Genomic DNA, 71,442 nt, shown 5'->3' on the forward strand with positions numbered 1-71,442 from the left:
ATGCCTTGCTCTCCTTATCTGGAGAATTCATTCTCTCTTGAGACATGTGAGCCCAAACCTTCACACAGTTTGCAGTAAAGAATGTCCTTCATTCCCACCACTGAGACAAGCATTCAAGTGATCATCAAAACCTTAAGATGAACCAATTTTTTCATGTGTATCCATTCTCTGGGGTAAATTAAAGGAAATCCTAGTGCTGTATCCTGCAAGTTACTCAGTGTTATTTCACTCTGTTCTACAGTACATGCTAAAGCTTCTGTAAATTAAAATCCCAGCTCAGTAATTTAAGAAAACTTCAAGTTATGCTATGTGCTGCTTCTACACTCCCAATTCCACAGCTCGTTGTTTTTAGGGTATGGGTGTGCTACCCATGGAGCTCAGTTTCATTTGGATTTCTTGAATTTAGGGAACAGTTGCGGTTTTATCTTTCAGCAACAAAGACTGAGCATTTAAAAATGGCAGGGACTTGACCCCCACCCTGCCCCATAACACAGAGAATTCCTGGTAAAATGGAACGTGACATCAGGGGTTTTAATGCTTACATCATGAACCACTGTAAAACAAATGAAGAAACAAAATTTCTATTTTGTATTAAATTAGAAATAAACAAAACTGTTCAAGCACATTCAGTCTGGACAAACCTGTATTACTGAACTGGGATTTCCAAGCACAATACAGCTCCAGAAGATCAATTTGTACCCAATTTTCAAAATGCAGAACATTAAAATGCCTTCAGGTGTTTTCATAACAAGCAGCATGCTTAAACGTACAACTATTTGATAGTCTGGTCTACTGTTCTACCACAGTGATCTTAGGAGGTTACACATAAACAGTATTTTTAAGCAGTTAAAAGATTTTGACCGTTCAGTTCTAATATTTTCTTGGTAAAAAAGAAACCAAACCCCTCTACTTTGATATTGATTCACCAAGAGAACCTTGAATCCATCAGAAATTTGAAATGTGTTTCTATTCTTCTGTAACTTTCTATTTTTGATAAATGCTTTAAATTGAAAGCCCAAATATCTGCCAAAGTGTTGGACTGCTTACAGGGAGGAAAGGGGCCAGGGGATAAATCACTGTTGGCAAAGTAGGCACAAGGTCTATCAACCATTCAGGTCAGTAATTTAGTTGGAATGATTGGGTGTTTTTCTTGGCTAAAGAGAACAGGCTTGGTCCTTTGTCCTCAGCAGGAATGCAGATGATGGAAAAATACAGGTAAAGCATGAAGGATGGTACCTGTGAAATACTGACATTTTGCTCTTCTTCACAGCCAAAAAGAGAACTATGCCTTTGCTCCCATCAGTTTTTCACTTTAGACTAAAGGAGCCAGCTGCAATATCTAGCAAGGAAAAAAGCGTTAAAAACTCATCTGGCCAACCACTCAGCACATGACAACACTGGTAGATCTAGAAACTGAACTAAGGGAATTCATATTTTTTCAAAAGCTTCCTTCACAACTGTATATTTGAAGATCTCAGTAAGTGTTTGGCAAGTAAGACAAGCTTTCCAATGAAAAGCACTGTAGGGTTAACTATGCTCTACTCACCATTTACTGCTCCTAGCTTTGCATTTGATATGATGGTTTATGTCCTTGTCTAACAAGCACTTGGGAGAAGGAATTAGAGCCCCTCAGATGAGTTTTTGCATCAGCAGTACAGCTTCTCACACAGGGAAGGAAAGCTACATGTAAGATTTTACAAATACTGTGTTTGCGCGTAGCTTCAAGTAGATTTAAACAAAACCACCCAAGTTCTGTGTTTTAAAGCGTAACTTTTTTTTAAGCAGAACATTAAACAATATGCTAGTATTGATATTTGCATAATTGATTGATTTATGGCTAATGTCAAAGGCATCTCTCCACCTCCACGGGCTGAGCAGTGATTACAGCAGGCTACAGTTATTACAGTAGAGTGTCTGAGTCAGCGTTTTCCTTCTGCTTCTGAACACTCACCCCCTTCCAAATCACACCACAAACTGCATCTGGGCCTCTTTTTTTCCCCCTTTCCGACTAGAAAAATCAGTTGCTACTGTTGCAGGCTGTAGAGAGGGAATACAGTGGTGTTTTCTCTCTCTGTAGAGTTCATTCACATAAACTGGGCGTGAGGTTTCAGTTCAGAGCTCCCCATTAATGTAAATCAGGTGATCACGTTTGGGTCCTCCCTACAGGATGGGTCAAGCTGGAAGTCACAGAGGGTCACTGGTGCCACCTCCCTGCTCCAGCAGGGCCATCCCAGAGCACAGGGCACAGGGCTGGGTCCAGATGGCTCTGGAATGTCCCCAGGAGGAGCCCCCAGAGCCCCTCTGGTCTCTGCTCAGGGCTGGGCACTGCCCAGGGCACAAGTTGTGCCTCCTGTGCAGGGGAATTGCTGGGCTCAGGCCCTGCCCATGGCTCTGGGGCCATTGCTGGGCCTGGAGCAGAGCCTGGGCCTGCTCTGACCTCTGCACACAGGGACAGCCACACACAGGGACAGCCACAGGGACAGCCACAGGGACAGACACGGACAGACACAGGGACAGCCACAGGGACAGCCACAGGGACAGCCAGGGACAGCCACAGGGCCAGCCACAGGGAAGCCACAGGGCAGCCACAGGGCAGCACAGGGCAGGCGGGCTGAGGCCCCTCTCTCTCCCTGGGCTCCTCTCCAGGCTGAGCAGCCCCAGCTCCCTCAGCCTTTCCTGGGCACGGAGCTGCTCCAGGCCCTTGCTCAGCTCCAGGAGCTCCTGGCCCTGCTGTGCTGAGGAGCCAGAGCTGGACACAGCAGCCAGAGGTGCCCCCAGGGTGGGCACAGGGGCATTACCTGCTGGAAATGCTCCTTCCCAGTGCACCCCAGGACATCAGGTGCCTTCTTGGTCCCCACCTGCACCATTCTTCATCCTCCCTCCTTTTCCAGAAGAAACCACACACTCCTCCAAAAGCTGGACACATTCAGCACTGCTCGTATTTGGAGGAGCGCCTTCATCATCAGAGAGAAAAAGCATTTTGGAAAAATAAACCAAAAAGACCACTGTTAATAATGAACATCCTTTTATGCAAGCCATCAGCCATATTTGTATTCTCTAGTACTGCTCTGTAAACAAGTGCTCAAGTGGTGAGCAGGAATCCCATAGGAGAGGGTTTGGGTTCATAGGTACGGCTCTCCTGAGGCCCCGTTCAGTTTGCTCTTGCTCTTGTTCCTGGAAAGGAGCTTCTTGCTCAGGATTCTGGAGAGTGTCCCGCCCTTCTTGCGGCCCTCCTCTGCCAGGGGCTGCTGCAGGAACACCAGGTCATTGTGGGACTGGCTCATGCCCGGGTCCTTCTGGTGGTGCTGCCGGCGGAAAAACAGCTTGGCGCTTTTCTTCAAAATCCCACCTGTGCAGGGAAAAAGGTGCAGGACACTTTAGACAGAACAAGCTGCTGTCCTCTTGAGACTCAGCTTTAAGTGCAGCACGAGTGAGAAAAGCTGATCCTCTGATTTAAGGCTCCTTCCTTACACTTAGTTCCTAATGCTCCTCTGGAGGCCACGCTAGTGCTCACACATACATGCACAGCAACTGGGGTGGGTTGTACCCTGGGCTCTCAAGTGTCAAAGAGGCACATCCAATCTTTCCAACCAGTAAAGTAGAAAGGATTTTATAATAAAGAATGAAAAAGAGGAACTAATGTTACTCTTTGTTGTTTCAGAGATCAAAGGAGGTGAAGATCAGCCTGTGAGGCACCACGTGAAGCAAATTTTAATTTGAGGTGCAGGACAGCAGTACCTGGCAGTAAACATATGTGCAGTGGTTGTGTACAAGCCAGGCAGCAGGTGTTCCATAGAAATTCAGCAGCACCACCCAGAGTAACACTCACAAAGCATTTGCTGTTCTAAAACCCTGTTAGGAATAGCAATGCACTTCAAGCAGATTAAAAATAATATTACATCTGCTTCCAACAGGTTCAGAAGTCTGCCCAAATCCCTCCTGTGGTAAATTAAGTTGCTTTATTTTGCTGTGTTCCTTCCCCTGACCCCCTGTCAAACCCAGCATGCAGCCAAGGCAATTGCAGCTGTCATCTCACCAGGGACTCATGCTGCCAACAGCAGCTATCACTACTCCTCTCTTTGCAAGCTTGGGCTGTTTTTGCAGCTATTCTGCCAAATTCCACCCTCCCTCTCCATGTGTGCCTGGTGTGCAGCTGGCAGGGACACTGCTCCAGGCTCCCAGCAACACTCAGCCTGGCTGGGACATCAGCTCTGCGTTAAAATAGCATCAGTTTTGGATGGAATTGGTAGGGCTGTTGTCCCAGGTGGCAAAAGCCCGTCTGAACAGAGGAGGACCCAGGTGACAAGCCAGCACAGGAACTTCTGGCAGTCAGACTTGGGAGTGGGGACAGTCACCTCCCTGGCAGAGCTTCCACACGTCCCCCCTGCACCACTATCAGGTTTCCTGATCCTTTCCAACTTCAGCTATTAATTCCTGTCATGGCATGGTCTTGATTCTGCTTTTCCTCCTGCTGCAAATGGACACAAAAAGCAACACACAATGCAGTTCTTTCACGGGACACTGCCACAGCTAGAATTAAATGTCTGTCCCCTTCGGACCTGCCAAGGCCTCTGTGTCACTTTGCACACAGTGACAGCTGCAGAACAGGTATTTCATGGCAGCCAGACGCTGCTTTGTGCACACCAAAGCAGTCATAAACGTGTTCTTGGGTTTATTACTGTGTACTTTAAGGGCTAAGCGCTCAGCACCTGGGAGGATATTCAAACATGTTTTTTTCTGGCAGCTGCTGAGACTCTCCTCACAGGGCACAATGGGATGGGAAGCAGAAATTAGCTGAAAGCAACCAGAACTGTGGATTTGAATCTTGACTGCTCTCCCATCAGCCCCTGACTGATCTTTCTGGCAAGGCAGTAGCACTTCAAGCTGCCATCAGCAGCACAAAAGCAGCAGTGTTTCACCCCAGGACAGTGACAGCTGCTGATGTGCAGAGGCTGGGGGATGCAGAGGCCTCACTGCTGTGCAGCTCCTGTTTGAGCAGGCAGCTGTTCTGCCCAGCAGCACTAGGACACAAGGGTTTATCCCTGAGCAGATCTTTAGTCCCATCCATTCTGTCATTCAGACTGATTTTCTACACCAGGAAACAGCACCTGACTAAGAATGCTCCAAAAATTGTGCCGGTGGCCTGGGACAACTCCCTGCAGCTGAAAAACCGTGGGCAGCACTTCCCTGGGAGCAGCACAGGCTCAGCACAAGCAGCACCCCTGACACCAGAGCTCCCTGGAGTTCAGCCTCTGCTGCCTGGAAGCTTGCCACATGCCCAGCAGTGTGCAGCCAGCTTGGAGCATGCTGCCTGGCAGTGGCTCTGGCTGCTGTGCAGACATGCAGCCCTGGGAGGAGGGAGGGCAGGGCAGGGCAGCAGCCTGGCAGTGCCCATGCTGGTTCATGTGCTGGTTCATGTGCTGTTTGCATGCTTAATCCTCCAGTTCAACAGGATCTATGTGCCAGCCCTGCCCCCAGCAGCAGGAGATGAGCAGAGAGCACTGTATGAACTCAGGGCACTGATGTGGGGTGTTCTGAAAATGCTGGTGGGGGTGGGATCACTTCTGAATCTCATTTGTGCTAATGGAGGAAGATTCCCTTCCACATCTACAAGGATACCAACAGAGATGGCTTTCCATTCCTTCCCAACTTCCAAAAGAGTTTTCACACAGGTGGTTTTGTAAATACCTGCTGAGATTGTGGTAGCTCTGTAAATTAAGCCAGAAAAGTTTAATCTAAAAATCTATAAGCAGCAGGTTTTGAAATAAATTTTGTTTGCATGAATATCCAGTTATGGGGTCACACACAGTTTTCATGAGCAGATTTTGATTGATGTAGAGCATCCCTCCAAGGTTTCCTTGCTGCCCTCTCTGTGTGACCCTCCTGGACAGCACAACCACCAGAAAGATGATTTGTCACAGCAGACTGGTCTGCAAAGACACCTCAGCACAGGAAGGTAATTTTGGAAGGAGAAAAGGAATGGATAGGGGAAGAAGAAAATGGGTGTCAAACTAATTTTTGCTTCAGTTTTTACAATGAGGGTCTCATTGTAAAGCTACATTTTCTTAGGGATAAAAAAAAGAGACAAAAATAACTTACTGTGTAGGTAATTAATTCTGGCTGGCATAGCAGTCATCTTAAGTTTATAAAAGGGAACGGGTAAGAAAGAGGAAGTCAGAAAGGTAAAAAAACAAACAAAAATATGCAAGAGCAAAAAAAAGTGCTAGCTTTAAGACATTAACACACACAAAAGGCTTTTCAAAGCAGAAGAGGTTTTGTTTGGGTTTTTTGCCATGTTTGGGTTTTTTTGTTGTTGCATTTGCGGTTTTATTTGTGGTGGGGTTTTTTGTTGTTTGTTTTTTTAAGGGAAAGCATTTGATAAACAGAAGCCTTGAACTATTCACAGCTCACTGAAGGCAGGGGGGTTGAAATGTTTTCCCATCTTACTCCGTAAAAGCTACTCAGCTGTGACAAAGCAGAGATTCAAGACTTCCACAAAGACATCTGTGTATAATGAAAGGGATTTGAGCCAGTTTTTTCCAAGTATTTTTTCAAGATGATACAACTCAGAGATATTTTGCAGTTTTTAGCAGTCTTATACTGAATTGTGTGAAAAGGATCTCTAGAAGCCTCATCTCTTCGCACAGGGAAACCCAAAACTAGACAACAACTCACATACAAACTTCCACTTGCTTGCTTTAGAATAACATGAGTCCAGAGGTTTTGCAGTTTCTCACACAGCTTCCTAAGCTTTTCCAGGCTCCAAAATGATCCAAATCCCTTGACAGCTAACCCACTCCCCTCACCCCAAACACACCCAAGGCTTTCCAGTGCCTGGGCGTGTGTGTGACAGGGATTGTTGCTGTTCCCTCCTGATCTCTCATGTGGAGCAGTCCAGCTGTGTGAAGGCCAGAAAGCTCCAAGGGAGGGTCCTGACAAAGAGCTCCAGTGTCTGCCCTTGGGTGAGGGGGGTGAAAATCCAGTAAAACAGGGAGGTTTTGTAGTGAGCCATTTCCCAGGATCTCTGGGTGAGGAAAGGATAGAAAATAATAAAGCAGAGAGGGATGGATATGAGTGAAAAGCACAATGTTTTTTGCAACTTTAAGGTGCAACCTGTGTGCCTGTTTGGGGCACTGTCCACTGCACTGACCCTTCTGTAAGATTTCCTAATAGCCCCTGTGTTTACCACAAACCAGTGCTCAGAGGTTGCTGGATTTACCAAGGAAACACAAAGAACCCTAAGACATTTTCAAACTGCAGCTATTCAGGTTTGTAACTACCTAAGCAAAATGATCTGATGCCTTATTTACTTCTTAAATTAACTTTTGTTACATTTTCTTTAGCAAATTATGCATTAATGAAATGAGTGAAAAGGGGGAATCTGTTCCGCAGGCAGTTTCTGCTTCAGCTGTGGTGCTTCCCTGAACACACACTTTAGTGAGGGCAGCCTTGTGCTCAGGGAGGTGAAGGGGAAGAGGAATAGACTGGAAAACAAGAGTGGATCCCTGCCATCTTCACCCTGCTAATGGGGTTGGCAATACAGGGCAAGTCCTGGGTTATAAGGACACAGTTTTCCTTGAGGAGTTGATAATGTGACTAGTGATTTCTCTCCCAAATAACTGAGTTGGGTGTAATGAGCTGCCAGCTTCTAAGGGTGAGCTGTTTCCTCATGGAGGGGAGGGTAAGAAAGCCTGACTGGCTCAGAGAGCTGCAAGTAAAACAACTTCAACCAACACCACAATCACAAAGAGTTTGAAGGACAAAAAAAAATCAATAAGAGAGGAAGAACTACTGCAGCCAATTACACAGAGAAAGCAGTCACTGAAGTGGAAGTGAGGATCATGTACCTTTAGATTTTTTCATGCTCCCAGTTTCTGAAACACTTAATGAGCTCCCAGATATTTCTTCAGAGGTCTGGTCTAAGAGTGTGCTGGTGTCCCACTGCTGGCTGCCATTCTCCAAACCCCAGGTCTTGTGGGTGCTTTGCTGTGGGTCGGTGCCAGGGACTCTTTCTGAAGCATCCGGTGACTGCTTTTTGTCAGAGGTGATTTTTGCAACATTTTCCTCCACAGTGGGTGGATCTGCTTCCCTGCAGGAGCTGTCCATGGCTGCAGCATAGTCCATCATCAGTGAAGCTTCACTGTCCTGAGATAAAGAGGTCTGCCCAGTGGAAATAAGAGACAACACTGACACGAGTCATCCTGCTGGAGAAAAACAAACCTCCCTGCAAGAGTTATTTTAACTCTTTACACTTGTGCTGGTATTGCTCAGGACCACCAGCAAACCACCTGAAGCCTCCTTAGCTCTACTAAAGGAGAGGGGCATTTAGCAAAGTTTTAATCATGTTGCAAAGTCCAAATGAATGAAAAAATCAATTAAGGAAATGCCTTCTACCTATCCCTGGCCCCACTACAAATAACAGGACTCCCCTATTTGTGCTGCTAATGAAGTGTCAGCATTTCTTTTGGTCCTTCTAAGAAAATTAACATCAAAGCATTTTATCTTGTCTCATTGTTTGCCCTCTGGAACAAACAATGGGAACAGAGACCAGAGAACCAGAGATTTTCCAGAGGGTTTTAACAGCTTTGAAAGAAAGTAAAAAAATTTTCCCTACTTTTTCAGTGCATCTTCCCTACATGAGTGAAACACAGAATATAAAAAATATAAAACTTGAGGCTGAGTATCTAAATTAATGTACTTTAAAAAAAAGGCCCAAAACCATGCAGCTTTTAAATATAATACGTGGCTCCAGATTGGCACTGGATCGTTGAAAATCTCTGTGGTATTGTATTAATGTTTCAAAATTTAAAGTGCTATTTCTTTATATATATTTATATATATATATATACATATATATACATATATATACATATATATATATACATACATATATACATATGTGTGTGTATTTTCCTTACATTCATGGGCTAGACTTGGCATTTAGAGTGAAAACATCCCTGCTTGCCTGTGTGCTCTTACCTTTAATAAGAAATTAGCTTTGCCTTCTAACAATACATTCTTGTTTTTTATATGTAGCCTCTCACCTAAATTGATTTCCCCAAATCCCTAACACCACTCCTATCCAAGGACACAGTGCATTTTAGTCAGGCTGTCCAATCCAACCATCAGCACCCAACACCCTGATCTGGCTGAACTTGAAACAGTCACAGAAATAACCTGGCACACAAAACTGGATCCTGCAGGGACACAGAAGCCCTGTTAGCACTACAGTCAGTGCAGAAAAGGCTTTCCAGAGCTAAGCATGAACTCTAAGTGTATTTTCTGCTCTACCTTGGACACCCCTGATATGATAATGGTGCTTTTCTTCCGAGGGGACTTCAGCTTCTGCTTGGCAGACTGGCTCAGCTGCCGAATGGCCGCCTCTGCCACGGGGTCGGTGCCGTTCAGTACCAGCAGCTCTGCAAAGAAAGGAGCATTTCAGAGGGGCAAGGAAACAGGAAAAAACAGAGCAGAGACAGCCAGAGTTTGGCCTTGATTTAAAATTCACAGAAATGGCATCAACAGCATAAATTTGCCAATTCAGCACATAGCGAGTAGGTGCTCTTCTTTCTCTCCTGTCACCCATTTTTGGGGAAAAGTACCAAAATGGCATTTACAAACCCTTTCCATGAGAACAAAGGAGGTTCTGGAGGCCTGCACAAAGCACCCCATTATTTCAATCATGTTGAAATAATGGGGTAGGTGCTCTTCTTTCTCTCCTGTCACCCATTTTTGGGGAAAAGGTACCAAAATGGTGTTTACAAACCCCTTCCATGAGAACAAAGGAGGTTCTGGAGGCCTGCACAAAGCACCCCATTATTTCAATGCACTGCTGCCCTGTGGTGACAGTGGGGACATCATGAATTATCCCAGTCATGAAGAACCATAGTTCTAACATGGTACAAGGCTGGCAGATGATGCTACTTCCTCAGGTAGCTTTTTTGTTATTTTGCTGCTTTTCCAGATCTCCGTGCTCAGCATTTCCAGTTTTGCTATGGCACTGTGATAGGGTGGGGAAGTAGCTGCCTCCAAATCCTGTAAAGTGCACTCCCTTTTCCCCTCCAACCACTGCACAGGAATATAAAATCTTCTGTAAAAATGCTCTTTACTGACAAACACGAGTTTATTTTTAAGCATGGCCCTTTCTGGCATCTAGGACACGAATACACATTAATCAAATTCATCAAGCTCAGGAACAAACAAGGCTAAGGAAGTCAACAAGACAAAAATCCCCATGTTTAACTGCCTGAGGTGGACTTTTCTGGCAAGAGTTTTAACAACAACAAAAAGAACAGACGAAGGAATAGCACCAGTGTTAACTAAATTGAGCAGTGCCTTTTGTTACTGTGACAGTAATGTAAGAAAAGATGAGGCCTAGAATTAAAAATGTGTGCATGTCTGCACACTCATCTCAAACCTTGACTTTTTCCATCTCCCCAGCCCCTGCAATAATTCTTATTATTGCCATCACTCAGAACTATGGCACACACACAGCATCTTTTCCAGAGTGCTTGCTGCTATTTTGCCATGATGTTTGTAATAACTTTTACCTAAGTTACTGCCATACCATACCCAAAAGCTCCTTTGTATTTCTTTCATTTGGCTTTTGTTTGAATGAGTAATTCTTCCTGTAATACTGTATAAACACTTCACAGAAATCCCCCTGCACTCCCAATAAAAACACTGTCCATAACAATATGGAAAAAGCTGTCTCCAGGTGAATTTTCCAGTAAGTGTTTTGTGTCTTTAATATCATAAACACTTCAGAGAGTCAACTCAGAAATCTTGCACTATCTTAACATTTCCCAAATTGATGTAGTAATACCACACTGCTTCATGGTGTCAGAGTATTTCTTACCCTAGAGATGGGAAAAGATCCAAGTGCTGTTACAGCTATTCATGGTTGCTGCTTCTTGCCCTTCCCCACATCTGCTGGCCAACACATTTGTGTCTCTCAGAAAGCTCCTGACTGTGCTAGGAGCAGCCCAGATCATCTCCAGGTTGTCCAATCCCCACTCAGAACAGTACAAAGCCAACTGAACTCCACAGCAGCCACCCTGGGTCACATCTGTCACTACTCCTGACCACAGAGCCACTGAAGGGTTCAGTGATGACCACACACAGGACTGAAAAATGCGCTGAATATTTAGAGCTGCATCTTGAAAAGGTAAATTCTCCAGAGACAAATTCAGGTTTATATAGAATTCAAAGTGAATTTATAATTATTGTCAATGTCACCTGACACTCTGAAGGAATTTCAGCTGTATCCAGGTGACTTAGAAAGGAGGACAAATGGGCACAGCAAGCCCAAAAAAAGCCCAGTGGCAGGGCTAGGAAGAGAATTGAGTTTTCCTTACATTAGTCCAGCCTCTGCCTTCTCTTCAGACACAGAGGACATAGAGATGCCTGTCACAGGGTTTTAATTTAGTGCAGCAACCCCTGTGCCTTTATAAAAGGAGGCATCTTTCATTTAAAAGTAAGAGAAAATACTTTCTTTTGGCTTTTCTGCAGCCTCCTCCCCTCTCCAAACCACAGCTCCTTGTTATTTATTCAAAACCAGTAATTTAAATTGCCAATTAAAACCAGACTTTTACTGCAAGGCTGCCATAGCCCAAACCACAGTGCTTTGTAACAAAAACACCCCAGTGCTGCTGACAGGCAGCAGCCACATGGGCTGGCTGTCATTTTAACAGGATCACATTAATCCCACACACAGAACAAAGAAATGTTTTCCTTAGCAGCCCCAAACATTTTTGTTACCTGTATCTGAAGATGACAAAGTTTTGCTGACTGGAGCACCATGAGAATGGAGGGCTTCAACAATGAAATCCTTTTCAGTCACCTTTACTTTAACTGGAGTTTTCACAGGAGAATCTGAGGACCAAGTTTTTTGATTATTTGAACTGGTCAAGACATTTTTTATTGTGTTAATAAGAATTTATTACACCAGTTATGCCTGTTCAAATCATATTTGAGAAAACTGTTTAACAGAAATTCTCAACACATGTTTTGTGGTAAACCTGACCCTAAAAGACCAGTGAAGTGTGAGAATTTTTTAAACCTTTTAAAATTTTTAAGACCTTTTTAAATGTTTAAAACATGAAAGAATGTTTTTAAACATTCTACTGTAACACATTAGACAACACCCACTTAAATAAAATATTTGCTTTAACAACTTAAAAGCACACAGATCTTTGTGATGCTTCACACCAAGGCTGTTCACAGGTTTTACTTTTATAGTTTTCCCAAGAAAAATTGGAAAATCTGCTCTTGGAGGACATGCTAAAAAGTATTTTGTCACCAGGTAACATCAAGTTTCATCAGAGATGATACTACAGATCAGGGTTAGAAGGCACAGGATGGTTTGTTATCAGCAAACCTCTGATACATTTGTCATGTGAAAAACCATCCGCCAAAATCCAGGCCTTCTACATCATCACACCATGGTGAAGATTTACAGAATTAAAAGAAACATTAACTGTTCCTCTTGTAAGAAACAAGTTTTGGTGGAAATTAAAATCCTGATTCTGGAGAATATGAACAACAACCCCACTCCAACACATCAGAGAACTCTGGAACTGGTGCTTCCCTGCCATCCCAGCCCCCTGTGCTTCTCCTGGTGCCCATGGAGGAAGATGTGGAGGTGCTGACCTGTGCTCAGGGGGGAAGATCTCCCTTCCAGACGAGGTTTGGTTCTCACAGCAGTGACAGTGGTGACCACAGTCCCACAGGGCATCACAGTGCGGTCCTTCTCGATCTTGGTGGCCAGCACTGGAGAGGACACCTGCCTGGCCTTCACTTCACTGGGTTCTATAAAAGAGAACTGAGGAGACAAAAAAACACCACCTCAGAAGCACAGTCAGGCAAGGAGGACTCTATTTCTGGTACTCCTTTTAGGCTTTTGCTGAGCCAAACTCAAGAGTTAATTCTTTCAATAAGACACCACTGGAATCTGAAATGCAGGGAACTCTCAGAACTTTGGGCCTGGAAGCCAAAGTTTAGAATTAAAAACAGGATTTGATCTGAGACCTTGGAAAAGGTTTCCAAACTTAGGTGCTAGAAGTGAGAATGCAGATTTATGGTTTAAAGCGGAGATACGTTATGTTAAATTGAGAAAAGTTTAGAGTTTTAGAATTTAAGATATAGAAAAAAATAAAAGTAGTTACAAAGGTAAATAAGAAGTTCAGAATGCAGCACTGTAGGTTTGTGTGTCATAACATGATTAGTTAAGAAAGTTTACAAAGTTTACACTGTAGCATGGGTCCATAAGATGAAATATTTAAGGATTGGGTCAAATTCATAAATATCCTTGTTGGCAGTGTTTTATTGGTCAATAAACCCTTAAAAGGATTTATTTTATTTTGTAACTTTTTATTTATTTTATTTTGTAACTAGGGGTCTTGTGACCTTCTGAACCATGCAGTAAAGATGAGAGATGAACTCACTCTTCCTGTCTATGTAGAAGATAAGAAAAATACACCCCATCATCTAAAACAACTCAGAGGTCCTGTCTCAAAATCATTCAAAATTCCTTCCAAAATCCCATAAGACACAAACAAGCTGCAATCAGAACAGGCTGCTCTGACTCAGCCACAAGCCCAAACATGAGATCACAGAATCACAGAATCAGGAGGTTGGAAGAGACCTCTGAGATCATCCAGTCCAACCTGTGCCCTAACACCTCAACCAGACCATAGCACCAAGTGCCATGGCCAAGCTTTTGTTAAACACATCCAGAGATGGTGATTCTACCGCCTCCCTGGGAAGAGCATTCCAGTACTTTATTATTATTTTGGTGAAATTATTTTTTCCTGATATCCAACCTATCCCTTCCCTGCCATAGCTTGAGACTGTGTCCTCTTGTTCTGTCAGAGACCGACCCCCACCTGTCTACAGCCTCCCTTCAGGAAGGTGTACAGAGCAATACGGTCACCTCTAAGCCTCCTCTTCTCCAGGCTAAACAACCCCAGCTCCTTCAAAGTTCCTCACAGGGCTTGTGCTCCAAGCCCCTCACCAGCCTTGTTGCCTCCTCTGGAAGCGCTCAAGCTGCTCGACATCCTTCCTAAACTGAGGGGCCCAGAAATGGACACAGCACTCAAGGTGCAGCCTCACCAGTGTCCAGTGCAGGGGAAGGATGACCTCCCTGCTCCTGCTGGCCACACCATTCCCAATGCAGGCCAGGATGCCATTGGCCTTCTTGGCCACCAAGGCACACTGCTGGCTCATATTCAGCCGGCTGTCGACCAGCACCCTGTCACAGACACATTTTATGAAAAATCCTTTTGCTAGGATTTTTTCTCCTGAGAAGCTGAGAGGCCTCAGAAACGAAATGTAAACAATGATTATCTGCTGCTGTGGAATGCAACAGGTGCATCTGTGATTGGTCTTATGTGGTTGTTTTTAATTAATGGCCAATCACAGTCAGCTGTCTCAGACTCTCTGGTCAGTCACAAGATTTTATTATCATTCCATTCCTTTCTATTCCTTTCAAGCCTTCTGATGAATCCTTTTTCTATTCTTTTAGTATAGTTTTAATATATAATTTTCTTTTAATATAATATATATCATAAAATAATAAATCAGCCTTCTGAAACATGGAATCAAGATTCTCATCTCTTCCCTCATCCTGGGACCCCTGGGAACACCACCACAGCACCCCCAGGTCCATTTCCACCTGAACAGTGTCCAGCTACACCATTCCCAGCTTGTAACGTTGTAGGGGATTTTTGTGGCCAAAATGTAGAATTCAGCACTTACACTTATTAAATTCATGCTGTTGGACTCTGCCCATCCATCCAACAGATCTAAATCTCTCTGCAGAGCCCTCCTTCCTTCCAACAGATCAACACAAGCTCCCAGCTTAGTGTCATCTGCAAAATTACTAATGAAGGACTCCATGCCCTCATCCATGTTGTCTATAAAAATATTAAATAGAACTGGTCCCAGTACAGACCCCTGAGGGACACCCCTGGTGACTGGCCCCCAGCTGGATGCAGCACCATTTACCAGCACTCTCTGGGCCCAGCCATGCAGCCAGTTCCTAACCCAGCAGAGAGTGCTCCTGTCCAAGCTGTGTGTGAGCATTCCCAAGCAGTTCCTGAAGGAACACACCCACCCCAAAGCCCCAGCCCAGCAGTACCTCTGCAGTGATGGAGCCCAGCCCGGGCCCTGGCTCTGAGCTGCTCTGCCCAGCCCCTCTGCTCAGAGCAAAGCTGTGCTGGCCACAGGGCTGCTTCCTGAACAGGTCCAGAGGGACAGTCACCTGCCCGGATAAAGGACCTGCAAGAACACAATCAGCAAGGTCAGCCCAGAGCTAAGCTGCCAGGATGTGTAAGGGAGAGAATATGGGAAAGGAGGAGAAAAATTCAGACAAAAAATCGCGGTAATTGGTTCTACACCACGGGGCAGAAAAGTGGCATTTTACAGCTTTTTTGCCATTTTATGACTATTCCTCAGCCTGGCCTAATACTGTGAAACAGGAATGGAATGGAAAAATGGAACCATGAAGTATTACTTATTTACTGTTCTTTCTGGCCATTATTTTCCCCTTTTATGAAGAATATCTAGGGAAAAAAAGAAACAACTATTAGGTTCTTGGACAATTTCCATAACCAGTTTCTGCATCTTTCATTTCAGAGGGCAATCTGGATTCCTGGTTAACTGATGCATCACAACAACAGTGTTTAATTTGAACTTTAGTAAAACTTCAGCAATTCTCTTGCTCCTTCCCTGACTTTATCAGCTCCACTAGATCAGAATAAATTATTAGCAAAGGTACTGAATGATTTAAAAGATGAAATCCTAGTTTTCTGTGCAAAGCAGGATGTTTAAAAACAAAGAATTCCTACACTTCACTGGTCTTTTGGAGTCAAGTTACCACAGAACATGTGCTGAGACTTTGTATTAAACAATCTTCTCTAACACTTACAATTTGAACAGGTTTAATAAACTCTTGTCTATACACCTATATTATACAAGTAGGGATTTACATTATATTCATATAACTCAGCACTCTGCCCATTAATATGATTCTACTTTGAGTCTTCTATTTAAATTTTTTGGAGAAGAACAGCTCAGCAGGTATGGAGGCACAGAGGGGGAGGAAGAGAATTGTCAGTGCAATCCACTGGGACCTTTTTCTTCAGGAAACCAGGCTGAAAGTTACGATGTAGAACATTCCTGGTGTTGTTTGAAAGACTAAAGATGCTTAGGTACAGTCAAGACTACTTTTTGTCCAAGAAAAACATAAGTTTGCTGATTCCACATACGTATTCTTTTAAAAATAAAAAATAGCATCCACATCAGAAATTTTTTAAAGCTTTTGACTTCACAATCCCTCCAATAATCACATATCATAAGCAAGGTATTGCACAACTTTGTATATCTAGATTATTATAAATAATTCTGAAACAACAGAATCAAGTTGTAAAAATGTTTGACCCCCCACGTTTTGTAATTAATCCAACATAATTAGAATTGGGGTGTTTTACACCTGATTGTGATTTTCATACCTGAATTGTTAGGCACTCCCTGGGACTTAAAAAGCAAGGATTTACAACCAACCCCTATTATTCTCCTTCAGCCACAGAAAGAACTCAAAAGCTTAATTTGAAACCAAAAAGGTTCACAGTGGATCTGTTAGATATTTAGAAGATGGAAAAATACAGGATACCAGCACCTGGAAGACTCCCAGTATGTTGACAATCTAGAAAGAAACTCAAAAAATTCTCTGTAACCTTAAGCCAGGCACCTGGTCAGTGTATTTTCCTTCCACATATGATTTCTGATAGATCTCACACTTTCTGTGGCCATCCAGAAATAAAAGGAGACTTCTGTCAACACTCAGCAAAGCTCACACGCTGATCATGCAAAATAACTCAGTCTTAAAATACTTACTATCCAACTTTCCATCTTCTACTATTTGCAGTTGCAATGCTTTTGATTTGGCACTTAGTTCACTGTGAAGGAAACAAAACCACATTAGGTCTTTGCAGCCCAAGCAGATTTTCCTTCCCATGTAGGTTCTTCCCTTTCCCCAGCTTTTCTCAGCCCTCTCCAAGCCAAACACTACACCTTGCAGGTGGTAAGAGTGACTGAAGGGATCACAGTAAAAAAACATGGCCTGGGAACCTCCCTCACTTTTGCACAGGTTCAATTTGTTGAATTTCAGAGGATTTTCTTCTCCCCAGGAGCTGAAGATGGTTCCTAGTCTGACTGCTACACCACAACACCAAAAAGTTTTGTTTTTCCTGGCAGGATCAAATTTGTAAGTCAAGATGCTGGAACAGGTTCAACCAACATCCCTGCCAAAGCAGGAAAGTGTCCTGCAAAAACAGGACAGATGCAAGAAAACAAAAGTAGTTACAGCTTTAAATGAGAAGAGTCAGTATCACTTTTCTAAAACAAGACTCAAGGATGCTGCAAGAAGAGTTGCTGTGAGACAAACCCCAGGTGAACTGGATTCTGAACTGAATTCTCAGAATTACACGTGATACTTCCTAAGATGGACTAGACAACAGATATAAAACCTTTCCTCTGACTGACACAGTGGAGCAAACTGGGTGCCTGCTGAGGAACCCTCCAGTAAAACTTTATTTTACACCTTTCTCAGCAGGCATTCTGCCAAAAACCCTAAGGGCATGCAAACATGTATTTCATTCTGCCATGTTCCCACTTCAGGATGGTGTGATCCTGGCTGCAGACACCCCACCTCCATCAGATGCTGTGGCACATCATCTATACAGCAGATTTGAAGTTTTTCCCTGCCACTCCCACCCTTCCTGCACCCCAAAACTTGGAAAGGAGCACCTTGATGTCTCTACTGCTGCTTTGCCATGAAGCTAAAGCAGAGTCTGACATGGGGGTCAGTACTGTGGTGTTCAGAGTGGAGGATATTTTTGGCTCTGAAGAAAGAAAAGGGCAGAGGTTTGTGTGTGGGAATTTGAAAGAAGTTCAAAACCCCCTGCCAAAATCCTAATCATTTATCTGTAAAAGCTCCCAAGCTCACCTCATGCACTTGTGAAAAGCAGTGTGGAAACCCCAGCATTATTCCTAGTGTCAAGGCCAAATTCCTGTCAAGTTAATCACATCCTGCCTGCCCTCTCTCAGCCCTTTCAGCTGGAAAAGGGTATTATTCTTGCAAACTTCCTGTCCCAAACTGCTGGGAACTTGTGTGCTCTGCAAGCCTGAGCACGGGTGCTGTTCCACCAACAGATGGCTGAAGTGAATCACAGAGCCACTGGTTGAAGCACCTTGTGATACTTCAGAAAACAAAGTTATCACTGAGTCCCTCCTTTCCTAAACTCATGCACCTCAGAAGCCATTTTTGCTCTGCTGTTAGAAAGTGAAAATAAATTTTGTTTTAGAACTGCTCACTTCTGACCTTATTTACAGCAGCTGTGTGAATCACAGAATACTGTGTAGGCTGCCTGAAAGTCCCTTTTTTTGTTTTACAGGAGAAAGAAAATCTAGTGGAGTTTTACAGTCCCTTTTTAGTCACGGCCACCATTCTTTTAGATGCTCAACTGTTTTTACACATTTGCTTTTTCCACTCAGGAGAGGGAATTGAGAGACATCAGACCCCCTCAAATGCAGTTTTCACAGTACAGTGACTTCAAAACCTTGCTAACAAAACCTAGTAAAACTTAGTAAAACCTTGCTAGCTTTTAGGCAGCTAAACTTTGCTACCTAAGAAGTGCTAACACTTCTTTTCTGGCACTGTAGGAAACCATGAGGTGATTTATTATGCCTGTGACTGCTGTCATCTACTAGAATAATGTATCTGCCATGGAACACCTAGAGACCTGTATCTCATATACATAGAGAGGGTAATTAGAGATCCTGAAGTTCCCACCAGCTCCAGATTTCTCTGAGGTCACACAGACAAAGTCCAAGAATGGACCTATTTCAAAATGCCATTTTTCTCTCACACAGCTCAAGAAAAAAAGAGGTGCTTTAGTGTAAAAGTATTCTCAGTAGGTAAGTTACTTACAAGATAAACTCTTCCTTCCAAAAGGGATGTGCAGCATTTTTGGCTACAGAGCTGGAAAACTTCTGCATAGGGTCATTCAACTGAACTATACACACAAGGTCTGTGCTGCCTGTAAGGGCAAGAAAGATCAGTTATTAATGCTCTGTCACCAAGAGGCCACTTACTGCAAAGAAACCTCCTTTCCTTGCACACTGCACTTTTGAACAGACTTTTGCAGACCTTTTCTCACCCTCCCACAGAATAAATGCCTTCCCTTGGCTTGTACACCGAGGATATTCATGGCAAAGGTCACTATTGCATCACTGTTGTTTTATGAACTACCCTACACACTGTGAAACATGACAGCCCGATTTAAATCCTGCCATGAAGCAACAAAATGCAGGCATAAAACGATCCAAAAAGATGAGGAGACAAAGAGTGAGCAGGTGATGTTGTGGGTGTGAGGCAGGGAGGGAGTAAAGCTGTTTACAAGCTGCTTTAAAAAAACAGAAGTTTTCTAAGTTCCCCCTGGCCACAGTCACAGTGGTTTATCTGGAGATGAAAATAAGCTTTTTCTGCTGGCAAGTGACTGATGACAGCAGTGCTAATTCCCAGCGGTTCGTGCACTGTGGTTTTTAACAAGTTTTAAAGCACTGCTGCCGACTTATCTCTGCCTTGATCTCGGAATTTGATAGTGCTGCAAATTGGCATATTAAGAGTAGTTCTACTGCTGCTCCAAGGGGAAATAGTTTCCCTGATGTGCTCCTCTTAAAACAGTTTCTTTAATATGGCTCTGACAACATCAGAAATAATTTAAACCCACACTTCCAACACATCAAGGAAAGCAACAAAAGCTCAGTCCTGACTGTGTGCAAAGCAAACAAAAGCCGCTGCCCCCAGTTCTCCAGAAGAATCTGGGTTTGTATTTGCTATGAGCAGCTCTCAGTTGCTCTCTGGGGATGCTTTGAGGCCGTGGGTCAGCCCTGTCTCAGGCACAGAGGCACCCTGGGCCTGGCAAGGTGATCAGAGGAGCCAAAGCACTGTGTACACACAGCTTATTTGGGATCCAAGCTGAGCCCAGAGTAAGCAGCTGAGCTGCTTTCACAGGGGCTGAGCCTGAGCTCAGGGACCTGGGCTGCTTTCTGCTCCCGCAGCCAAGTGTCTGAGCAGGGACCCTGGAACCACACCTGAGCCACAAACCAACTGTACCCAACAGGGTATTGCAGCTTTTCTGCCCTGCTGTAAACAATTTACTGCTTTTTCCTCACCAGCAGAAATCACTTTTGCCCTTAGTTATTCCCCGTAGAGCGCCTGGCACAAAATCTACGGTGACCTTTGTTTACATACACAAACTAAGGAGATAAAAACTGGCACAGCCCATAAGCAGAGACCAGTTCTGCTACTGGATATTCAGCAGCTGAACTAAGATATCTACAGGAGAGCCAGAGCTCCTACAAACCCTGTCAGCATCCATCAATCATCCATGGTTTCATCAGCATGGACAAGCTGCCCCTCCCCAGCCCCCTGTGTACCTGTGTCTGAAATACTGCACAGTCCCATGGAGCCTGGGTTCCAATAGGATAATTCATTATTGTTAGGGAATATTAATTAAAAGTCAGCAAGTTATGTCCAGTAGTGAGCACCTTTCCAGCTGTGCAGGATTCTCACTGGATTTCAAGTGTACCAGTTACATCTCATTATGAAGCTCTATTTCTCATCCTCAGCTCAAAATATTTACACTCCAGGAACTGCTGGGGAACCAGGAAAATTCCTCTATCTCCTTTTAGAATGGCAAATGGGGATTTTGCCTCCCAACAGCTGTGTTCCCAGAGCAGAGCACATGAATTGTCTCTTTTTCCTCTTGTTTTTTGCGAAGGTGCAGGGATTTTCAGAAGGTGAATCTTCTGTTCTATGCACTGCATGCACACAAAGATATCTCATCTCATGACTTTTAAAGCAAGGCAAAATGACCCAATCTTTTGGAAAGTCTAGTCTGCACTACAAAATTGTAGAGTAATAATAAATCATAGAATGGTTTGGGTTGGAAAGGACCTTAAAGATCATTTCATTCCAAAGCCCCTGCTGTGGGCTGGGACACCTTCCACTTGACTGGGTTGCAGTTGCCAGCATATTTTATTGATAAATGATATTTTACAGCCAAGAGTTCCAGAATTGCTTTAAAAATAATTAATTTTTTTTAAAAAAGCTCTGCAGAGATTTTTAAGGGGATCACTTCCAACCAGGATGAGCAAAGCAGCATTACACAAGACTCTAGGGCAGAAAACTATTACCTCTAACTGAAAAAGGAGAACAGCAAGCAGGATGTATTTATCTAAAATACTGCCTTGCCCAATTTAGCAGCCACAAGCTTCCATTAAAAATCCTGTTACAGAATTGTTTAGTGGCCATAAACAACAGAGCCTCCAATCTGTATCTCTGCTGAGAGAATCTGAGCTGTGCCTCAATCTGCACTTGGAGAAGTCTGAGCCTTGCAAGACAGGCCTGGTGCTGCTTTCCAAACCCAACACTAACTCCACTAGGCAGAGACCTCTTTTTTGGCTTCATTCTCCACTTGCAAGAGGCACCTTCTTCCTTTACCTGCAGAGGCACTTCATTAGGGGAAAATGTCCCTGACAACAAAAAAAAATACCTTTCAGGAGTTTCTAATACAGGAGGAGAGTCTGAGACATATCTGCAAATCACTCTAAAGTAAAGAAAAATAAGGTAACATTGAATCAAGCCAATGTCATTGCCAGAAGCTAATGGAGAGTTGGATTTGAGCCCCTCATCTTGGGTACAGCCAAAGTGAGAACTTTTAGAAATTAAAACTAAAAGCCAGAAAATATTCAGCCAGCTTTATACATGTGGTCATTTCAATCTGTCTTCAGCAATGATGGATTTGTACAAGAAGAACAAGATGTTTAAATACTCCAATAAACTAAAATATACATTAAGTCAGCGCTGGCACAGGTTGCCCAGAGAAGCTGTGGCTGCCCCATCCCTGGGAATGCTCAGGGCCAGGCTGGATGGGGCTTTGAGCAAGCTGGGATAGTGGAAAGTGTCCCTACCCATGGCAGGGGTAGAATGAGATGAGCTTTAAGGTCCCTTCCAACCCAAACCACTCTGTGATTCTATGAAGTCTATTTCTCAGAATACAACAATTTCTTACACCTTCTTTCAAGAGCAGGCTGTAACCCAGAACTTCCTCATTACCTCAGCTGAATGAAAAGTAATGTGAGAAACAACTGCTCACTTTGAAAATTTAAAAAGGTTCATTAAACCTTAACAAAAATACAACAAAGGACTACATAAGGAAAAAGCTGCAGTGCTGGGAACTGCCCCTCATGGATATCACAAGGCCAGTGCATCTTCAGGATGGATGCTCAGTCTGTTATACCCCTGGGGGCTGCATCAGCCAGCCCTGGCCCCTCCCAAAGTCTGTCAGCCAGCTCTTCTGTGCCATTTATCAGTGCAAACTGCTTTCTTGTCACTGCATTGGAGCTCAGGGGTTGCCATGCCTCACCCCCTAAGCACCCCCAAGCTTTTCCATTCCCAGCTGCCCCATGCAAGGGACACCTGTGCAGCTCCTTTGTACCTGTGCTGGACAGCCCAGGCTGTGTGATGGCAACAATACAGGGGGAAAGGGAACTGTGGGGAGAACAGAGGGCATCTAAACCACAATAACATAACCATACATCACTAAAGCTTTTATTAATATTCACACAACAGTTATCCCTTAATTGTGAGACCAAATCATCTCATATCCATCTGTAACAGTAAGAAAAGCCAGCCCAGGCCAGCCTGAGGAGGAGCAGCACCCCTGGGCTGTGGTACCTGCAGCACGGAGGTCGCTCGATGGCTCCAGCGCGATGTTCCTCAGCAGCAGCTTCAGCTCGTGAGCCCTTGGGGGCTTGGGAGGACTGGTGCCCTGAGGGAGAAGGCTCAGTGTGTTCTGTACATTCTGCAAAAGGCAACCAGGACAAGGGCACTGTGCACATGGCAGCACCAAGCCCTGGTGCCATGCTGGCACAGGGAAGCAGAGATGAGCTGGGCTGGAACACCAACAAGGAGCCACAAGGGAGGTGGGACCACAAAGTCTCCACTGCCATGAGCTGTGCTGTTCTAAACATGTGTCCCAGTTCTTGTAACTGATCACTGTTAAACTTACTCAGTTGTGAGTAATAAATATGTAATAAAAGCATGAAGGACACTCCTCGAAAGATTTTGGAAGGAATGAGCCTTACCTGAACCTCCTTTGTATCTGCAGGCCTCACACTCAGCTCTACAGATGGAGAAGCTGAGCTGAAGAGGTTCTTCAAGACATCTCTGAGCGTTTCAGATATTGCACATGTCCCTGCTGTCTGCCCCTAGGAGGAAACAAACAACCAGGCTTCTCAAAACTCAGAAGAAGTTGAGGCAAAAATTAATTTGGTATATATCTATATCACCAAAGCCACCTAACATGAGCATTGTCAGAGAGAGACACATGGTTTCTGTTGCCAACAAGTGAATTTAGCAATAGATCATGCAAAGAATTACTTAAATTTCTCCATTATGCATTAAAGAATTAAACACTGAAAAACTCATGCTGTTCTGACAGTCAGGAAGACACAGCTGTTAGCCACAAAACCAGAAGTTTCTTTAACAGTTTTTATCTTAGGATAGTGTTTTAAAGACTCTGCTCTGCTCTGCACTCCCTGAGAGAGCAGATCAGGTCATCAGATAACCAGATCTGCACCGTTCCACTGATTTAATGGGAGTTATGCCAGCTTGCAGCAGCTGAGAAGAAACTAATCCTGTGCTGCACTGAAAAAAAAATTATAGCATCTCCTGGAGGTCTTTAACCTTGCTGAAAAGTGCAGTGTATGGACAGAGTCGGGCTGCTCTGGGGCACTGAGTTGTACTTTGCCCATAAAAAATCTCAGAGCCATCTGTGCCTAGCACCACAACATCTGAGGGTCAGAACAAATCAAAGAGTTCGTGCACACACATGTAGCTTCACATGATTAATTCCAAGGTGTGTGATGAGACTGAAGTGTCCCTGCCCTCCCTGTGCTCCTAGAGAATGCCTGCTTTTCACAGCAGGCTCCTCAGGAATTTTTGTCTGTTCAGGTACCTACAGGGCACCGATTTTAAAATCAAGCTGTCCCAGAAAGGACAGTCTGAAACCCAACAGCTCTGAAATCTCACTGAGGTTTCTTTTCTAAAGGAAAGACTGAATAGGAGACAAAGATCTGACCTAAAAACAGAGGACCCATCCATCTTTTTTTATCTGATACCACACTGAGAGACTTCACTGATGTGCAGTTTGCATGACACGTCAAAGAGATTGGGGGTAAAAGCCCTTCCCCAGCTACCCAGGTGTTACAGAAACATTCACAAATCCTGTTGTACTGCCTTCTTACCTAACTGGCCTTTGATGACATGTTCAAAACATACAACAGCACTGGCCAGTCCCACAAAAATCTGCTGCATTTACACCATGTGCCCTCAAATAACCACCAAGGAAACAGATAATACTCATTCACTTTAATAAAGATCACAGTAAATTAGGCTTTTTAAAGCCTTGGTAACAGCAATTTCATTACTTAAGTTACTTAAATAAGCAGATAAATTATGGTTAGTCTTCATTGTTTTGGAGGCAATTTCCCTCCCCTGCTCTTACCTAAATTGTAAAATCCCGGTTGCCTCACATCTTTGCCATCAGCCAAATGTGACATCTGTTATTTAACAGTAACAACAGCAACCTCAGTCACTGGACTTCTGCTCATAGGTATTTGCTGTTGTTTCCATAGTTATTTGGAAAGGAGATTGATTAAAGAGCCTCCTATCAGCTCTGCCTCATTTTTAGCCATCCTTTTTTTGGAAAGTTACTCTCCACCACAACTGCCTCGACAAGACAAGCCATGATGGCTTAACTGCCACCCCAAAATGATAAAGGCAACAGGTTTCACTTTGGTTTGACTTGGGCTAGGGGTGTACAGCACAGCCAGCCTGGGGCACATCAGCACATGATGTAAATTGTGTAAATCCAAACCCTACCAGTCAGCCAGGTTGCCCAACACAACTCAGGCTCACCCAGCCATTACCAAGAGAAAATGGGTTATTGCACCCAGCCTGAGTGATGTCAAAACCACTGTGCAGATAATCACAAGTAATTAGAGGTATTTATTTGTACACACATTATTGCTTCTGAAAGAGGAAGAAAACAAGACACAAAAGCTGACACTGAAGTTTAGGAGCTGGAGTGTAGCTTGCTTACAGGTTTCAGCCCTTTGTTTATTACCTCTCCTCTTCCATAAGTGCTAACACAAACTTCAAAAAGTGAAAACAAAGCCCTCTAACGAATAAAGAACTTAACAGGCTCATTCTAAACATGCAGGCAAAGCAGAACAGGTGCAACTCTGCAAAACTGGACTTGGGCACCTAGCAAAAAGCTGATTGTGAAGTCCAGTGACTGCACCAGAGTCATCCGTGTTTGTCAGGAAGGATTTAATAGTTAATGACTGTTCAAATGTGGATAATCAACAGGCCACCCCAGCACATGAAGGTCATTTACATGCTATGTGTGCATGGTAAAACCTACATTAAAACACACTTCAAAAGGCTTGTCTGGCTTTAGCTATGAGTTTCACATTTTTATAGACAAAAGCTGTGGTAATAAATTATTATGATTGTAGCTCTCTCAGTACAGCTCTTTAGAAGCAGTTCTACAATAAAATTATTTTTTAACAAGGCCTTCAGTCAAGCAAACAACTTCACAAAATACAAACAAGTCTTCCCCCACAGCTTTAGGAAACAGTTAAATCACCACATTTGTGCCAAAAATAAAAAACTGTGAAGGGTCAAAGGCAGAAGAAAATCGAAGTCAAGATGAAAATCTTGCAGGGGATGGCTCAATGAATCAGTGCTCATACACAAAGACCAGGTGCAATTCCAAAAGCAACAAAATATTTTTAGATCATCCATCATTTCCTTAAATAGCTGTATTTTTCACAGCCATTTCTGATCTATTGCTGCCAGACTTCAAAACTGATTTAAATTAGGGAAGGAGCAATGTTTTAATTGCTTTGATGGAAATACCATCACAACTGGGGTTTTTTTTATTATTTTAGAAGTGTTCTGAGAGAAGATATTTAGGAACAGACATTTTTCACACCTTGAATTTGGATGAAACATGTTTGCAAAGTCATTTGTCTGTCAAATACAGACTTGTTTCAATGATCTTGAGAGATGTTGCTGGATTTCAGAGGTGTAGGGGTTTGATAGATGATCCAAGGCAGATGCTTTACCACATTTTGGACCAAGGGGATGAAGATTCATCTGCTCTATTACTACAACAAATAAAACTGACTGACCTCCTGCACTGCTGGCTGGATTTCAAAGTTGATTTCATCGGTGTTAATGAGGAACCACTCAACTTTGACATCTTCCCCTTTGTCTTTCACATAGAGCTGAAGCTGTGGAAGGAAAAGAGTTATTGTAGAGATGTTGTGGGGGCCTGTAAGGAAATTGTAGGTCAATCTTCAGGCTAAGGCTCAGCACAGGAAGAATGACATCAGTTTCTGAGTAGGTAACTTCAAAGGGACACTCTAAGGAGGCAGAAGTTGCTAAAGTTTGAGAGTTCATGCCAGTTAAAAAAGGGAATTGTTCTAGATACCCAAGTAGTCTACCCAAAACGTTATTTATCCCCAGTCTCCTGAAGAGGCAGCTTAATTTCTGTATTTACCACTTGCCCCAGAGGGGAAACAAAAGGAAGGGAAGAGAGAACAACACTTAAGACTTCACCTGCAGGTGGACTGGGGACAGCTTCACAAAATACGACTGAGCTTCGGCAGCCGCAGGCGGAGGGGCTGAGGCAGCAACGAGGAATTTCACAGAATCCCCCACAACATTGCAAGAAACCACCTGGAAAAAGGAAAAGGATGAAGGGAAACAAAGGGGGAAACAAATTAAATCTTCAGAAGGTCTGGTGAAGGCAAGAAAGAAAATAAGAAAGGAATTGAAGCTAGCAGAATTACGCTAAGTTGCACAGGTGGGAAATTTCTAAGCAATTTCATTCATGTTCCCACCTCCTTCTGCACATTCTTCTAAAAGCACATAGTTCACAAGTGTTCAAATCTGTACACGAAATCTAATACCTGCAAATTATGGCATTTCCCAACATTTGTTTTGTATTATTATCTAATTCAGAAGTAACTCCTTGCCTGACAAGGACTCCTTTCAATTTCACAGATCTATGTATTAAAAGCTCCAAGAGGTCAAAGATGTTTGTTCTTCTTTCTCTTGTGCTCTGAGCAGCAGCTGACTTACCACACAATCTTTAGTTTAGTGAAACTAAAGAAAATGTGAAACTGGAATAAACCTGCTGCTACAGCAGCAGATTCTGTCTGAGTAATTCCAGTTCTCAGTGGGTAAGAAGGAGCAGGAGCCTTTAAGAATTTATTCAAACCTTCGACCAAACCAAGAAAGCCTGAAATGTGGTGACAAAGCTAAATGTCTGGGGAAAGTCTGAGTGCCACTTGACTGCAACACACTTTTAGGAGCAGTAATTTAACTTGTTATCACACTGAGTTTGTAAACAGTGGACAGTTTTGCTCCCTCCCCTCTGCAAACTGACTGAGCTGCTGGAGCTGCCATGCAAAATTCCTGGAGTGTGCAGAAATTCCTGGAGGGTTCCTGGCAGCACAGGAAAGCCCATGGGGTGGAAGTCAGAAATTATTCATCACACCACAGAGGCATGTTTGTTTTGCAAACAGATGTGCTGGTGGTGCAGGAGAGCTGCTTGTCACTGTCCCTTCTGTGGTTACTGTCCCCACAGCTCCACTGTGGGAAGGACAGCTGGGCTCTCCTCACACTGACTCAGGCAGAGGGAACCAGGTCAATGCAATGCACAGACAAATAATTCCCTGCAAGGTTTGCCTGACAAAACCTCTGCATGCTGCTATTAAATTGTGTTTGTGCACTTACTGCTCCAATTATGGGCACTGGCATTGAAGCTGAAAGCTTTGAGAGGAATCATGTAACTCCTGGAAGATCCTTATCAGTCTCTCCTTAAATACATTTCATCTCCCTGGGCTCTCTGGGGTACATTTTAAAGATGGCCAGGGCTTTATCAAGGGCCTGAGTACATCCATTAAGGTAGAGACTTAATTACAAAGGAGCAGGGGGTGGGGAGGAGGATATGACAAATAAAAATCCCAACCACACCCACAAGCAATAAGATTTGCCTTTTCAGGTTGTATCTTTGCAAATTATAGTTTAGAAGTGGACAAATGAGTCTTCCTCACCTCTCCCGTTTCCCAAAGTCCAGATTCCTTCAGAAGTGACTTCTGACCTTAATCCCACACAAACACCAACACCCAGTATTATGGTAAAATAGAAAGGATTTTTAATAGCTAACAAGAACAAAGAGCCCAGCTACCTCCAGCTGCTTATTTTACTTGTGATGACATGAAACACAGAATCACTCCTTTCATTCAAAGATTGACATGGTGACTCTTTAAAGACTTCAAAAAGGAAAAGGTTCTTCCCTCTTTTTTAGGAAAGAGGAGGAAAAACGACAGGTTTTGATGCAAAAACTGCTGCCACTTCCACATCCTAAATGCAGTGTTTTATCATCCATATATGTTTTTTCCACACATTTATAGGAAGTTCAATGCAGTCAGAACAAGTTGGACTTGCTGTACATGCAATGTAGAGCCATTCATCTGGAATTTCTGGATGTCCAAGAGCCAAGGTTGCCAGGTACATGGTTGATTAATGTTTTTAAAAGAAATAAAAGTGTGGCCAGAGAGTTGGCAAATGAGTTCATGTGTCACTTATTTCTTAATCACGTTTAATTCCAAGTAAAGGATGGAAACAGACACTGCAGGTGGCAGAACTTTCATTTTTCTTTCTGTGTTTTGTCAAGAGATGGTAAATCAGTTTTTTAATGTATTTTTACCATTCATTTCAAAGCCCAGACCAGTGAAGTTTGGACTTTTAGTCTCCTTGATTAATTTATTTCCTGCCAATGACATCTACTAAGCCCTACTCCCCTTCTGCCCTCCCTTTTACTAAAAAAACTGTGGCACTCATATACAGTCACCTGTCAACTTCTAATCCAATCATCAAAAGGAGTGGTTCCATGTTTGTAAATGGAAAATAATATGCATTTATGTCAGGTGAATCCCTTTGTTCTGGGAGCGGGATGGATGATGGAGTCAGCATACTGAGAGAAGCAGAATTCTGGGCTAGAATTTGAAGAGAAAGCAGCTTTGTTTTCATCTCCAATGCTGCCACAAGTGGTGAAAAGGTGATTAAAGAGACTGCAACTGCTGCTTCCCTTGCTGAGTGACATTCCTTTAGAAGTGTAGCAGGTGATTTTGATAGACCCAAGCAGAAATATGTAGGCCACTTCCCCCATGGCAGGCACACAAAGAAAAACACTGAAGCTTCCCGTGCTCTGCTCCTTTTCCCCCTGCCTTGTTCCAACCTGCTTCTTCAAATTCATTTTCTTTGCACAGATGAAGAGCTGCAGAAGGGAGGGCCAGACAAAGCAGCCCTTTCTGGTTGGTAGGGGGAGAAAAAAGAAGGAGAGGTGTCCACAAGAAAACAGAGGAATCTGGATTGATAGAAAGAGAGTTCTTCAATTTCATTTATATTCCTTGTTGTCTCTCCCACTCTCCCTTACCAGAGACATCCCCAGTTACCAACCCTTTGTGTTTGAGTCTAGAAAACCTGTCACTTTTGTAACAAACTGTTCTTTAAAAACCAAGCCCTGCACAGCAGCTGGGACCAGCTGATTCTGAGCTCCCAGAGGGGTCACCCCCCAGCTCTCTTTGATCCTACCTCTGGGCAAGACACATCTCCTAAATCAGCAGAAATAGGGCGAGGTGAAGTAAGTAGCAGCACAAATAAACCAATATGAAGATATTTTCTCCCTCCAGCACCTCCCTTGGCACAAACACCCTTCTCTCCATGGAAGGAGCTCCCTGCCCTTCCTCAGGTACCTTTGTGTCTCTGCTCCTCCTCAGTCCTCTGCCATCCCTCCCCATGCACAGCTGGTACTTAATCTCCCACTGCCAGGGTTATTCCTGCTGTTTCCAGCCTCTCCTCTTCATCCCTGACCTGACATCCTCATCATGGGATGAGATGCAGTGGCCAGAACTCCCAGACCTGGCTGGGCTCAGTTCCTCACATGGGAAATGCTGGCACTCAGCTCCACTGAGCTGCAGATGCTGTGACACAGCCTGCTCACACATATCTAAAACTCTGAGTACAACTATCCTAAAAGCAATTCTATTCCAGATAAGAAACCACAGCAACAAAGGAGACTGAAAAAGCACTGTGGGTTGAGCAAGATTATTTTTCTGAGAAAGTCAAGTGTCCAAACTTGCATACTCACAGCAATTAAAACCCTTCCCCTGCTATGCCCTCCCCCTCTATATCCAGACTTTTCCCCTTTGCAGATCCTCTGGACAGGCTTCAAAATCTCAGTTTTTCCTTCCTGAAGTAGCAGCAGAAGCTGCTTCATCTCAAGAAGCACCATTGTGCCCCTGCTCCTCACACATGGTGCCTTCTTGCCTTGAGGTTTCAGTTTTGCCACTGGCACCCCATTAATTTGTGCATTACACGTTCCCTTTCCTTTACTTTCCCCTCCCCAAGAGCAGCAGCAGGTTCCTCCCCTGGCTGTGACTTCAGGGGAAGTTCTGACAGCTCTGATGGGGAACATTTCCCTCACCTTCCCCAGGCTCTGACCACACCACATGTGTTTGTAAAACCCCCAGCAGTACAGGCCTTGATTGCCTTTTTTGTTTTTCTAGAAGGAAATTCTTTTTACTGCACTTGGTATTTACTTCCAGAAAGAGCAGGTTACTTGAGGTTACTCAGTAGTATGTAAGTAATACAAACATTTAACATTTTCACAAGAGAATCAGAATTAACCAGGAGGCAGCCACACAGTGAAAGTTGCCTTGATCTCACTGTAAGATTCAGGACCCTCACAGTTTCCCATCTGTCTCACAGGGTTTTATTATGAAAAGCCTCTTCTTTCTAGCATGGAAAACTTATCTTGTCAATGGCCACACAGACAGTTTGTGTGCTCAGCTGAAAACCTCACCACAAGGAAATTTTTCAAGTCAAAAACTTCTGCCTTTTGACAGTCATTAGCACTCAGCTGTTCAGAAGAATTACATGATCTTCTTGGTTTCAGAGCCAATTCCTTCATTTCTTGAGGGGGTTTCTCCAGCTTCTTCTCCACTCTTTTACCCAAACAATTGACCAAGTGACCAGGGCAAACAAAGGGAAGATAACAAATGCTATGTCTAACCCAGACACAGGCAGGTGTGGGTTTTTAGGAGCCAGTATCAAACTGAATTTGCCTCTAAATACAGTGAAAACCTCAGACCAGTTTTCCAAATGGTGGTAAACACCACAGTGATGGCAGGGTGAGGGATGGACTCAGTGCAGGAGAGAGAGTTTCCATGTCAGCAACAGAAACAAAGCAGAAGTTGATGGAACATGTGAATTTATCCACTCCTTTGAGACCAACACATTTCAATTCAAATAGGTGGAAAAATGGGGAGTGAGGGAATGAAATAAACAAGCAGGGAGTACAAGGAGACAGGACAGGAAGGATTTTCAATCCGCCTAATAAGTTCAAAGGAACATCAAACAGTGCAAAGACAAGAAGCAGTACTTATATTCAGAAAGGGGAATATAAATCAATACCAGAACTAGAAGTGCTAGTTTGGCCTCACTATCATGCAAACCTTTCCAAACCATCTGAGAGGTTTGCCAGTTTGTGCTGTGGTAGCTTGGACAGTAATTCACTTGCAGAGACAGTTTGGGGTGCTCAGGCTTCCCTGATCCCTGTGCCAAGCTGGCAGATGTGGCACAACCCTGAAGGAGGCTCACACACATCTGCAGCAGCAGCTGGAAGACAGAGCCAAACCCAGGATTGTAGGAATGTGGTTTTTGTTAATGGAGTGACAAAATTATTTTTTATTTTTTTAAAAAGCAAAAAAGCTTAGGGTTTTTTTTGGGGGGGAGGTGGTTTGGTTTTGGTTTTTTGGGGGGTTGGGGTTTTTTTGGTTTTGTTTTTTCTTTTTCTCTTTTGGGTTTTTTTTGGGTTTTTTGGTTTTTTTGGGTTTGTTTTTTTTTTTGTTTTTTTTGTTGTTGTTGTTGTTGTTTTTTGTTTGGTTTTGGTTTTGCTTTTGTTTTGTTTTTTTTTTCTACACAGGATAACCTCCAGTGAAGCAAACAAACCTCCATCAGGATGTCCTCCCCTGACAAGGCACTCAGTTCTGAAGAAGGTTGGGTCATAATGTTGTCTTGTTTACTTCTGTAGGCTCACCCCACTAACAATTAAGCTTTTACTCCATCACTCCCCCATTAAGGGATGTTTGAAAGGGAGAGGACAGCACAGTAAGCAGGGAGATGAAAGCTGGAAACAGGTTACCAAAGATTCTTTCAGGCACCAAACCTATCACACAGTTAAAAGTCCAAAGTACCTCAGGAGAAACCTGAAAGAAAATGTGATGCTCGGGAAAGCAAGCTGGAAAGCAGCAACATAAAGGAAGATTAGGTCATCACACAGGAAAGCTGAAAGACCTTGAAAAGCAGGAGAGGAATGCAACACAAAATATGTAGAGAGAGTGTGTGTGTGTAAGAATTAACAACTCCTGCTCACACAAAGGACAGTTCATTATCAGGACAGCACCACAGGGAGAGAGACCTTGATGCAGCAAGGCACTCATAGCGTGAAGCAGCCACAGGAGAGGCAGATTGGAGCCCAAAACCCCCCAGGAAAGTAATTCCAGAGCCAAAAAGAAGCTGCCTCCTCGCATTGTGAGACCTTACCTTTAGGGCTGTGAGGCCCTTTAGCCATCAAGCTCAAAAACATGGATTTGATTTGAGCTGCTGCTGAGAATGGGTGCATAGGAGAGACTCAGGAGACAGGACAGCATTGTGAAAGGAGATTTAAGGAGCAACTTATGCAGGCAAGCTAAACAAAAGCTGGAAGGAAATATAATCCCTTCATAATACATTTACTGACAGCAAGCACCATGATAGAAGAGTAAACATATTAAGAAGAAAGGATTATATTAGTGCAAAAACTAAAAAAAGCCAAGAAAAAAATCTCCATGGGCTATAATTCCATCTAGGCTTGTAAAAAAAACCCAGTCATTAAAGCAGCAAAGATCTGGGATGGCTTTTGAAGCAAAATGGGGAGTTAAAAGACAACAGGAACTGTACATCATGGTCAGGATAGTTCACTCCACCAAAAATAATCAGAAATAAACACCAGGAATGGTCCCAGTCAGGAGTGCAGCAGTGACATTAAAGGAATGGCACTCTGAAGGAATTTTACCCCTTTCCATTTGAGTGTGAAGCAGAAAAAGAAGGGAGACTTCTGTCACAGCCTGCTCCATCCAAAGCCTCTGTGCCAAGTCCCCAGCAAGAGAATCCTATTTTTCATTGCCTTTTTTGTTGCTGTTTCTGTTGTGAAGTTCAAGCCCTCTGGAAATAGACTGCACTAATGGGAAGGCTGGCAGAAAAAGCTAAGACTAAGAATATTTCTAATGTTTACTTTATTAAAACAAAACAACCAATACCACACAATGAAAACAGGCCACTTCATACTATATATTTAGGCTCTTGTCCAAAATTGGGGTGAAGGCAACACATAAATAAGGCTTTATCAAGAGGCAGTGTGGTGTAACCTCCAGCCACAGAGCAGCTCTGTTCCTATCACCACAGCTTGGGCCAAGCTGAGGAGCAGCAGCATTCCAGCCATGTCTGCAGCACTGCACTGTGCAGCACACACCAATTTCTGTCAGAACTTTTGAGTTTGGGCAAGCTGCAGAGAGAGATTTTGATTTCACATGCAAACATTGAGAGTTTGAAGAGGATGGGGGGAAAAAAGGAAACACCAAAAAAAACCAAACAGCCTTGGTATTACCTCAGGAAATACAAGACACAATTATCATCTAAGAGGACTCCTGAGGTGTTTAGAGAAAAGTATGCATTTAAAGAAGAAGGAAAAGTAGCTACCAGACTTCCACTCTAAAGTTATTATACCCTGTAATTCAAATAAATATTCAAGTTGTACCTTAAGTGAAGGAGTAAGAATGATTCAGAGAACTTTTTCCAGCAGCTGTGCACAAGACTATTGAAATGGGTTTTGGCACAGTTCAGAAGAACCCACTGTATGAAAACAAACCTTTTTTATCCCAATAAATTTTAAAATGTGCTTCTATTAGTCTAAGCTGTTTTGAAAGCACATCAGATTTCTGTCTGCAGTGTAACACCTCCATTAAGATGCTGGAATGGCTCAACCCAGCCCAGCCTGTCCCTTCCAGCAACATTTTAGATACTGCATTGCAAGACAGCAGTTTTCTGTGCTGTTATTTGCAGCAGCTCTCCCTGGGGTCCTGGCTTCACACATGACACAGCACATCAATTTCAGACCTAGCAGTGCCCTCTCCTTACAATTTCCCATCCTGGCATCTTCCAGTGGCACAGAGTAACACTTGTGCCAACCCTACACCCCTACCAAGTCCAGTTTCTCCAGCCCCACTGCTGGGGCAGGGATTTTATTATCCATTTATTTCAGGGTACTGAAAAAAAAATTTTAAAAAAGGGAGAAAATAAATACACAAACACTTTACATGTTAACAATCCCCAGCTGCCACCAGTCAGGGTGTGCCTCTAAGTTGTGTATCAGGCAGATAAGCATGCATAGTTTTCAAAGGAATCATAGTAGAGCTGCTTAGCATCTAAATCAGATGAGGAAAGCAAAATAACAAAGCAAAACTAAAAGAAAAGCATTAGGCTAATTCGATGCAGGTGCCTAATGCAACCAGTCACTAGGACAAAAATGCAGGAGCTATCATTGCTAATAAACATATATAGGGTTTTTTTTTTCCCTTTTAAAGCATTTTTACTGTTCCAAGAGCCATGGTCTGCCTTATTTTAATTTCACAGGCATTGAACCACCTCCCAGTATCTGCAGTGGGAGAGGAGGAAAGAAATCACTTGCTCCTCACTGAATACAAGGACCAGCAGAGTGAAGACTTCACTCTCAGGACTCTGCACCTGTTCCACTGATCCTTACTCAGCTCCCTCTTAGGAAGCAAACTTGTCATCAGCCACACAAACAGCAAGAGGCAGACAAAGATGCTTGCCAGTGCCAGGAGAGAAATTTCCTTCTTCCCAATGCAGTTCCCACTGCACACTTCAGCAATAGGATGGGGAAACATCATCAGGACTGTGGAGGTGGAGGAGAGGGCTGCTCCATGAGCTCACTGAGGGTGTAGCTATAAACTTGGCATAACCCTGGTTTTTGTGCATTTGGTGGAAGCCCTGGAGCACATTCTGCTCACAACAAGCAAAAGAAGTGTATCAATGCAGGAAGTTTGCACAGGTTCTTTAGAGAGGCAGCCTCTTACCTGCCTCAACAAACACAGGTCAAGGGTACAGATCTATTGACAAATAAATTTTCCACTCACACTAATAAAACATTTCCTGACCCATAGTACACTGAAAGGCAACAAATCCAAAGTTTACCTTCTCTCCAGCAGACTTTACAATGCTGGTCACTTCTTTAACTGCTAGCTCAAGTGGTTCTGCTGGGTCATCTTCCTCAAATGTAAGCAACTGAGAATCCTAACAAGAAAAAAAAAAGAAGCATCATTAGGTGATGAACCCATCACTTCAAAACAAGCGATAAAAATGCACTGCCAGTCAAGTTCCTGGAATTGCAAATGTATGTCAAAACTTCCATGTATTAATTGCATGACACCTCACTACATAATACAGGGTAGAGCCTGAAAACATATACTTAGGACATAACTATGGGCCTAATCATAACTCATCTTTCCCTGTAGTAGAATATCAAGGTACACAGTGCAGAGCCAAGTCCATGAACAACAACAGGGTCCAGCAAAACTGCTGTTCTTCAGCAAAGATTTATCAGTGCTGCAGTTTGAAAAGGCGTGTTTGGTTTGGCCCACTAATAGGGCTGCAGTAGGCTATGCCAAAACTAAGAAACCCCAAATATCATCTTGCAGAGGTGAGGAAAGAAGCCTTCCCCTGCCCAGCCCTCCTCATCAGTGGAGGCAGACAGTGATGACAGCCACTCAGTCTTCACACAGACAAGGCAAGGCAGCCTTTGGGCACTGAGGTCATACTTTCAGAAGCATCAGCACTGCATTCTTCACCTGCTACCCACACAGAGCACTCGCCCCGCTTCCCTCATCACCCCAGGTTGTTTTGCACGCAGGAATTTCATTAGCTTTGTGCTGCTGACATTGTTCTGGGAGGCTGACAGCGGGAGCAACACCACGCTGCAGTGCCAGGCGCTGAACCCCCGGCTCCAGCTGCTCACCTGGGCAGGGACGGTGTGCCTGTCCCTGTCCCTTCAAGGGGCTTTGGCCTCTGCTCAGGGACAGGAAGCTGTCACTTGTGTCTGGTTACTTTCGGTTCCCAGCACCTGTGCTCAAGCTGTCTGGACCTTTCTCTTCCACCAAGCTTCATTTCTTAGCACAGCCCACTCTTTTCTCAACCACACCACACTACTTGAAAGGGTGCACAAAATATATTCTTTCTACAGCCCAACTTACAATGATACTTGGGAAGTGTTAATTTTTATTCCTTATCTTTCACACACACATGTTGCCCCACTCTTCCTTCTTCCCCAGCCTGCTCTCTGACACGTAAGAAGGAACCTCTTCGGTCTAGGACGCACGCAAATTCAGAGAGCTGGGGACATGCCACTTCCTAGAGTTTATCCTCAGCATTTTGCACTGACATGCCACTTCCTAGAGTTTATCCTCAGCATTTTGCACTGACACGACAAGGGTTCAGTCCTCAGGACAAGGAAATCAGCTTGCCACAGCCTCAGTTCACCTCCTCACCTCAGCGGGCATACCATCACACACCAACGCGCAGGATGCCACACTGCGCCTTTTCCAGGAAGGGCAGCTCGGCATGGGAAGAAACCCCGCGTTTTGTGCATCCTCCCCGACCCGGGTACAGGCAACCTGACCAAACCCTGAGCATCCCATTCACCTTGCAGCGGGCTCGGAGCCACCAACCCTTGGAGTTACACCACACACAGCAGGGCCTGAGGCATGGCGGGGGAAGCCCAGCTCTGGGAATTATTTGCCGAAGGACGGGCCCCAGGCCCAGGCCAGGAAGTTTCCATTGTTTCCTCCTCCCCACGCCCGAACAATGTTATCGGTGCAGCGAACCCCTGCCAGGGGCTGCGGGGGTCGGGGCTTTCCTTCCTCCCCATCCTTCCCTGCTCCCACTCCGCGCCTCCGGCCGGCTCCCTCCTGCAACCCCTGCCAAGCAGCCACCGAACGCACACGTGTAAATACACAAACACACACGGAGGGTCAGGAACACACCCGGCACATCCCTGCAGCAAGTCCCGGCGTCCCTACAGCGGGGACCGCCCGGAGCCGCGTCCCGGCGCGATGCCCCACGGCCGGGAGGCGCCGGCCCCGTCCCGGCGGGCGCGGGGGAGCCGCCGCCGGCCATCCCCGGTCCCTTCCCTCCCTCCATCCATCCATCACCTGCATCCCGGCACTCACCGCCCGCTCCGCCGCCTCGGCTCGGAGCGCCGCCACCCAGGCCCGCCGCCACTGCCGCCTCCAGCTGCCCCGCGACAGCGCCCAGGCCAGCACCGAGCCGCCCTCCTCCAGCAGCTCGTCCCGCTGCACCGGGACAGCGGGGGCCGGCGGCGGGCGGCCCCTCCGCAGCGCCAGCAGCGCGTACTGCACCAGGTACACGGCCAGCGTGGCCAGCGCCGCCACGAAGAGAGCGACCAGCGCGCCCCAGCGCAGCTCGGCCAGCCCGCCCGGCAGCCACGCCATGGCTGACCATAATGGGGCCGCGACTCCCGACGGGTCCAAGGCTCGCCCGGCGGGGAGCGGCGGCCGCAGCCCCGCACGGCGCTCGCTCGACCCGCGGGCGCCGGCGCAGGGACCGGCGTTGCCCTGGGACGTGCCGCGCTGCCCCGCCCGCCCACGGCGCAGTCCCCGCCCCGGGGCGGTTGAGAGGGGCCCGGCCCCGACCGCAGGCACGGCCCGGCGCCGGCTCTGGCTGCTGCCCAGCGGGGGCGGTTGCCAGGCGGCGAACGCGGCCCGCCGTGCCCCGCAGCGCGGCGGTGATGGGCGCCCGTTGGCCCAGGGACGGAAGGGGGAGACGGGCTTGGGGTGGGCACCTGGTGCTCCCGGGGGTAGGATGAGCCCCTGGGGATATGACAAGCTCATGATGTGCTCCAGGTGGCCCGGAGTAAAGGGGCCCACGGTGAGTTCCTTGTGCCCCCGAAGGTAGCGGAGTTCAGGATGGGCGCCGGTGCCCCCGGGGTAAAAGGACTTGGGACGGGCGCCTGGTGTCCGGGGTAGAAGGGCTTGGAGTGGGTGTCCGGTACCTCGGAGGGTAGGGGGACACGGAGGGGACACCCAGTTTCCCAGAAGTAGAGGGGTTCGGTGTGCCTATGGGGCAGGTGCCTGCTCTGTTTCTTTCATAGTGTCTGTCTTTACCTGTGGCACCTCCCAGCCAAAGACCCTCGCCTGATTTTTTTTCCCAATCCGCATGCTAAAAACAACCCTTGATTAAGTTACAAAACCTGGTCATGCAATGTCATTGCTCCACTTGGCTTTCAGCCCTTTCAGAGCTTTTCCTTAAAGGGCAGGAACATCTTTTTCTTGCTGGAAACTGGAATTCCAGACCATCGCAGTGCCATGGACCACAGAGGGGAATTCCCGAGGCTCCCGGGGTGCTGGTTCTGCTGTGCCTCTCAAGGGAGCTGTGCAGGTGCAGGTGACAAGGTCCCAAAGCCACATGGGCTCCCAGAGCACACAGCAAAGGCTTCTTGGCTGGACATTCTCAAGCACATTCCCAGTTCAAAGCAGAGGCAAGAAGAAGAGGGAAGTGAGGAGCTGACAGAATCCTGGAATGCTGGTGGCTGGAAGGGACCCTGAGCAGGTGTTACAAACCCATGAGGGAGAGAGGCCCCTGCCCGAATGCAGGTGCAAAGGAGGCCATACGAGGACAACATATGGATTTCATTTAACATGGATTTTATGTGACAAGAAAGGGGAGGTAGAGCAGTAGAAAGAAAGAGGAAAGAAGTCTCAGAGAGAGAGCAGAAGATAACTAGTTGGAACTAGAGGATCTTAAGGTCCTTCCCTTCATTCTGTGGTTGAGTGGGTGTTTATTTTAATTTGATACTATTATTTACTTCTAAAACTGTTTCATCTTCTTATCTTCTTCTTATTATTATTTACTGCTACAATTTATTCTTCTTGTTCTTACTATTATTTTCTTCTTATCATTACTACTGCTACTATTTCTCCTTATCTTCTTCTTCTCATCGTTCTCATTCACTTATTATTCTCATTCCTTTTCTTGTTCTTATTTACTACTATTAGTTCTTCATAATTTTCTTGTTCTTACTCCTTTTTTTTGTTTTTGTTTTCTGGTTTTTGTTGGGTTTTTTGGTTTTGGGGGTGTTTTGTTTTGTTGGGGTTTTTTGGTTTGGTTTTTTTTTTTTGGTGAGTGGGGAGGTTGTGATCTTTTTTCTTACTAGTACCATTTCTTAAATTCAACCTTCACTGTTTTGTAAGAATCATTTGTGTCACAGTCCTGCAGTGACGTCGCTGGTGAAACGCCTCCTGTGTGTGCCCATTCCTCATGGGCACAATCCCAAAGGACCAGCATGTAATCCTTTCAGGATGAGAGAAAATGGCTTTCCATTCCATCAGGAGAGGTCCAGATTAAATATTAGAACAAGTTTTCCCTGACACAGTGGTCAGGTACTGGAAGACGTTGCCCAGGGAGGTGGTGGAGTTGCTGTCTCTGGAAGTGTTGTGGTGGCGCCTGGGGATGTGGTTTCGGGGTGATGATGGCAGTGTGAGGTGCCACTGGGACTGCACAACCATTGAGGTCTCTTCCCACCTTGATGATTCTCTGGGATTCACCTGAGCCCCCATGGCTGCTGCTTTGGGGCTGGCCACACTGTAACTTTTGGCCCTGGGGAGATGCCCCTGGGAGGAGGCAAAGCCGCTGGGGATTGCTGGGCCTGGAGGACACATCCAGACAGAGGCAGCCCCGTGTGGCTCCCTCAGGACACCGGGCAGGCTCTGGGCCTGTGGGGCCGGGCCTGGCGCTGGCAGCGGGCACTGATTGTCCGGCTGTGCCCTCAGGCAGGGCCAGCGGAGCAGCGCCCGCGCGCCGCGCCTGCAGCGGGACGGGCGTTTCTTGGGGGGAGCCGGCTGCTCCCTGAGGGCCTGGGCTCCCTTCTGGGAAAAGCACAAAAAGCAGCTGAGCTGGGCAGGCACCGGGCTCTCTGTCCCTGCCTCCTGCTCCTCGGGAGAAGCCGCCGTGCTCTGAGGAGGCCCTGGGCTGCCAGGTGGGGAGGTGAGGCCCAGAGCGGCACTTGGGGCATGGCTCAGCTGCCCCGTGTTCAACCCAGGCCTCGAGGGACAGGCACTGGGAGCCCGTCTGCTGCAAAAACTCCGACTCTCTGCTCCCCATCTTCTTCATCTTCACTCAGCTCAAAGAAGCTCAGTTTGTTCCATGTCCTTCTCCTGCAGCAAGGGCATGACCCCATTGCTGTGGACAGTCATGTGTTCCCAGTTGTCCTGAGCAAGCTCTTTGTCACCATCATTGTCCCAACTGGACTGCACACAGGGTCTGCTACTATCGCCTTGGGAGAACTCCTGGCCAGCAGAGTCTTCCTCTTTGGAAAGCTCTTGGCCAACAGAGTCCTCCCAGTCAGACGCTTCTGGGGAGCTTCTGACTGCTCCTTGGGACAGCCCCTGCTCCTTGCATTCTTCCCCATGGAAAATTCTTGGTAGCTAAGGGCTTCTTCCTGGGACAGCTTCTGCTCTGCTCATCCCAGCTGGAGAGCTCTCCACAGCTACTGACATCTCTTTGTGAGAGCTCTCGCTCAAGAGACTCTTCCCAGTCAGAGATCTCTTGGTAGGTCCTAGCATTTCCCCATTGCAAAGCTCATGATCCATGTCAGATTCCTGCTCTTTCTCCTCAGTCTCTGACACACCCATTGCCCCCACCAAGTGCTCACTGAGGGCCTGCTCTTCTGACCAGCTGGGCAAGGGGCTGGGATGAGGGGTGTCCCTCAGGGCTCTGCCTTGGTCCCAGGGCACTTGCATGGCTTCCCCAATAGCACAGACAGTGGATCCAGCTCACCCTCAGCACGTTTGCAGTGGACGGGAAGCTGAGCAGGGCAGGGACACCACGGAAGGAGGAGAAAAGGGACAAGCTTGGGGACAAGGACCTGGACAAGCTTGACAAGTGGGACCATGAGAACCTCACGAGGTTTAACACGGCCAAGGCCCAGGTGCTGCACCTGGCCCAGAGCAATCCCCAAGTCCCAGATTCATCAAGGTCAGAAGAGACCTTCAAATGCCTCAGATTAGCGCTGCCTCCCCGACCACTCCAGCACTGGAAGGTGTTGGATCTGAGATTACCCCAAGTGCTATGATACAGAAATAAGCATCAATGCTTATAGTTATTCATAGTTATTTAATTTATCATAGTTATTTAATAAATTTCATTTTTAAAGCTGTGAACACAACCATTTCCAAAAAAAAAGGGAGTATATTCAGTCACTGGAATTAAAATAAATACAAAACCAAATATATTGTAAAGAGATAAAATCAATACAAACTTTTCCCACTGATTTTCTGCCTCTGTGCTCCAGAGTCTGTTTTCTACATGAAAGAAAGAGAAGGTTCATAAGAGGCCATTCATGCAGTCTAACATGTGGTTTGATACAAATGCTTTGTGTGGAGAGTGTAACAGTGTAAAATATGCTTAGTTTGTCAAAACTACACTTTGGCCAGCAGAGCTTTTTGCAGCATTCCAGGATTCTGTGTGATGCCACCTTTATCTGTGAGGTGACTATAACCATGTCTTCACTGAGATTTTCTAGCCTCAGCCTGTGGTGGAACCACTGCATACTCCTCACTGACAGCTCTGCTGACAGAAGCAGACCTGGAAGTCTTCATTACTGAAATGTGATCCCTCAGCATGTCCCCTCATGGAAGAGGGAACTACTTCCCCTTTCACATGCAGCTTTTCAGCCTTTCTCCCAGAGACAGGTAACACCCTGTCCTTGTTCCTGCTGGCTGTGGCAGGTTTGCCCAGGAGTTGTGGGGCCAGAACACTGGTCCCCCATGTTGTCCTGCCCTCATGTGGACTCTCCAATTTGTTTTCTCTAGCCCATTTCTAGGTGCGGCTCAGCACATGGGACACATCCCATCCATCTGAGTCACCACTTGTGAGTCTTTGTGACAGCTGTCTGAGGAGAAGGGTGATGGGTGTGCAAAGTCATGGAGCAAGGGCCAGGTGGGATGGCCAAAAGCCTCTTTGGAAGATTCTCAGCAGCCTGGCTGTGCAAACCCAGGGCACCAGGAATATTTCTGTGTCTGCTCTGGGGTGCCCTGACCCCCAGGGCAGCACTGACTTTGACCCTCATTCATGGAGAAAGTTTCCCTGACTTCAAGATAGACCAGAATCCACAAAAGTGTGAAATAGATTATAGAGAGCAGTGTAGATGTATCACTTGGTGAGAAATTGAGGTTTTGGGATTTTTAGTATGTTGTGGATGGCAGCAAGATGGAGGGCACAGGGTGTTGTCCTGGGTTTCTTCTTCATGCTTCTTCTTCCTTCTTCTCCATGGCTTTGGGTGGCATTTTGTAATTGGGCAGAAAAGTCCCCATTGCAGCTCTGTGGGATCAGTTATTGGGTTAAAAGGGAAAATAATCCAGGTGTCAGTTCTTCATTTGATAGTTTAGTCTTAAAAGACCTTGGAACAAGAGATTGTTGGCCATTTTGTGCCTTCTAATGAAAAGCTGCAGAACTCACAGTAGTGAGACTGTTTTACTGATAAGAAATAATAAACACCTGAGTCTGAACATGAATTACTGTCTCAAGTGCCTTCAATTGAGAACCAGAGAAACCCACAACTGAAATCCCCACACCTGGCACCAGGGATGTGCCACCAAGCAAGCTTCCATAAGTTGGAGCTGGCGTGGGATGAGGAGGCTGAGGACACGTCTGGTTCTTCATCTGGAATAAGCCTCCAACTTGTGGCTTCCAGAGAACATCCTCTTCTTAATGAAGGAGTCTTGCTCCATATGAAAAAAGCTCAGAGGTGATGACATCATTAGACTTCCAAGTAACTGCTCTTATTTTCAGTTCATTTGCAAAATTAGGAGACATCTGATCTATACAAACACCAATCCCTGTAGAAGAAAAAGCAATGTGTCCACCATGACCTCATAGCAGGAAAAGTGCAATTCATTTACGATCATTTCGTTCTTCTTTGCCCAAATGCCTGCATCTCTTAATTGCTTAAGGAGACACACTGCCAGGAGCTGAGTGTTTCATCAGATCAGAAATTGGCTTTGTTATTAAAATACAGGTCTGGTCCTAAAAATGTCTTGAAAAAAACAACCATGCCCCATAAATGTAATTGTTGACAAATTGGCTAAGTTTCAGAGCAGATGGGTCACAATGTTTTATTTTGACCAATCATAATTTTGAATTATGTATTCAGATATAAAGTAAAGCTGCAGAGCCATGTTTCAATTCTATTTGAATTGACCCAAGTTGGTTCACCTTGGATACTTGTATTTGCTTTTGAAGCCCTTCATGTACCAATAATGCAGCTCCCAAGGGGTCATGGTTTAACCCAAAACCAGAACACAAGGAAAAAAACAATGTGTGAAAACAGACAAATAATGCCACTATGGTGTTTGCATTAACCATAGCCTATCTGTATCCCACCTACTAATTTTATAAGTGTCAAAATTTATAAGTGTCATCATTTATAAATGTCATTATTATAACAATTTTGCTTTTCCCTGTAGGATCACACTTTTACCTTTCTCAAAATCCAGCTTCAAACTGAAAGACAGCAGACTGGTTTAGATTAGATTTTAGGAAAAAATTCTTCCCTGTCAGGGTGGGGAGGCCCTGGCACAGGGTGTCCAGAGAAGCTGTGGCTGCCCCTGGATCCCTGGAATTGTTGGACATTTGGGCTTGGAGCAGCCTGGGACAGTGGAAGGTGTCCCTGCCCATGGCAGGGGTGGCACTGGATTTTAAGGTCTCTTCCAACCCAAACCATTCTGTGAATCCATATCTGGTACTTAATCTATTCCAGAGTGATCACAATTTTGCAAAAGTGACAAAGGCTAACAACAGACATTTTGCTTGGAATGTACCTGGCACTGCAATGGAAAAAAGGACAATAATTTTTGGGACTATTATTTTTTCTATGACGATGACTCTTCAAAAGTATATTGATCAAGACTTCAGTGAAATACCCTGAATTTTTAGAAACTAAAACATTTAAAGCTGCTTTTTTTTTTTTTTTCCTCCTATTTTTTTTTTCTTTCCCTTTTTTCAGTGCTAGATCTGGTTCTTTTCTCTCCACCAGAGAGCGCCAGGATCCCCAGAGGTGCTGATGCTGGGACTCGCCAGGAGTGTGCGCTTCTCCCGAGCAGGACAAACACCCGTGAGCCCCTCAGACAAATACCTGAGGACACTCAGACCAGCCAGCTTTGGGAATGTGGGACATCAGAAAGGACTTGGTGAGTAGCAAAAGACATCTTCACGTTTTAGACTGAGAGCAGCAGCACAAAAAGGAATTTTGTAGGAAACCAACAGGCTCCCTATATTCCTGATAATTCCTTCCTCCAGAGGAACACTGAAAATGCTCCAGTTCAGCTGGACAGATTAGAAAACCCAAGGACCTGTGCATATATGGAGAGAGGGCTTCACCTTCAGTCTTTTGTTTCTCTCTCCTCCTTGATGCCTGTACACAGCATTAGAGGCACAGAATAGATTATAGGATGATCTCCATAAAACAGAGATTCTATGTGATTCTCCCTCTCTTAAGCCTTGTCGTAAATATTTGGTAAAAAATACCCAATTTCAAATCTCAGTATCTGTGAATCTCCTCCAGACTTAGAATTTGGTATTTTTACAGGTTTTTTTTCCTCATGCTTTTAAAACATTTGTTTACATGCCTTTACAGACCTCTGTCAAATTTCTCCTGAAACAAATAACCTGAATGTGAGCTAACAAGGCAAAGTTTTCTTCTTTTGGCATTTGGCTGCTCAAATGATTGATGAGTAAAGAAGCAGCAGCAGCAAATATTGCACAGCTGTAGTTGTCACACCTGGGGAAGCCCTCAGGATGTGCAGTCTTCAAAGACTGTTCCAAGAGCACCAAAACTTCCCCTGGTACAAGACTGTAGAGGAAATATTAAATATCTTTTGGGTAAGTTTTCTCCAATAAACTGTTTAATATATTTTATAGGATAAATTAATGGATAACAAGAGTAATAAATGCAGTTTCTGTCAGCCAAAAAGGGTTAGAGGTGTCACACCTCAGGAACACCTCATTCATTAGGGAAGAAGGGAATAAGTGGGACCCAGAAAGAGCCATATTAATCACAAATGACACCTTTAAAATAGAGGCTGGTTTATTTCAGCAGTTCTTTTTGGCAGGGTCACAGCGTGCTCTCCTCTGTATCTCACACTCTGCTGCTGTTGTCACCAGACTTTCTCTGATCTCCTCTTCTGCCTCATTGTCCTTTGTTCCTTCAGCCATCTGCCTGCAGAGCCTGCAAACCCCAGCATGGTCTCTTCCTTCCAGCAGGAGCATCCCTGGATGTCAGTAATCCCAGCAGGTTTTTGACACCAGTGGACTTCACTGGAGAGATGCATATGGCTGGGTGAGAGCCTGAGCCCTCAGCTATCAGCTCAAGCTGCTGACTACAACCAGGGCTCCATGACACCGAAGAGCTCCATCCATCCTGGATCCTGGACTGACAAGACATTAATAAATTATTAATTTATCAATTTATTTATCAATTAAAAGCAAATTCTTTGTCAGCAGAAACTGACTTTCAATATACTCTTTCAACACATGCAAAACGAAAGGGAAATAAAAGTTGTGTATGTTGTTTCACTATAGCCAACACCTGCAAATTTTTATTGCCAGAGTATTTCAGGACTGGAAGAAGAAATACTATCCCTGTTGGTCTAATAGTAAGGATGCTCCTGTGTTTGTATATTGAATGATAGATGGAAGTATCCTATGAATGGAAAAGTAAACATTGCTGGATTTATTTGCACACCAACTGTCTTAGAAGGGGACAGCTGGAATTGGAACAAAAATAACCACAAAAACAGGTGCAATGCTCATGGCATTATCAGTCACTTTTAATAGTTTTGATTTGTTTCTTGAGTTTTATGTCAAACACAGGCTTTTTGTTCTCTGGAGCATTTTCTGTGAACCATTCTAGCAGAGGTCAGTCCATGCTGAAACACTGATGGAGAGGACTGTGTGTCAATATTAACTGGATGCAGGAAGAGCTGGAGTTGTTCTGATCTGAAAGGAGAAAGAAAGACCCACATCTTTGGGGGTTTAAGATTGTGAGTGGGTCAGAGAGCAGCTCTCCACCCTCTCTTTGCCTTTTCCACAGCTCCCCTGACCTGTGAGGGGCAGGGATACCCCACAGAGGGACAGACCACGAGCCCTTTGTCCCCATTCTCAAGGAGAGGCCCAAATCCTCCTGAGCTCAGAGTGCCCTTTTAACCCCTGATCCAACCCTTTGGCAGAGCTGGTCCTGCAGCTCTGTCCTGTGTTCCACCTGAGCCATTGCCCTGCTCCCTCAGAGGTCAGTGCACACACACAGTGCTGGGGTAAAAAGTGCAGGTGAGTGCTCAGCACATCCTCTGTGCAAATCTTATCCTTCCCACTGGATTTGTGGTGTCCCACTGACACCATTCCTTGACACCCAGGCAGGGATTTACATGAAACTTAAGGGACTTTAATTCTTGAGACCTTGTCTCCTCTGTTAAATGTGGGTGAAACTGGTCAGTGGGTCCAACCACATTGCACAAAGCAAAAATGGCAAAATAGAGCAAATGTGGAGTCCAAGAAGTTGAGAAAACTGGCCTAAGTGCTCTCAAAGACAGGTCACACCTAGTGTGAAGACAGTAACTGAGTAAACCCCATTCCCAAAAGAAAAAGCTCATTCTCTGCTTTATGGGAATCCACACACTACATTCCCACCCAGGGGGTTTTGTAGCCATATCTTCTGAAAAATCCCTTTCCTTAGGAATTTTTCTTCTGAGAAGCTGAGAGGCCTCAGGAACAAAATGTAAACAGCGATTATCTGCTGCTGTGGAATGCAACAGGTGGATCTGTGAATGGTCTCATGTGGTTGTTTTTAATTAATGGCCAATCACAGTCCAGCTGTCTCAGACTCTTGGTCAAACACAAGCTTTTGTTATCATTCCTTTCTTCTTCTTGCTTGCTAGCCTTCTGATGAAATCCTTTCTTCTATTATTTTAGCATAGTCTTAATATATCATTTTAATATAATATATATCATAAAATAATAAATCAGCCTTCTGAACCATGGAGTCAGATCTTTGTCTCTTCCCTCTTCCTGGGACCCCTGCGAATGCCATCACAGGGTTTTGAAGAGGGATATTTATGCAGCAAAACTGCTTTGGATGAGAGTGCTGCAAAACCAGAAACATTGCTGTGTCTTCTCAAACATCTGGCTCAGTCCAGTTTTAGATGGAGACACTTCCTCCCACAAATCACTGATTGCACATGAAGCAGGATTTGGGCTGTGCTCAAGTTTTTAAGGGATTGTCTGGAACAGTTGGTTTTCCTGTATTTTCCAGTAAAAGGTTCAGCGAGGCATTTACTAAAACAAACAACCCCCCATTATTTAGTAATGTACAAGTAGCACTTACATCCAACAAACAGAACAAAAGATGCTCTCTTACAAACTCACTTCCTACCCTGCAGACACAATGGTTTGTACAATAACACCACCCTCTGCCAAGAGATTCCAGTAGAAGACACAGTGACTCAAAAGAAACAAAGTGTAAGTTTATTGGACGTCAACATTTCTTAGTCAAGATCTAAGTAAAGAAAACACACAGTAGAAAAAGTTGTACAAAGCAGCAATGGATTTACATTACATTAAAGAAAAAGTTGCCTTAAGCTATTAAGTCTCAGTCCTAAAAAAAGTAAAAACCCATCCTGGTGTATTGAACAGATATAGAATGTATAAGGTATACAGGATTATAAACCCAGAGTTGCTTGTCTTACTTCTATAATCCTTTAAAATGACAAGTGATTTTGTGTAACTAACCGGAAAACTCTCTAGAAAATATATTGGATAATTTCAATTTCTAGTAGGAAACTATGCCCCTGTACCCAAGCACTTAAAGTGATCCCATTTTCCTGCTTTTTAAAAAGAGACGCTGTCAAGAATAAGCCTTAAAATATGTACTTTATGTTTTGCACTTAACACTGAAAAAGAGGGTTTGTTCTGATTTTTCTGTACATATCTGAATTAAAGCTGCTGCTGCAATAGTGGGAAGCTTGTGTCTTTAAAAGATAATGTGTATCACTGAGAATCTGGAAAAGGAAAAAAAGGATTGAGTCCTTTATTCTGGAATAGTGAGAGGAAAAGCAATATGAAAAATCAGCTCAACCCACAGAATTCAGTTACATTTTTCAGACATCCTTGCAACAACTGAGGCTGCCCATAACAGAATTTTCATGCCCAAGCAGCTCAAGTGCTATGATTCAATTTGGTTTTAAATTCTTCAATATTATTTATTAATATAAAGTATTTCTGATATAGGTATGTTCATTTTCTGTATCCAGCCTTTCTCTTGATAGTGTCCCTTTTCGTAGAGCAGTTACAGTACAGTTTTTCACAAGTCATTTTAAATAAACAAGAATCAATAACATTAAAAATACTATCAGGCTGTGTTCAGCAACAACAGAAAAAAAAATATTTTAACACTGATTCAATAACGGCAACACTAAAAAAAACCCCAACCAAAACAAACAGATAAAAAAAACTCCAACAAAAACCAACCCCCTAAGCTTGTTTTGATTTTTACCTAAATCTTCTGGTAGGAAAAATGTAAACAATTTTATTGAACAGTATAGGCACATGCCAGATTACAGGCTCATGCCAGATATTTGCAGCCTCACTGCTAGAGCCAAGAAATTAGGCATAGTCTGTCCTTATCCCATGGGAGGAACTCCTTTGAACACTGGAAGCTTGGAACAGCAACAGAGAGCACGCAGAGCTCTGGAGCAAACCCACGTGTCCCACTTGGGGAAAACAAACAACATCAGGCAAAAAAACCTCCTGGATGTTCCTGCCTTGCCTCTTAGAGCTGCTTGGGGTCACAGATAATGCAACATCTCATTTTTGGAACAGCCCAGACCAACTCTGGGCTCACCCTCTCCACCAGGTTATCTCCTCCATCCCTGCCATGGGGTGTTTCCCTCACCAATAACCCAAAACTAGAGACAGTTCTGTCACTGGTTCCTGTGTTTTGCTGCCATTGCTCACTTTCAAAGTTGGTCATGGTCCCAATTCAGCAAAGAACTTGCACAGAACAATTTAAGGAAAAAAAAAATAAGACTGATCTTAATGGACTTAAGATAGGCTTAGAGGCTTTGCCAACACAGTGCCTGAAAGGAAAAAAAAAGTCCCAACCCAAAATACATTTCATGGCTCAACACTGCTCCCCTGAAATGCAACACTAGTTTCCACTGCCACTGAAGCAGGATAGTTCTCTGAGATTTATCTGATAGGTTATAAAAATAGCAAAAAAAGGACAGAATTATAGATTCTAATCTATATATTAAAACATCTGCACGTTCCTGTCACAAAGTTTAGAAAAAAAAGCAAAACACTTTTTTATATTTAACAAGACCTCTAACTTTTTGTCACTTCAAAACACAGCTATAAAATTAAACAAAATATGATGAAAACAGGCTTTTGCATCAATAAATTTGCCTTTTATTTTGGCTGTGGCCAAACTAGACACTCTTCAAAAGACCTTTATTTATAAACAAGCAACTAACATTTTTTCCCATAATTTAAATTTTAAGACATATATTAAAGTTATATAAGTGGAAGCATATTTATTCCGTATCCTCCAAAATAAACACTTCTATCAAGGGCTTTTTAAGATACTGTATAAAAGCTAATAGAAAACCAGAACTGCTATATAAACATCTCATATTTAAATTTTAGAGATCCTGAATTCCTTTACTAAACAACAGGAACCAAATGTAAAAAAAAAAAAAAATTAAAAAATCACACAGAACACGCTCAAAGTGGAAAACAAAACTTTAAAAACCCCCTCAAAACCAAAGCAACTGAAGAAAAACTTAGGAGGCTACTTAGACCAAAAATATTTTATGGATTCTTTATAATACCTAGTACACTAGGAAAAAGGTTAGGGTTTCTTCAAAGATGTTGCACAAGGTTTTGATTTAAAGTGTGTAGAATTTATCACCATAGCACAGAGCAGAATCCCAGCTGGAAGTGAGATGGCTGTGACCCAGCTGAGCTGGTTGCCACCTTCCTTCAGAAAGCACACTGAATTTTAAAAGGCTGTAGCTCAACTTTCAGGCTGTTGTGCAGAGGAATCACTGGGGAAAACTTAGGAACCATTCTACAAAAACACGTTCATATTTTATACACACAGATTTTTTAAAACATATATAAAGGGTACTTAGCAAGGCTTGACGTTTTTCTGATTTTTAAAACCAGGTTTAAGTGCAATAACCATTTTATTCTGAAATCGTTTCTGCTAAGAAAGAAATTTATAGTTTTATTAGGTGGAATAAAAAAGTCAGTAACTGGAAATGTCACTATTAAGCAAGTACCTTGTTTTAACTGCAATGCCACTGAAAGAGTTTAACTGATACTCAAGCAAATTAGCCTAACCATACTCAGCCACAGTTTGCCTGAAAGAGGACAAAAAAGAACAACATGTTACTTTCAGAGGTGTCTAGTAGCAATTTTAGATCATAAGAAAAACGAAGCAGAAGAGGCTTGAAACTAACATTGCAATTTTTTTGGTAGCTGAAAAATATCAGGGGTCCATCCTGAGCTAATTCTTTCAAACTTCACATACAGGAAAAATAGTTAAATATCTGTTGGGGAAAAAAAATGGTGGCACACTTGGCTTTCACTGAGAAAAATCTGGTGTGTGCCTAAGGGTGCCCATCCTCAGATTCTTAGGAGTTACACTTGTGCTTGATTTTGCTGAATCTCAGCATCAGCTTGCAATTTTAGCTTTTGAACTTGGGATACCGAAAAAACAGTAACACACATGGTTACCCAGGGAATTCAAGCCTCACTCCTGCTCCCCCTGAAACTGGTGACCAAACTCCTGCTGGTTTCAGTGGACACAGATTGGGCTCTGACTCAGCAGGGTGGAATTACATCCCCCTTCTCCCAACCCTTCAGGGGGAACGTTGGTCAGGATCACAAACACAGTTTGCATCATTTACATTCACTCTAACCCACCACCCCTCCACTAAGTTAAAATTCTAGCAAAATAATTTCTCACTGTTGGTTCACCTCCTACTTCTGGGTAAATATTTCCTTGACTTACAGAAAAAATTGGACCCTTACTATAGCTCCTGGTAAATATGTGTGATCCTACTTACACTAAATGCTCCAGTTGCCATTTGAGGTAAAATAATGGAAGCACACAGAATATCTGCAGCCCATTATTACCACAATTTTCAACAAATTGGAAAATTGCAACACAGTCACATATGAGTAAAGCAGCAGAAAGAACTACTCTATATGCATTGTATCCATAAAATGCAGTGATTGTAGTGTGATTTTCTCCTCTGCTTTGAGCTGGATATGTACGCTTAATACAAATTTCAAATACATACTTCTTCATTTATACAGGTGTCTATATAAATATTTACATTTTTAGGTTTTGTTAAAACATATCTTTGTACTTCATGGCTGAGCTTATTACTTGTGTTTAGAAACACAACTCATCTTCTGTCCCTTAACGAGCTCTCTCTTGGTGATTTAATAGTTATACATTCCTTTGTAGTTAAAATTACAAACAGTTGTACAAATAGTGGAAACAAAACTATGAAACTTGTCTGACATCCATTCAACCTCAGTTCATGTTATAAACAGTACCATTTGCATTATGATGGCTGTTACACAATGACTTCAGCTACCCAAGTATCCATAGGAAATTAGTCTTTGGGACATTATATAAAGCAAAGTACCCCCTCTCTCAATTTTCCTTAGAAAGTTATAATTAAATGGCTGAAAGCAGACTTGCTGCTACTTCTTATATAAAATCTTAATAATATTGCTGACTTTAGATTCTATTTTACTTTGCACAAGTTCCATACAACAACAAAACAATTCTATGTTCCCTTAAAATAGCAAACATTCGTATCCAATAACATCAAGATTACTCAAACTTGAGGTTTATTTGTTATTGCTAAAGGTTTCTAAGACCTAAGTCAATACAGCAAGACACTCCATCCACTTCCTCCCAAACTGCCAGTGCATGGCAACCACTTACATGGAGCTTGTGTGTGTGGGTTTCTTTTTGAAAAACAAATTATGACGTTGGTTACAGTATTTCACTACTATAAGTAGAACCTTCACACTCACAGTTAGAATCCAAATTGTTGTTTCTCTTTCATTTAATATGTAACTTTATATATAATACACACGCACACACCAACATCACAGGATGAAGATCCATGCATACAATCCAGATGCAACTGTATTTCAGTGTCAAATGAAATAAAATAAAATTTATTCTCTTACTATTAGATCCCAGACCACAATATTTTAAATTACTCTGCTTTCTACCTACTAACCAAGTTATAGATTTCCCTAATCTTCAAATCCAAGCAGCATCACAAATTCCAGATTTTCCATCATCATCATCATCATTTATTTTGATCCTCTTAAATTTGTAGTCTATGTGGCAGGCCTCTGAGATCCTGAACACGGCCCCCCCAAACCAGCTCTGCAAGGCTTCTGTTAAAGCTAATTGTGTGTCTGTTCGTGGCTCCAGAGGCTGAAAGCTGTCTTGAAAGTCCTGTGGCAGAGTTTGCACATGTACTGTCTCTTGAAGGTGATTGCCGAGAGCGGCGGGGCGTGGTAGAAGAGTGTGTCCGACTCCTGCGGCACGAACAGCTTCTCAGTAGTACCGGAGCTCTCCGGCAAGCCCGTGGGGCTGTCGGGCTCCAAAGGCTGGATTTTGGGGAGTGGAGGGGGGGGGGGTAAGGGTGGGGGTGATGGGGAATTAGCTGGTGGACATATCTCAGGCTCTTTATTTGTGGACTCCTCTGCAGCCTGGGACATGTGAGACTGGAAGTGGCTCCAGAGGCGGAAATTCGTTCGGAAGGCCTTGTTGCACACGTGGCAAATAAAGGGCTTCACCGAGCACAGGAGCTCCTGGTGGCGCTCCAGCTGCTTGCGTAAGGTGAAAATCTTCCCACACTTTTCACAGGGCCACAAACTGGGATCTTTCTTGGAGACTACGTCCTTGGGTTCCCTGCTCGTTTCGGTGACCTCGTCCTCTATGTCATCTGCAGGCTCTTCTTTGATCTGGATTTTAAACTGCTTGGAAACACTTAAGTCTTCAGGCAGGCATGAAGAGTCTTCAGAATCAAAATTGATTTGTTCTGACGAATCACTGAACACGCCGTCCTCCTTTGCAGCAACAAAATTGTTCATTTTATTGGATTCCGACTGTGGAGGCAGCCGTGAGGAACTGGTGACTTCTCCATTGTGATCCATGAGGGGCAAAGAGAAGTTCTCTGATGGAGCCATTGTGTTCTGATTGTGAACTTCAACCTGATGGCGCCAGATGCTGAAGGATGATTTGAAGGTGCGCATGCACTCAAGGCAAGTCAGCTTCTTGTACTCACACTTGCTCTCGTGCTCATGCTTCAGCTCTGGAGAAGAAAACCTAAGGCTGCAGTAAGGACAGACAGTGGCGTTCCTACAGAGTCGCTCGTGGTTTCCCTGTTCAATAAGTGAGGAGAGCTTGGCATTGCAGAGACGGCACTGATAAACCTCCTTGTTTTCCACTGGGTTTTCAATATGAATGTGATCTTTCTGCTTAGGAGCCTTATTCCCTCCAATGGGTTTCTCCCCAGGGTGCATTTTTATGTGCTGTTTGAACTGGGAGAGGAAACGATAAGCTTTCCCACAGTAGGTACAAATATAGGCTCCTTTGGTTCTCGACCTTAAATTCCTTTTGATGACTTGTTGTGCTTGGGAAGCCGACTGTCCCTGAAAACTCTGCTTGCCACGTCTTAGTTTCACAATTAGAGCTTTTTTGATTTCTCTTTCCCTCACTATATCGATCAGTTTTCTTTGGAATTTTTCATCCAAAAGGGCATGTGAACTGGAAGCTGGTGAGGGATTCTTCACGATGCCATGTTGTGTCTGGCAGTGCGTCCACACTTTGAAATTGGTGTGGAATCTCTTGTGGCAGATGTCACAAGCATAGGGCTTCTCTGGATTGTGATACATGTTAACATGGCGATGAAGACCTGCTGTTGATCTGAAAATTTTAAGGCAGTGTTTACATTTAAATTTTTTATTTGGTCTGGCTTCTTCCATCTCACTGTATTCATCTTTGCTGACATCAGAATCAGGGAAATCGGCATCAAGGTGCGTGGGGCTCGAGCCTTCCTCAAAGTTCTCTTCTGAGCCAGGAGAACCCTGCTCATCCGCCTTCAGCTTCTTGAATGGCAGCCTCCTATCATCCTGGAACCTCCTTTTGGCTGGAAGTCTGCTTGGTTCCTTACGGCCATCCTCAGTTTTAAAAGCAAAGTCTTTGTTTGCCGATGCTGCAGCATCACCCACTGTGACTCGTATGATGTCAGCAGGATCTGAGAGGGGACTGCTGGGCTCAGTTTTGATCCTCACCTCCGAGAGAGGGGAAGCCACCTCCCGATCCATTGACTGAGAGGCACTGAAAGACCTAAGGCGATGTGGGTGTATTACCTGTGGCTTCTCATCCAAGGCCGACTTCTCCGATGACTCTTTCGAGGATGACTTTTGGGATGCAACATTAAATGTCTTCTGGGAATCGTTAGTTCCTGGTGAGGAGCAGGAGGATACCTGTGCAGGTTTTAGGTCAACAGAAGGTGAGTAAATAGGAACCTGGCTGTCCATGGACAGTGACCTTCGAAGGAGACTTTTTACAAGGGGCCCACTTCTGTCAATACTTTGGTTTTCTGGGCCAGACCCACTAGATGGGATTACCAGCCCCAACTTGGAGTAGTAGAGCAAATTCCTATCTTCCCCTTGACCATTTCCTTTTCCGGCCTCTCGCAACAGAAACGTGGATTCCGCTGCCCCACGCAGAGACAGGACCGGTGGACGTGGTCTTTTCAATGACATCTCTGCAACTTTTCCTCTCAGAAGCTGAGTGCTGCTTCCTGGCTCGCCGCTTGCCATATCTTTCTCTGCCAAAGACATCTGAGGCAGCACCATGTTCCTTTTCACTAAAGCACCTCTGCTCTGATCCTCCACAGTTCCAGAAGTTTCATGAACCTTTGTATAGCTCACAGGGCCTTCTTTCAGCCACCTCCTTTCAGTCAGTGATAAGCTGTGAAGGGTTTCAGTTGGTTTTGTTACCTGTGGTCTGCCACCAGCTTTGACAGCCACAGAGGGTGAAAGTTTAGGAGTATGGCTTAAGTCGTGCTGTGTTTGATTTACGCTTTTTGCTTGTGCTTCAATTCTGTTCTGACAGACGATGACACTTCTCTTCTGAGAACTACTTTCATCTTCATCTTGGTAGAGTATTTTTTTCATAGGACAAGAAGGAAAAGGAGCTTGAGGACTCTTGGAAACAATGTTTGTAAGAAAAGATATTCCAAGGCTGTAGCCCAGTTCTTGCACAGCTGCGAGGCTGCCTTTCTCAATGAACAAGGATGAAGAATAAATGTAGTTCAACACATTATCAAAAGCATCTGGCTCACAAAAGTCGAGCTGAAACACTGACTGAGACTCATTCTCCTTATTTGTGAACAGAGTCTGGAAATATTCACTGCTGGCAGCCAGAACATTCTTATGAGCTCGGAATTTCTGGTCTCCTACGATCAGCACAACGTCACACAGCTGTCCCTTGAGACGCTCCTCGTTCAGGGTGCTCAGGAGGGAAATGGCATGTGCTGGATTTATGTAATGCAAGAGCCCCTCCATGATTCTGATGTCCCTGAAAAAGAACAACAACAAAGCTGTAGGTTGCCTTATATGAACTGTTAGAGACAAAGTAAACAGATCTCTTGTACTTTGTAAATTGGCTAAACCACCATCAAACAGCAATTAAAGAAACAGCTTGTGTGGAGGAAAGGTTTGGGAATGAAACACCACTGGTAGCTCCAAAAAAGCACAGGCATGGGAAGAACCAGCTTATCTGCCCACTTTCTAAAATCCTTTTAATTGCTAATCTTACAGCAAGGATATTGCTAACTAACTGGGGGATGGATGGATAGATGGATGGAAGGGCTGTGCTCTCTTCATGCAATACATGTCTCCACAGGGAGGAACAGTTCAATCATTTCACTCTTGATCATCTCATTCTCTGTTTCAGCTTTATAAAGATCTATCTTGACAACTGGATTGATAAACTCTGGACTCTTGGATCAGGTATATAAAGCTCAGTTATAGCAACTCACCTTTCTGAGGCTAAGCAACCCTGACAGTCTCCTGCTGACTAGGCAAATTTAGGGGTTTTGTTGTCACTCTTAATAGGATGATGGAAAGGGCATTAATACTGGGAAGGGAGATGGAAAGAGCATTATTGTCTGTAATCTAAATTCATCAGGTTTACTTATGCTTAATAAGTGCTGTTAATATCTACTTCTAACTGTATGTGTCACTTAAAACTGCACTGGCAGGATCTGGTTTCTGGGAAATGTCAGTTTTCACTGAAGTATCCCTGCATTGCTTTGCTCAGGATGAAAAGCAATCAGAGAACTGAAATCCCCATTTCATTCATTAGCATTAGAGCACTTTATGCCCATAACCCATATATCTGAGGAACAGTTACCCTTGGCTGCATCCAAGAGTACAATAAGGACAAATTAAGCTGCAGTGCAGAAATCTCCATGATCCATGTGCTTCAAAACACAGCCCATTCCATACTTGATATGTCTTGATAACTCAATATACTGCTCCTGATGAGAGCTTAACAAAAGAAGATAACCAGGTTTTAAGTTAAACAAAGAAATTCAATGGCAGGAGTTGCAATTTATATATCTGTGCACAAGAACACACATAGAGAAATCTACAATATTAAATTCTCTTATTTTTTTCATGGACACTCTCTACACTACCTCCGTGGTGGTTGTGAAACAAGTCAATGATGTGTCTGTTAAAAGCAATTCTCTTACTTTTACAGCTGATTTGAGAAACTACTTTTTAGTTTCATTTGTACATGATATATGCAATTACAACAAAAAGGTTTCACTGTTCACCAGCTTACAAGCCAAACTGTAAAGTTTATCAAAATAACAAAACAGTACTGCAAAGCTACAACTCTATGATTAACAAATGAGGATGGTAAATCTTAAAACTAATGGGTATAAATAAGTGATCAAAGTCTAAATTGGTATTATTGAGAAATAATATAAAGGATGCTGCATGCAGTGTCTCAGGGCACTGATCATATCAAGGACTGAGCTACCACTTCTACACCTAAAAATACCAAATGAGTTCATAGTGACATGGCAACAGCAAAACCAGAATGCTGTTTCCTCACCAGATCAGTCTTTACTGAGTATTTCAATGCCTTGCAGTGTCATTTCATAAACACTAATTTATCCTTAATTCACCTTAGATAGCGATAATGCATAATTCCCCCACACCTCCATCTATAAAAAGCAGTGCAGTCAATCTCAAATTGAGAAAGCAATCTGGTTTGCTTTGCTTTCTATGTTTTCCTTAAGAACACTGGGAGGATGGAGGTGGGGGTGTGAGGATGGTGGTTCATAACCCTCCTCCTCTGTGGATGCCACTGCAATTTAAAGTGGCAGAGTGTGGCTGGCCCTAATCCAGTTTCATGGTCTGAGCACCCATTAACACTTACAGAGTTTTAAGTGCTCCAGGAGAGCATCTTTCCCTTTATCTGGAAGAAAGTGAATTTGCAAACTCAAGTGATTCCTCTGGGATGCAAGTTGCAGAAGGTAAATGGAGGTAGCAGATCAACAGAGCTTAGGAAACTTTAACTGTGGTGTAGAGACACCCAATAGAAGCTGCTAAATGCCCACACTTCAAGGACACAGTGGAAATAGAGTGTATTAGTCAAATGTTTTGAAATATTTTAAGATCCTTCATTTTAATCTGCTTTGCCCTTGTGTTTTTCAAACAGGCAGAGTAAACACCATGTAATTACTATGTGTCCCTCTGCCCACATAACCCAGCAGTGCAGTGTAACCAGGAGAGAGTGGTGTAAAATCTGCAGGACTAAAGCAGAATCCAGCAGTCACCCATCCTTCTGGCCACAGTTTCCTTCTTCTTTCTTACAACAACTTCAATTCATCCCATTAAACACCGCAGACATAAACATCCCTGCAGCCAGTCAGGGTGCAATTTAACTCTGTCACTTTAACAGTAACCAAGGCTGCAACGTAGTACACAAATGGCAAAGGACCAAATCAATCCTCCAAAGGCAGCTTTAATCCTGGTATTTCCTAATTCAAGGGCTTGACTTTCAGCTTAATAGCCTTTAGGCACAACAGGCAGAAATTAAACAAACAATAGCAAAAAAACCCACCAGAACTGTTTCACAGAGCCATTTTAAGACATTCACCCAGATCATGTGAAAGCTGGAAATATTTACAAGTAGAAAAAAAAATCAACCCAAAGGACACCTGAGTCAATGTGTTAAAATTTCACTACATGAATACTTTTCAATAACAAAGCTGATCCAAGTCATCCATGCTCTCTTGTGTTCACCTTACCTGCACACTGCAGGTCACTCCTCCTTCAGCTGTGCCACAACAAATATTTGCAGGCCCGTATGATGTAGCAGAACAGACAATAAATAAACACCCAACATTATTTCTTTTCAAATGCTGGTTGATTTTTATAGTGAACCACATCAGGAACTACTGCATTGGCATAACTGAAGAGGCAGCAATAGGAACAGCCACAAGAGACAAGAACTGGTTCCCCAAAGCCAATTGGCTGCCTGTGCTTAGCCCCACACAAAAGCTTGCGTAGATACACAACCCTGGCAGTCTCCTGAAACACCAGATTTGGTTCCAGGTGTTTGAGTACTCCTACTTCTCAGCTGTAGATTGTTTTATGATTAGCTACCTAAGATCTTTCCTCCAGATAATCTCTCTAACCCTTTTTTTCCAGCCACCTTCACTACTGACTGGAAACAAAGCTTTCTTCTTTTCTTCCATGATGTTCAGATGACATCATGGAAACAGCAGGAGCACATCAGGAAATCTCCCACAGTCTGGTGGCAGGTGCCTCATGCCACAGCAGCTGCTGGTCCTCAGGAGGAAAAGTGACTAAGTTTAGACTCCAGACCCAGGAAGGGCCAGTGCAGCAGGAACCTTCCAGAGGCCACAAAGAGATTTTTGTGTCAGCCTTCACAGAACCACAGATGGGTCAGGCTGGAAGGGACCACAGTGGGTCACCAGGTCCAACCTCCCTGCTCCAGCAGGGCCATCCCAGAGCACACAGCACAGGATTGTGTCCAGATGAATCTGGAATACCTCTAGAGAGGGAGACTCCAACCCTCTCTGGATAATTTGTCCCAGTTCTCCATCACTGCACAGGGAAGAAGTTCTTCCTCATGTTCAGGTGGAACTTCCTGGGCATCAGTTCTGCCCCCTGCCTCTTGTCCTGTTTCTGGGCACCACAGAGCAGAGGCTGCTCCACCCTCTTGCCACTCCCCCTTTAGATTAATTTATACACATTATTGGGGTGCCCTCTCAGTCATCCCTTCTCCAGGTTGAACATGCCCAGCTCCCTGAGCCTTTCCTTGTAAGACAGATGTTCCACTCTAATTCCCTCCTTCAACAGCCCTCCACTGATCTCAGAAAACTAGATTTCAAAAGCCTAAGTACCATATTTGGTATAACATTGTTTTTATGTTGTATTTTGAACAAGGACAGAAAAAGATGCCTCCACTAGTTCAAATAACTTTTGTAAAATAAAAGAAATCTCAGGAGAGCTCTTCGCAAGGGAAGGGTGAAAAAGCTTAATCTTAGGCCCAATAGTTTATTGATCTTCAACAGCAACCTCCCTTTGAAGTGGTAGCTCCCCTTCCTTTCCTTACTCTCACATCTCCTCCCAGCCCTGTGCTTCTCTCCCCTTCCTTTCACCACCTCTGCTTATTTGATCACCCAGTGAGTTAATTAAAGTCCTTAAAACTAAGCAGGGAACAAAAATAAATAAAATAATTCCAGAATTTTAGATCTGATTGCTATTTTCTAGGATAGGCAGCTTAATCAGCTCACTGAGAGGTGAAATGAGCATCAGGGTTCCAGCAAGAGGGGCCTTGCACCTGCCCATTCTTTGTTGCATCAGCTTCCTCCATCTGAAATTTCACCTTTAGAAACGACAGAGCCACCAACCTTACAGCTGAAACATCCCAGACAGAATCAGGCAGGTATTTATGTGTGGTTTCAGTGCAAGCTGCACCCCCAAATACATGAACTAAGAGACATGTTGATGTTGCCTTCTGACTTCCACGATAAGGAAATCCCAGTCAGCTGAAGCTCCATTAACAGCGTGCTGGGGGGGCAGTGGGAAAGGTGATGTTCTGAAATCCTCCCTGAGAGGCAACATTGCAGCAAGGAGGTGCCAGGGCTGCGAGGAAGCGCAGGTGGAAGCAGAAAATATGAGGATGGAGGAGGAAACACACAGAAGAGACAGACATTGAACAGGTTTAAACAGGTAAAACACACAAGAAGCATGGCAGGAACAAACTCACTAAAGAAAGCAAAGAAATGTGGATTTTAAGACTCAGCCAAAAAATACAAGTGACTTCCTGGGGCATCCCATGCAAAATGCAGGAATGTTGCATTCATTCGAGTGCTTTGCTGAGGATCTGATGGCTCTGACAATTCTGGTGCTGTTTCAGACACCAGAAGAGTACAAAGGTCCCCTACTTGTCTGTCACAAGTCCAGATGAAAAAGGAACCTCCACTGCTTAAGCTCCTACTCAAGGACCCTATGCTGGATTTTATTATTTGAATTTGACAACAGTTTATAAAATGTCTCTTCTCCCATCAACAGCCTTTGCAACACAGATACTCTTCCACAGCACATACAGATTTACACATCTCCTTATACACCCCCAAAACCTGTAGGTAAAAGCTGCAAACCCACACAGGAATATTGTTTGCATTTCTAGAATCTTTTGCTACCTAAATACTTAAATAATTTCCTGCTGCAAGTTTGGGGGTTCTGTCTTCCTGGATGTAATGAAATGAGATCTCACTGCTGTGGCTGTTTTCCAGTGCAGACAGCACTGTGAACTCTCCATGAAGACAAACGTTTCTCATTTCCAATAGGTCAGCAGCATCGAGAGACTCACTGGTATGAAGACAGGCATAAAATCAGATTAATAACATGCTTGCCAGTGTGTGAAATTGATGGACTAATTTCTACCTATTTATCCTCCACACATATAAAAGCAGAAATTTAGGGAGAGAAAAAGAAGAAATTTTATAATCATAGATTTACAGAATGGTTTGGGAAGGGACCTTAAGGACCATCCAGTTCTAACCCCCCTGCCATGGGCACAGACCAAGTTCCTCAGAGCCCCATCCAACCTGGCCTTGAATACTTCCAGGGGGGGAAGTGGGGCAATCTGTGCCAGTGCCTCACCACCCTCACAGAAAAGAATTTTTTTCTAATATCTAATCTAAACCTCCTTTCAGTTTGAATATTCTGCAGTCTATTTTGCCCTACGCTCTAGAGAGATAATTAGCAGCTAACCTGACACAGACGTGAAACTGACTCAGAAATTAGAGGCTACTTTTCACATTCAGATCATAGCCTCAGTTTCACGTTCTGACACTTAAAATAGCTCCCCCTGACGTGCAGCAAACTACAGAATGTCAGCGCACAAAGCTCCTCTTGTCATTCCCATTCTTGTTTACAACCCAGCAGCAGCTCAGGGTGCAATTTCATCTTACTACTCTCAGAGCAGTCTGAGGAGGGATCGCTCCTGCAAGGAGCAGCCCGCGTCTCCTCCTCCCCCTCCGAGGAAGGGCTGCCTGGGTCAGAGCAGGGAGCGGATCCAGTGACAGGATGGAAGGGACAGGGCAGGGAAATGCTGGCTGGGAGCTCTCAAAGCGCTTCCTGAAACATTTAGTGAAGATTAAATCACATCGAACACAATTTAGTAAGATATTTGTCCTGGCCTCCATGACTTGAATAAAAGGTGTGTAACTGAGCCTTCAAATTGCTGTAAACTACATCAAAATATTAAAAAGTTTAAAAACAACTTTCCCCAGGAGTTCTTAATCTTTCATTCCCTTGAAATGTTTGTTTTGTAATGCAAAATACAAAGCAACGTTTGCTTTTTAATGTTGCAAATAAACTCTCTGATGGGACAAGTCTGAAAGGCTTGATGGCCATCAAATTTAAACACCTACAGAAATCTCATCTCCAGAAATATTTGTCTTTTTTTTTTTTGGTAAGAGATGCATGAAATTTGAAGAAATGTAGACCAAATGTGTACACTTGTACTATTTCTACACATTGATTTTATTGTTTTATTGGCAATGCTGAGATATACTTATCAAATGGAGTAATATTCAGTCATCTGCTTTATTAGATGAGACACATTAACTGGCCTAATTCACATTAAAAAGTTGTCAACATACAGCTTTTAATTTTGCTGGTGTAGTAAAAATGACAAACCCTAATTGTGGTCATATTTCTATTACTATAATGGTGCTTTTTACAGGCACAGTGTATTTTGGATGGGAAGAGAAGCCACACATACCTATAAGGCACTTTTCTATCAACAGAATTAGTGTTTACACTAAGGTTTCTTTAAGAAAATGACATGAGGGGGAAGAGTCATACATTTAATCTGAAAAATGCAGAATATAAAAGCCGAGCTTAAAAAATTCTAAGTGAGAAATTTATGGTTCAGGGAATGCAGGTATCTTCCTCCCACTGAAGGGATCCAAAGAAAATGTCATTCAGCCATCACTGATTCTGGCCAAGATACTGGGAAGATGACACAGCAAAGACAACAGCAATTTTAGCTGAGTTTTACCTTAAGAGATTTACAAGCTCATGAATAGCATGTGGAAGATTTTCAGTTTACTCCAGTCCACAAGCAACTGAAGGTAGCTGTGTCTTACATAGTTAAAAAAAAATTTTTAAAAATACAGCTCCATGAACAAGAGCACTGTACTTTCCTTACTCCTCAAAAGTATTTATGAGAATGGAGATGGTCATATTTTTACTGGAATTCCAGGAAATTTGGCCCTTAACCTCAACAGCTGAAGGACTGTACTCAGAGTTATGTTGGTACAGAGTAATCAAATTCCCTTTGGTTATGACAGTGTGGCAGTGATTAGAAATCACTGTAATTCTGCTGCTTTTCCTTCCATGGCTCTTAATTGACATTACTAGGGGCTTTGTGAGGCATATTTACTGTCCCAAGTACTGTGTTTTTTAGAAATGCTCTGAAGATACTCACAAATGTGCCCAGAGCAGACTGTGAGGGGGTGGAGGGGACACTCACTGTGCCCTGTGTCAGAACTGTCCCTGCAGTAACCACACCTTGTCAGAGGTTGATGAGAATGAATTGCAACCTCAGTGTTACTCACACTCTTCAGTACTGAGGCAGGATAAACCTTGGATAAGGAGATTAATGCTGCCAGACAAAAAAGGGAAAAGCATTTCTTCCTTTCCCAAAGAATGCAATTTAGTTGCATACTAACTACTATCAAAGGAAAAGTTTTGTGGCATTTCAAACAAATATATATTTGGACAAAGGATTTTTCATGTCTTTTCATCACAGAGTGCATGGAGAGAATTTGCACAAGAAGGATGTGGTGTTTCACTGCATCTCAGAGAGAAAATGCCTCAACAATCAAGACCAGGGGATTTTAAAATTTATATTTGTGATGGACAGCAAGACTGAGGAACTGATGGGGGTGGGGATGAAAGGAGCTTAGGACGATTGAAGACTTGCCTAACATTTTCTTTCCTTGTTCACAAAATATGCCTGAACTGTTCCAAAACAGCAAAAAGCAGTCAACAAGAAAAGACAACAAATTTGTTTTTATTTCACTGCTGATTGAAAGAAAATATAAGAGAACTGATGTCTTTAATACTATCAGTAGGAAAAAAATGGAAACGCTACAATACACAGACTAATATTAAACTACAACAAATATTTGGGAAGGAAACCCCCCCCTGCACAGAGCACCTATTTTAAAGCAGGGCATGTTGCAGTCTTTCCATGACCTAGCTGCTTCTGAAGACTTTTGTTGCTTTCTGAGGATCTCACAGCATTACACGAGACAGATTTCAAAATGAAGGCGCTCAGTTGCTCAAAAGTTTAATGAGAGCTGAAATTGTTGCAACTGCAGCATGTGACTCAGAGCACAGCCCCTCCCAGAGCAGAGCAAACCTTGTGCTGATTACAGCTCAGCTTCCTCTCCCCTCCGAGTCCACACTTGGTCACACGCTGAAGTTATCACCATTTTGCAGATAAAGCAAATTTCAAAACCCTGAAAGCTCCAGAGGGTTGGTTTTTAACAGTAACTGCTTCACATCCTGAAGCTCCAAACAAAACAGCTTCAATAGAGTAAGAAAGCTCAAAGCTTTCTGCCAAGCTGTCCTTTTAAATCCAAAGACTGATCTACCCCTAACTAATATTGAGGAAAGTGTGATCAGCCAGATGATCAAAGCACTTAATTCTCTGTGTGCAAATATTCTCTAGCATCCTACACAAAAACCCCCATGAGCTCAGAAAACCTGATTTCTCAGTAATGTCCAGTTTCTACTGATCCAGGGAGTTCTCAGCGTGAGATGGATGTGGCACAGTATCACCCTGGCACTTGGAATCTACACAGGGAGAACAGGAGGCACAAAAGTTCACATTTATCACTGAATGTAAAGCACAAAAAGGACTTTGGGAACTTCCTAAAAGCTGCTGCCTGCTTTATATTCAATAAGAATGCTAAGGTGCTCTAAAGGATAAGGTACCTTGAAGCAGAATCAGGGGAGCTCACAAGTGGTGACATCCCCAAGGAATCCTGGTCTGGCTCTGCAGCTGAAATCTCCAGAGGTTCTAATTTGTGACATCTTCCTGCAAGCTCCTACTGAGAACTTGTAAATGACAGCTCTTGAAATGGTCACAATCCAGTCAGGATGGGCGGACTTTCCACAGGTAAACAAAATATTCTCTGCAGCATATGGCTGAGACACACATCTGAGGGAATGGCATGTCAGATCCCCTCCACACAAGAGATGGTCACATAATTTGGGGTTTTTTTGCTAACAAGGTTTATAAAAACAGGTGCTTAAATTTGCTCCAAACTTCCCCTCAAGAGGCTCAGCATAACGCTGGTGGAAAATTTTAGTCAGAGCACTTTGTCTGTTTGAGCAAAGTCAGAACAGAACACTAAATCGACACATAAAACAGGACTAGATTTACCTGCAGTGTGCACTGACTACTCCTGATTTCATATCAAAAAGACTTCCTGTACAAAAATACATTTTAAAAAAATCTAGTTTCACATTAATTTATCTAAGGATAAAATATTAATTTGAATTGAACTACAAGATATTCAGTGTATTCACAAAAAGCCTGTGATTGTGATGAATTACAAAATCTCTTCTGTAGGTATGTACAGCATACCTACCTCTTACTTCCACTGGGAGTCCAACTACAAAAAAAAAAGGAAGAGCTACTAAAGCAATTGCTATTTAATTATTAAGATGGGCTTACTCAGTACACACACATTCCACAATTATTTCCTGTCTAATAGTAACTCCTTTTAAGTTTTTCTTCTGTTTATTTACATGAGCCTCATCCAATCTGAACATAACATGAGCTTGGATTTTACAGAGGATTACAGCAAAATTCCTTCTGATAGCTGTGACCAGGTAAAACACCTTCCACAACTTTCTGCACAGCCCACCACTGAGGATTTCCCCACCTGGCTATGAGATGTGCTTCATCCTTCTGATGAATAATCCAGCCCAAGAGTGCTCGGAGCAGCAAAGCCACACTTTGTTTACGGAACCACAGGATGGGTCAGGCTGGAAGGGACCACAGTGGGTCATGTGCTTCCACCTCCCTGCTCCAGCAGGGTCATCCCAGAGCACACGGCACAGGATTGTGTCCAGATGGTTCTGGAATATCTCCAGTGAGGGAGACTCCACAGCCTCTCTGGACAATCTGTCCAGTGCTCGGTCACCGCACAGCAAAGTTCTCATGTTGAGGTGGAATGTCTGTGCATCGGGTCCCAACCATTGCCGGGCACCACCGTGCAGAGCCCGGTCCATCCTCGGACACCTCGGTCCCTTTCTAGACTGACAGACATTGACGAGGTTTGGTACCTGCCTGCACTTACACGCGGGGACCTCGCTGGGGGGAGATGAAACGCGCTCTCCCTTCCAGACACCCCGGGGAGGAGCCGTGGCACCACCGAGTCACGGCCCTCCCGGCGCCTCTCTCGTTCTAGGGCTCGGATGGCAGCGAGGGCAGAGCCCGGAGCCGCCGGCGGAGGAGGGGGAAGCGCCGGCCCGCCGGTCCCTCACACCCCTCGGGCAGCCGCTCCTTCTCACCACCGGTGCCTGGTATCCCTCACACCACCGGTCCCCAGCGTCCCTCACACCACCGGTCCCTCACGCCCTGCGCCGGCCGGACCCTCGCGGCCCTCACGCCCCGCTGCAGCGGGTAACGGGCTCCTGAGGAGAGCCGGAGGACGGCGCGCCTCTTCCCGCTCCCCCCGCTCCGCTCCCGACCCGCCTCTCCCCGCCTTCCTTCCATCCTTCCTTCCATCGCTGCCGGCCGCGCTCATGCGCCCTGAGCGCTTCCCCCACGCCTCCCCCTCGGGGCTCGGGCCCAGGCGGGGCGGGCGATGTGGCGGCGGCGGCCGCGGGCACCTCCCGCCCGCTCCGGGCGCCTGCGCCGCGCCCCGCCAAGGACGGGGGGAAGAGTTTCGTAACCGGCGCATGCGCGCGGGAGCCGCATCCCCGCTCGGTGGAGGAAGGGGGAAGGGGAAGGAGGAAAGAGAGAAAAAAAAAAAAAAAAAAAAAAAAAAAAAAAACACCTCAGAGTTACGTCAGGAAAAGACGGATTTGTGCGCGGGGAGACCCGCGCGGCGCGGGCAGGCCCCGGGACGGGCGCGACACGCGGGCGCTACTCACCCTGTCCGCCGCCCCCCCCTGCTCGCCCCCCTCGGCGCCGCCGCTCAGGGCTCAGCCCGCGCTGCCGCCGCCGCCGCCGTGATTCCATCCATCTTGAATTTGACGTCATCCCACAACCGAGGGATGAGGTCATCGCGGGGAGCGCTCGTCACGTGCGCGGCGCCGCGATTGGCCGGGCCGGGGGGGAGCGGGGGGCGAGGGGGCGGCGCGGGGGGAGGACGGTGGGGGGAACGGGGAAACGGAGCGGGGACGGCAGCGGGGATCCCCCGACCGACCGACAGACAGACCGACTGACTGCCCGCCCGGCCGCCTTCCAGCGCGGGCAGCACCGCCCGCAGCGCCACGGCCGCCGCCCTCAGCCCGCCCCGCCGCAGGGAAACTGAGGCAGCCGCCGCCGCCGCGCGGGTGGGGGTGGCCCGGCACGGGGGGGACACGCACGGAGGGGACACACACACGGAGGGACGGGTCCGTGCGGCGGGGGACAGAGGGGTTCGGGAGGTGCCGCTGTGCTAACCCGCACCCACCATTCCCCCCCGGCCTGTGTGCTGTGGGTGTGAGGGGAACCCGCGTGCGGCGTTAGTGCGCGATTCGCCGGAATTTGTACGTGTTTCGTCGTGAGGTTTTATTGTAGCGATTATTATTATTGTTATTATTATTGGGTTTTTTTAGGTGTAGGGGTAAGGCCCAATGTCTGTGAAGAAGCACCGTGCATAGTGCCTCCCACTGTGTCCCTCACAAGCCACCCCTCATATTTCTGTCCCCCTCAAAAGCCACCACTGTGTCCATCAAAAGTCACCGACTCCCCTAAGCCACCCAATATCCCATTCACTGCCCATGGAACCCCTCCGAAGCCACTCACTGTCCCTCAAAAACCGCCCAGTGTCCCTCAAAAACCACTCAGTGTCCCTCAAAAACCACTCATTGTCCCCATCAAAAACCACCCACTGTCCGCCTCAAAAGCCAGCACCATCCCACTCACAAGCCACCCACTGTCCCTCAAAAACCACCCCTGTCCTCCTCAAAAGTGACCCTCTGACCCCTCAAAAGACACCCCTGTCCTCAAAAGCCACCACCATCCCACTCACAAGCCACCCAGTGTCCCTCAAAGGCCACCACCGTCTGTTGCCACCAAGGACACACACGCCCAGGTCCCGGTGGGTTTTGGCTCAGCCCCTTTGTAACTGCTGATTTGAAAAAAAATTATAATGGCCATTATCATTGCTTTAGGCTGGCTTCTGATCGTGATTATCCGCTTTGAATTAAATACCTGAATAGGGCTTTATGTGTCAAAATGCAAGTATTAAAATAGAACTTAAGAATTACAAGATTCCTCTTGTTTTTGTCGAAGGCTAATCTGGCACGTTATCTTTTCATTAAGGACAGCTCTAGAGATTAGCATCTAATCCCATACATGTTTTCAGTGTGCTTTCAGATATCCCACCTAAGTCACAAATACTCTGAAGCAGCTGTAGAATCCCTGGAATGTTTTTAGGGATGCGTTTAAGCCTCTTTTTTTGCCAAGGTTTTGTTGCAAATGGGCTAAAACCCACGTAAGGGAAGGCGATGTACCTTACTGGGTCTGGCTCCTTTTTCGCCTCTGCAGATCTTGGGGGTTTGTTTTGTCATTGCTGGCTCTTTTGGTAGCTTTGGAAACTGGGGAGGCTGCTTGTGAAAGGAGTGGGGTTTTTTTTCACTCAGGGACTTGTGCCCTGATGCGAGTGTGGCTTTGTGAGCCAGCACAAAACCCCAGCAAAGCTCTTTGGAAGAGCTCCCTGCTCTGCTTTGCTGTGCAGACAACTGCTCTGGCACGGGGGCTGCTGTGGTGATGGGAACAAACAACTGGGAAAGCACTTGCATCTGTTCCCATAAACCAGTTTGTGCAGTGAGGCTGGCTGTGCTGCCAGGGGAGGATTTGGGGAGCTAACCTGAGCTTTCTTCTTCTTCTTCTTTTTTTTTTTTTTCCCCCTCATGTGTACTAAGTTACTTCTCAGCCAAGCAGAAACTAGTTGGTCTTGCATAATTTCTCAGCTGTGCTTCTCCAAAAGGGCCTGTGGCACCGATGGAGGATCTCTGTCCTAAATTACCCTGCTGAAAGGTGGTCTTACACGTGTGTGTGTGTGTGTGTGTTGTGCAGATATTTATTAACAGTATTTTTAATTTGTCAGGTCCCCTGGTGAAAGGGCAGCCAGTGGAACAGAGCCCATGCATGACTTGTATAATTCTGTTGGAGCAAGTCCAGAAGAGGCCATGAAATTGATAAGAGGACTGGGGCACCTCCCCTACAGAGACAGGCTGGGAAAATTGGGTGTTTATCCTGGAGAAGGTTGTGTGCAGACTTCAAAACACCTTTCAGAATCTGAAGAGACTTGCAAGGAAGCTGGAAAGGAGCTCTTCATCAGGGACTGGAGTGACAGGATGGGGGGAATGGGTACAAACTGGAAAAGGGGAAATTTAGGTTAGATATTAAGAAATTTTTCATTTTGAGCATGGTGAGGCCCTGAAGAGGTGCCCATAGCAGCTGTGGCTGCCCCTGGATTCCTGGCAGTGCCCAAGGCCAGGTTGGACACTGGGGCTTGGAGCAGTGATCTTCCAACCCTTGATGTTCTTTGAGTCTATAGTTTTGTCACTCTTACAAATACATGATTTGAGAAATTTTGAATGCATTCCTCCAAGATTCTGTGATTCAATCTGATTGTATTTCATGATTGAGTCTGATTGACTTGATGTTATTAAAGTTTATGGTTGCCTTATATTCCTGTAAATCAGATTTGTCTTGATCCTAATGAAATCTAGGGAAGGAATTCATTCTCTAGAATGATTGGGGGTTTAAGTTGTCAAATGTACCATTTCCAATTATTTGAATGTATTCTGGTTTTTCAAGATCAGCTTGTTTATGAATGTATTTTCCAACATTTCTAATTTTAGATGCTTTGAGGGGGGGCTTAGTTTGATATATTTTTTATCTTTTTGTGTGGTTGCAGCTGTTATTACCAGGTGCATGTTTGTTAACTATAAGGTTTGTTCTCCATTTGGAGTATCCAATAACTGCTCAGATTAACTTTGGATCATACTTGCCAACAAGCTTTATCACTGGAATTTTGTTAAAAACTGAGCCCCTGCAAAATGTAGAATGTAAAGAAACTTCAAAGAAAATAAAGGATGATAATACATGGGCATTGTGAGCAAATTAACATGTAAAAGCTAAAACACTAAAACACTGGTTGAAAGTAGGAGAATTACTGGTTTTCATTGTGTAAATATTGCACTGAAGGGCAAAATTGTGTCCTCTGAATAGTTCAGTGTTTTTGACACTAACATTTTTCAATATAAAAATAGTTGAAATGAAGTCATATCCTGGAGATAATTGTCTTTTTTTTAGATCTGTAGTTTCAGCTTTTTTACATGTAGAGATCCTAGAATTTTCTTTAATGAAGATTTGGACCTTGTGTGATTAATTTAAATCCAATCAGGTTCTTTTCCTGCAGAGAACCTACAAGTAGCTGAGATACCCTGAGGCAGTCCTCTATTAGCAGCTGGGAAAGAGTTTTTGAGACAGGAGTTTGGTTTTGAGGGAGGAGAGAGGATAACGACAGAAGAAGCAGCTTGATTTCTATGGGGGAACCCTGACTAGATGGAAGTGCTAAGATTTTTCATCTTGGTAAATTTTCTTTGAGTCTTCTGTCCATGCAGAGTGATCTGTTCTGTACTTTGGTGGCTTTGGGAGTGTGTCCTGCTGGAGCACCTTGGCAGTCGGGCTTCTCCAGCTCCAACTCCTCCTGTAAGCACTGTAAAAGTGGAAATGCAAAACCCCAGCCACAGGGTTTTGTCTCTTGCTTCTCACCAAATCCTCTGGAACTGATTATTGTCAAGGACATATTGCAGAGGGAGATGGTTAATCTCTGAGAAACTGCCTTCTATCTCTCTGCCCCTGAAAATCTTACAGTGGGGCAAATGCTGTGGCTCTTATCCCATTCCTTCAGACACCGGCTTCTATCCCAGAACTTCTGGGATGTGGAGCACAGTTACCTGGGATCACAGAACACACGTGAATGAACCCATTTCTTTGAATGCAGATGTTCCTGGGAACTCTCTCTATTGATTCCAAATATTCTGCCAAAACTTAATGACTTGGCAAAATGCAAACACGGAGTTTTCTCATTGCTGACAGCTGTGCACTGTAAAGGGTGCCTGGATTT

The 71,442-nt window shown here is 44.5% G+C and overlaps 2 protein-coding genes across 3 annotated transcripts; both read right to left on the minus strand.

Annotated features, from left to right (window-relative positions):
* Positions 1–2,671: 2,671 nt before the first annotated feature.
* Positions 2,672–37,966, minus strand: C2CD2 (C2 calcium dependent domain containing 2). Of its 2 annotated transcripts, none has more exons than XM_030960490.1 (14): positions 37,555–37,966; positions 35,525–35,623; positions 26,759–26,878; positions 26,329–26,430; positions 23,215–23,337; positions 22,805–22,898; positions 18,992–19,100; positions 16,897–16,958; positions 15,140–15,279; positions 12,652–12,823; positions 11,761–11,874; positions 9,292–9,419; positions 7,848–8,160; positions 2,672–3,349 (listed from the first exon to the last, which is right to left on the minus strand). In XM_030960490.1, exons 1-14 carry the CDS (start codon positions 37,834–37,836, stop codon positions 3,123–3,125), a joined length of 2,085 nt encoding a protein of 694 aa, XP_030816350.1. In that variant the 5' UTR covers positions 37,837–37,966; the 3' UTR covers positions 2,672–3,122. The 2 variants fall into 2 exon arrangements, with proteins under 2 accessions (XP_030816350.1, XP_030816339.1); XM_030960479.1 differs by having other exon boundaries at positions 22,805–22,931.
* A 9,937-nt stretch (positions 37,967–47,903) lies between these two features.
* ZBTB21 (zinc finger and BTB domain containing 21) lies at positions 47,904–67,356 on the minus strand. The gene is made up of 2 exons (XM_030953983.1): positions 67,247–67,356; positions 47,904–56,084 (listed from the first exon to the last, which is right to left on the minus strand). The coding sequence occupies exon 2, from the start codon at positions 56,069–56,071 to the stop codon at positions 52,895–52,897; it is 3,177 nt and encodes a 1,058-aa protein (XP_030809843.1). The 5' UTR covers positions 56,072–56,084; positions 67,247–67,356; the 3' UTR covers positions 47,904–52,894.
* Between the last annotated feature and the right edge of the window lie 4,086 nt (positions 67,357–71,442).

Source organism: Camarhynchus parvulus, chromosome 1 (assembly GCF_901933205.1).
Source record: "Camarhynchus parvulus chromosome 1, STF_HiC, whole genome shotgun sequence".
NCBI lineage: Eukaryota > Metazoa > Chordata > Aves > Passeriformes > Thraupidae > Camarhynchus > Camarhynchus parvulus.

Coding starts and splice junctions, on each gene's coding strand:
- C2CD2 (XM_030960479.1), bottom strand. CDS start 37,836: ATGGCGTGGCTGCCGGGCGGGCTGGCCGAGCTGCGCTGGGGCGCGCTG. Junction 26,431..26,758: donor TGTCCCCAGTCCACCTGCAG/GTGAAGTCTTAA, acceptor TTCCTTCCACAG/CTTCAGCTCTATGTGAAAGA. Junction 23,338..26,328: donor TCCAGCCAGCAGTGCAGGAG/GTCAGTCAGTTT, acceptor GTTTCCTCCTAG/GGGCAGACAGCAGGGACATG.
- ZBTB21 (XM_030953983.1), bottom strand. CDS start 56,071: ATGGAGGGGCTCTTGCATTACATAAATCCAGCACATGCCATTTCCCTC.